The 69743-nt window shown below is 36.9% G+C and overlaps 10 protein-coding genes, 1 long non-coding RNA gene and 1 pseudogene across 11 annotated transcripts; 7 read left to right on the forward strand and 5 right to left on the reverse strand.

The window, feature by feature from the left end:
• Window positions 1-5465: 5465 nt before the first annotated feature.
• LOC113689916 (uncharacterized) lies at window positions 5466-7547 on the reverse strand. The gene is made up of 3 exons (XM_027207724.2): window positions 6322-7547; window positions 6155-6216; window positions 5466-5928 (listed from the first exon to the last, which is right to left on the reverse strand). The coding sequence occupies exons 1-3, from the start codon at window positions 7150-7152 to the stop codon at window positions 5637-5639; spliced, it is 1185 nt and encodes a 394-aa protein (XP_027063525.1). The 5' UTR covers window positions 7153-7547; the 3' UTR covers window positions 5466-5636.
• Window positions 7548-9197: 1650 nt separating this feature from the next.
• LOC113723410 (ethylene-response factor C3-like) lies at window positions 9198-10381 on the reverse strand. The gene has a single exon (XM_027246493.2). It carries the CDS (start codon window positions 10266-10268, stop codon window positions 9429-9431), a length of 840 nt encoding a protein of 279 aa, XP_027102294.2. The 5' UTR covers window positions 10269-10381; the 3' UTR covers window positions 9198-9428.
• Window positions 10382-19831: 9450 nt separating this feature from the next.
• On the forward strand, window positions 19832-20695 carry LOC113689921 (ethylene-responsive transcription factor ERF098). The gene has a single exon (XM_027207739.2). The coding sequence runs from the start codon at window positions 19894-19896 to the stop codon at window positions 20362-20364; it is 471 nt and encodes a 156-aa protein (XP_027063540.1). The 5' UTR covers window positions 19832-19893; the 3' UTR covers window positions 20365-20695.
• Window positions 20696-22428: 1733 nt separating this feature from the next.
• On the forward strand, window positions 22429-22986 carry LOC113715162 (adenosylhomocysteinase 2-like). Its single transcript, XM_027239396.2, has one exon. The coding sequence runs from the start codon at window positions 22444-22446 to the stop codon at window positions 22966-22968; it is 525 nt and encodes a 174-aa protein (XP_027095197.1). The 5' UTR covers window positions 22429-22443; the 3' UTR covers window positions 22969-22986.
• Window positions 22987-22992: 6 nt separating this feature from the next.
• LOC140013727 (uncharacterized) lies at window positions 22993-23979 on the forward strand. Its single transcript, XR_011820576.1, has 2 exons — window positions 22993-23258; window positions 23782-23979. It is a non-coding gene; the product is annotated as an uncharacterized lncRNA (long non-coding RNA).
• Window positions 23980-27218: 3239 nt separating this feature from the next.
• On the reverse strand, window positions 27219-27605 carry LOC113696194 (ethylene-responsive transcription factor ERF098-like). Its single transcript, XM_027215581.1, has one exon. The coding sequence runs from the start codon at window positions 27603-27605 to the stop codon at window positions 27219-27221; it is 387 nt and encodes a 128-aa protein (XP_027071382.1).
• Window positions 27606-34062: 6457 nt separating this feature from the next.
• On the forward strand, window positions 34063-35905 carry LOC113715168 (hyoscyamine 6-dioxygenase). Its single transcript, XM_027239409.2, has 4 exons — window positions 34063-34343; window positions 34514-34764; window positions 34914-35232; window positions 35389-35905. The coding sequence occupies exons 1-4, from the start codon at window positions 34137-34139 to the stop codon at window positions 35638-35640; spliced, it is 1029 nt and encodes a 342-aa protein (XP_027095210.1). The 5' UTR covers window positions 34063-34136; the 3' UTR covers window positions 35641-35905.
• An 872-nt stretch (window positions 35906-36777) lies between these two features.
• On the reverse strand, window positions 36778-39952 carry LOC113715176 (flavanone 3-dioxygenase 2). Its single transcript, XM_027239420.2, has 4 exons — window positions 39401-39952; window positions 38977-39233; window positions 38501-38819; window positions 36778-37245 (listed from the first exon to the last, which is right to left on the reverse strand). Exons 1-4 carry the CDS (start codon window positions 39608-39610, stop codon window positions 37003-37005), a joined length of 1029 nt encoding a protein of 342 aa, XP_027095221.1. The 5' UTR covers window positions 39611-39952; the 3' UTR covers window positions 36778-37002.
• A 5958-nt stretch (window positions 39953-45910) lies between these two features.
• LOC113689927 (RING-H2 finger protein ATL16-like) lies at window positions 45911-47238 on the forward strand. The gene has a single exon (XM_027207750.2). It carries the CDS (start codon window positions 46100-46102, stop codon window positions 47147-47149), a length of 1050 nt encoding a protein of 349 aa, XP_027063551.2. The 5' UTR covers window positions 45911-46099; the 3' UTR covers window positions 47150-47238.
• A 1422-nt stretch (window positions 47239-48660) lies between these two features.
• LOC113715190 (protein KINESIN LIGHT CHAIN-RELATED 2) lies at window positions 48661-51680 on the reverse strand. Its single transcript, XM_027239434.2, has 2 exons — window positions 49854-51680; window positions 48661-49169 (listed from the first exon to the last, which is right to left on the reverse strand). The coding sequence occupies exons 1-2, from the start codon at window positions 51527-51529 to the stop codon at window positions 48923-48925; spliced, it is 1923 nt and encodes a 640-aa protein (XP_027095235.2). The 5' UTR covers window positions 51530-51680; the 3' UTR covers window positions 48661-48922.
• A 947-nt stretch (window positions 51681-52627) lies between these two features.
• Window positions 52628-56564, forward strand: LOC113715197 (CDT1-like protein a, chloroplastic). The gene is made up of 7 exons (XM_027239442.2): window positions 52628-53171; window positions 53364-53483; window positions 53585-53819; window positions 54913-55632; window positions 55819-56020; window positions 56101-56191; window positions 56343-56564. Exons 1-7 carry the CDS (start codon window positions 52804-52806, stop codon window positions 56398-56400), a joined length of 1794 nt encoding a protein of 597 aa, XP_027095243.1. The 5' UTR covers window positions 52628-52803; the 3' UTR covers window positions 56401-56564.
• A 6446-nt stretch (window positions 56565-63010) lies between these two features.
• Window positions 63011-63925, forward strand: LOC113696200 (protein TRIGALACTOSYLDIACYLGLYCEROL 1, chloroplastic-like; annotated as a pseudogene).
• Window positions 63926-69743: the final 5818 nt, after the last annotated feature.

Here is a 69743-nt window from a genome sequence, read left to right on the forward strand (position 1 = left end):
AACAAATAATTCAACTCGTTTGTCAATAGGAGCACGTACGTAAAGAGAATAGTTTTTCGAACTTATTAATATTCAACTAGTTAGGTTTCTAATACTCCGAAGTCATTTGCATCAACACACAACATCCATCAAGATGTAATTGAAAAAAATAAAAAGATAATTAAAAAACATATTTATAATACAAGTTATGCAACGAGAACTTGTTTAACAAGAATTAACAAACCCCCAAATTCATTAGATGGTTAAAAATTTTAAAATATGAGACAGGTTTCGAGTGCCTCTGCTGAAAAAAAGGTGGATCAAAATTTCCTGCTTAATAAACAAATTTATCAGCATCCAGACGGGACAATTTTACCAAACCCTTCCAACTTTGAAATCTTCTTGAGCTCAGTTCTTTCTATGAGCATTATCCATCCTACCATTCCAAGTATTAGCAGCAGTGTCGTGGAAATTGGGTTCAGCCATGGTATGTATGACCTTTTGATGTTGTCCTTTGACCTACGAAGCACACGCAGCCAAATTGGGGGACACAATAGCTTGGTCGGCCATGAATTCCGTCGAAACATTAATCCACCATTTTTTCGATTTATGCCAATGTACCAACCATGAACTTTTATAATATCGCACGTCGAGTGTTCCCTCCACTCTTCTAGATCTCTTTCCATTTTCAATCGTATCTTTTGCCAGTCTGCTTTACATCTACGATACTGTGCTCTACAATTACATCTCTGTGTCACATTTTATTTAACTAGTCATTGAACACATTTAAATTTCATCAAATTTAACATTAGTGGCTTCTTGCATGGGTTGCATGGAGTGATGCGTATTGCGAAAAATAAAGCCCGTGAAGTCACTTCTTGCTAGGGATAGCGTTATTTTGTTCTCTTGCTCCGTAAGATGCATTGTATTTGAGCAAGAATCTTTCTTTCCTAGCAAACTAAATTTCCTAACAATTTTGCCAATCTTAACTCTTTAATTGAGTTTAATGTAAGATCATATTTACTGGAAAAAATAGATTGATTGAGTACTACTGTAACAATGGAAGTTAAAAAAAATCACTTCAAGCGTGCTATCCATATGCATGGTTCGATCTCACCTCAATTATCAACCACACAAGACATGGTCAAGCTATACATTAACTTTACTAACAAGATCTAGATCGATATATCCCTACGGCAGGCCTGCAATTCTTGTTTACCAATTTGAAATGTCCCAATATTTGAGAGAGTTTGCAATTCATAGAACGGTGTCTGAACTTTGTCGTGCATTGTAGAGTACGTGTGATCAACGCATGAACATCTTCTTAGTGAGATCCACAACTATTTGAGTTTAATGCTTCAAAAGCCAAAGATGCAGTCCAAAAAAATTTGCTAAAAGCAGTCAAAAATTTCGCACTTCGTGTCTGAAGTTTATGGCTGAAGCCTTGGATAATTTGGAGCATAAACCTACTAAGAAAGTTTTCTTCACCCAGCAGCCCTGCTCGCCCCATAAGCTGTAGGGACTTTTGTGCGGGCCCTTAGGGGGCTGAGGAAAGAAAGAGATGAAATGGGAAAGAACTAAGGCATTGGTGCGCCTCCCACTAATTTGCCACAATTGTGGTTCGTCCCTTATGGGTAGCTCGGTTGGTCTCAGTAAACCTCCTTACGACCTGATGTCCAGTGCCCGCAAGGGTCCCGTGGTTAACGTGTTCGGGGGGATGTGACCTCTTTTCCCGGGCCGGAGTGGGATTAGTCGGACCTCGTAACAGACCAAAAAAAAAAGACGCAGGACAAAAGTACTTTATCTCCAGCATTTATTTAATTAGTGGTGAATTTTGCTCCGAACCTTCAATTAACCATTATTAGATCAAGCAAAGCACCTTTTATAACCAAATAATGATAACGTGGGACATATGATCAGCTACGTAATCCTATGCACTTGCGTCCTGAGTTGGCAGATAAGAATAATAATAATAATTATTATTATTTTGTTTTGAGATGATTTAAATTCAAAATTTTGGAAAGGGATGAATTAAGTGATACAGAGATAGCATAAGTTTTGTATAGAGAAATCTTGACAACCTGAGTATTTTCTGAACTGAGTATTTGGGCACGTAAAGAAAATTCTGGGGACATAGGGTGAAAATTGCCTCTCAATCAAAAGGACAGGCGGACTAAACAAATTGCAAAACAAGATGGTTTTCATTTTTCCCCATTGGTTTTTTTCTGTAAATTCAGAACTGAATAGAGCTTCGTAATCTTGGTTTGACATGAGAAACATTTGTAGGCGTTAATATGGTGGCATCAACGCGGGATAATTATGGTTGTCCTAAACAGGTATTTACAATGAATTAGATATTAATTTCTTGCACCACTACTAATAAAATAGTGAAAATATAAGCATCATATGGAAAAGTCGCCGCAATAAACGACGGACACAGGCAACGACAATTATTCTCTTACTTTAAAGGGTTAACTACACTTTGCCCCCTGAACTTAAACCATTATAACACTTTGCCCCCCTAAACTCCAAACATATACACTTTACCTCCTGTGGTCAACTTTTTGATGAGATTAAGATGGAGTTATATTTTTTATGATCAAAATATCCCTAACTGATTCTTAAATACACACAATAATTGTAACATAATATATATATATATATATTTCTTTAATAGTTAACAAATGTATTTAAACACAATTACACTATGCATTTTGACGTTTTAGCACTAAAATGAATTAGATAGTTCACATAAAAGAAGTATAAGTAACTCAATGTGTTTATCTCAATATCGTAGCAATTCTTGTTATAAATAAAATAATATTAAATAGTGCATTTAAAATAAAAATTATCTGCGTATATTTTTTTATTGTAGCACTTTTTAATATGTTTTATATGAGATAAAAACATGATTAAAAATAAAAATATATTGAAAACCACATTTAGAGAATTTTTATTTTTTTTAAAAGTGTAAAATGCAAAGCAAGGTATGAATGTGGTATAAAATTACCAAATAGCATCTTATTGACTCATGAAAATCTTGTAAAAGCTACAAAGTAAATGAATATTATTAAAACTAATCCATTTACAAATTAAAAGAAGAAAGGTAAGCGATGAAAACTTGTGCAGATGGTTTATGAATTTTTAAATTCTTTTTTTGTCACAATAAAAATTTTCAATTCTTTGCTATTATACCATCTTTTATTTTTTTAATTTTTTTAAAATCATATGAATTTTTATATTTTTCTAATAAAATATTTCATATTCTGATTAACAGTATAGCATTATTCTATTTTGTTAAATTTTTGGATGAAAAATTCATCATTGACATTTGACTTAATCAATGAAGGGGGCAAAGTGAATATATTTAAAGTTCAAAGAGGCAAAGTGTGATAAAGGGTCAAGTTCAAGGGAGCAAAGTGCAATTAGCCCTTCTTTAAACCTTAATGTACCTGTCTTATTGTTCCTAAGAACCTTTTCAAGCCAGTGTTAGTGCCTAAGTAACTTTTGTTGACCGAAGAACATATTAAAAAATCCAAATAAAAAATATAGCCAGTTTCATCCCTTGGAGAACGCAAGGGACATTCAAAGCACAAGTGAAGAAATTATGAAAATCCAATTCCGAATCTCCCTGTCGTTGATACTGATAATATATTTGCCACGAATGCAAATCAATTTACATGATCTGAGAAAGTAGATTAATTTGAAGGGAAATGCAAACTGAATTGAAACATTTATCCCTCTGGGCGTAATTGTGATGATAGTTTTATGGGCTAGGAGGCGGCCACTCAGTCGGAAAATTAATATGAGAGAGCTTTTTCTTTTCCAATCTTCCACTACGATATCTGTGTCCATGTGCACTGATCATATAATCAAATAGATGCGCAGGCAAGCATCCAACATCGAGGGCCATGGTTTAAAGTGGAGCTTCCTGGATCTTTCTTTCAAAGTTTTTCCTAGCCATCAATCGATAACCTTAACAGTGATGAGTCACTTACAATTACCATACATGAACAATGCTTACGTTACAAAATCTACGGCAGAATGATTTCTCTGAACTTTCAAAAAGGGATCCCTTTCCTGAGTGGGAAGTTAAATGGAATCGAAAAAACTTTGAGTCTAGTCATGGTAGGAAGCATCACTTACTGCGATTGCCTTTTCATGGTAGCTAGTAGTACAAGTTTTCTTTGTCAAACACCGAAAGGAGGCACTTAATTAGCATGTGGTTCCTCGAAAGTACTAGTTATATCTGTGCCAGATTTTTCTGCCCGGATGCATGAGAGCAGCGATGCCTATTCCAACTTCTAAGTTCTAACTAAGCTTTGAAATTTGCAGGTCTATATACTATATATTCACATGTTTTTTTTTTTTCTATCTTTCCTTTTAAGGCTCGGACATCCAAGGAAGGATAGAACTTAGAAGCAGCAGCATATAAGTTCTCAAGCCTGACGAAAGCGAAAGCTCATAAGCGGCCACTGCGAATGTTTTGAGAAACAAGCCTTAGATTTTGTCATCATCGCAAATGTTTTGATACATCTATTGTTAAAATGCAATATCATAGACTAATTCAAGTACCAGCAAGTCTGTTTGGAAATGGGTTTTCTGCGAACACGACTCCTGCCATTCTTATCTAATCTCGGGTCCCGAATGTAGCGAAATAAAACGCTGTGACGATTGTGCCATGTGTACTGCTCATAATGCAAACGAGTCGGTGAATGTCTGGTGCTCTCATAGCGCAATGACAAAAGCTACTATACTATTTTTTTTTTTTTTGGACAAAAAAAATGACAATATAAGAGGCTGGAAATTCTTTTCTATTTTTATTCAATGAAAAAGTCCGAAATATATAATTATGGGCAAGAGTTGATATGTTCTTTTTCAAATTAGATTGCGGCAAAATACATGCACCCAAAATTAATACCAACAAACATGCTACGAGGTTCTTCTTCTGCTCTTGTTCACAAAGTCAAAATATCACAGTGATACTATTTGATTGTCGTTCATACTGTGGTGCACTATTAAAGGAAAATGAACCATCATATTCATATAAGGAAATAAACTCCCAACTTAGTATATACATTACCCAAAGTTAGTACAACTGGGCTTGTGGGCTTCTTAATGACAAGTCCTTTTGGGTCAGCTTGTCAGACTTTAGCAATATTAGGACTGGGCTTAGGAAATGCTTTTTCCGGTGCAACTATTTCGAAGAGAAAGGATGGGTATCTCCCCTTTGGACCGAAACCAAGTGGACAGAACATTGGGGCCGGGTCAACTTCTCATTAATTTTGACACGCCACCAAACCCTGAAGCCTGACCAACCCAAAAGAACAAAGGGATTGGGATCATGTTCTCTGACCCAACAAATAAATAGAAAGGGGATTGGGATGCAACCCAATCATGTGTGCGGTAAACGCTTTTTAAAAAAAAAAGGGGGGAATCTCAACAAGATAACACAAGTTTCTTCCTTTGATTGCTTAATAGCAGCTACAAAAAGTTGACAGGACAGCCCTTTTCTAAAGAAGTTGAAGCTCAACATACATTTGTACTCGTAGTTAGCAAAAAGCTCATTTACCAGAAGAAGCCAAACGTAAAGTCAAAAACAGGGTACAGACAGTAAGACCGTTACTAAGCTTAAACAGAAAGTTCATAGTAGCATTTTATGAGGATTTCAGCATCGCAAAAAACACAACCAAAATCAAGATTTCCATGAGAGCCATCAGATTCTGCTCTTGATTAGGTGGCTGACGGGGGTTGAATGCTTTTAGCAGCCACGACCTCTGAGTTATGCGAATCAGCTTCAGCACCAGATATGTGAAATAGGCCGCCATCACCATAAGCAACCTCCAGTCGTATGCACTTGCATCAGCCAGGCGGGAAGAGATCATAGCACAATTTGCTACCATGACCAGCGAATCTAGACTGTTCACAATCAACTTTTGCTTGAGATTCCTGTTAAACAGAAATTAATCAGTTCATGAAGCCATATACACGGGACCAGGGGCAAAATGCGAAAACCCTTATTAGAAATCTTTCCTGACAGCAATTTTTCCTTTTTCTTTTAACTCCCTTTTTCCGGGTTCTATGACTCCACAAGGCACATGGATCTGGTGATAACATGCTTACATAGCAGTGAACAACAAAAGAAATACTGCCAATATGTTTATGGTTTTTTAACCTTGCTGAAATATCTGCATAACTGCCATGGTACATGTGTTCAGACTCCATCTCTTGATGAATCTGTTGAGTGAAAGAAAGAAAAGTTTGGAAATGATTAGTAGTACTAATTAGTTCTAATTTAGCAGGACGATTTTAATGGAGAAAACGTTTTGAGAGGAGGCATACGTCTTCTTCTGGTTCTGAACTTGAAGGAACTGTGATCAAAGTAGTGCATGCATTTGTGTCCCTTGCCGCCGCCACCACGGTTGCTCTTCCGGGGACATAAGAGGAAGAGGAAAGGGAAGCGACAGCCAGAGAATCACTCGGTGGCTCGGCCTGTAACCAGGGTCCAAATTTACCCTTTTTAGCGGGGAATTGGCAGCTTCTGTAATGGTTCCCAATCCGGCCACATTTGTAGCAGAAAATACCCAACTTTTCATACTTGAACTCAACCCAAATATCACTGAGCCTCCTACGCCTAACCCAAAACCCACAAAGCAAAGGTTTTGTAATGTCCAAAATTACACGAATCCTGAGGAACTTCCTATCCAACGCTCTCCCATCGAACGCATCCCCATCCACATACGGAAATTTGCCCAACACTTGGCCAAGCTTGTGCCCATTTGCCTTCGTCAAGTAGTCGATTGGGAGTCCGTGGACCTGAACCCAAAATGGGGAGAAAGAGAATTGCAGCTCTTCTAGCATTTTGCCAGAGACGAAGGGAGAGAGAATGAGAAGTCCCCCCTTGATATTCCAAGGCGCATCGAGGAGAACTTTTCTCCAATCTTCTTTGCCTTGGAAAGAGAACATGAAGGTGTTGCGATCCACGTAGGAAACGCTGAAATCCTTTTTGCATTTCCATTGGAAGGAAGCAATGCATTTGACATCCCTTTTATCTACTGGCCAGTCCAAGATGATCTTTCCAACCAAGCAGGTATCCACAACTCTGGAGGTGACTTCTTTGTCTGGTTCGAGGTCGATTGCTGCGTGCACGGGCGCTAATTTCGCCTTATCCATGAGAAAGAGAAATTAGTCAATATCAGGAAGCGCCTGGGGAAAACGAAGAAGAACAAATGAGCTAGCCTTGTTTCTGAGGAATTGCGGAGCAAGGCATTTTCCTACACATTTCTGCTTCTTTATTGCAGAATGCAGAGGGCATCTTTCCGTAATTGGATGAGGACAAGTGTGCGGCAAACTAGGTGCAGCTACACGCAGAAGGCTGGTTGGATTAGTGAAATGGGAGCGACCAAGGGCAGACAGCCTTCTGCGTGTTTTGTTGCTGCAGACTGGGGAGGCGCAGTGCTGTGACTCTGCTCATCTGCTGTGATTTTGGTCAAACCCGTACCATCCTCCTCCTAGCGTGGCTCGCATATAACAAATTATACTAGCCAACAGCCTCTTGGGCCACCAAGACAGACATTTAGGCCCGTTTGGATTGCATTTTTCATGAAAAAATTACTGTAACAATTTGAAGTACGCGAAGGAAAAAGATAATAGGAAAATGTGATCACGAAAAACGACACAATTTTCCGGCAAAAAATGACAATCCAAACAGGACCTTAAGTCTTGGTGGGGTGGGAGGTCAAAGTTAAGTCTTTGTACCCTTGCCTCCCACCTTGCCACTTAGTTGTGGCTTTCTCCAAAAAATTTCATCTTCCCTTTTCTCTTAGATTAGGTTAGAATAGATTATATAAATGTTATTGTTGCGGCAAAAAAAAACAGACAAATCATACTAGTATGATTATAAACCATGATTTAGATGAATATGCGGTTCAAAACTTAAGAAAGATTCATCGCATTCTTGAACAATTAATGGTTTGAGTGAACATTTTCACTTTGTCATCCCCACCGTGAACCTTATTGGGTTCACCTACGGATGCCTTTTCTAGAGTCTTTCGTCATTTGGATTTGGAACCCCAAATGGAAAACAGTTACCGTGTTCCATGATACGATAAACATCAGCACAATACCAGACTTTGTTCAACTGAATCAAATATCAAGGGTTTTGGTAGCTTTTTTTTTTTTTAATGGAATTTTTGGACTCTCAACTAGCTGAGATATCATGTTGCTACTGTTTAGTGTTGATTTTGTGGGAGACCTGGACTGGAATGGAATGAGCTTTATTGTTCGCCTCCTAAAATAGAAGTATTACTAGTGTTTAGAACCCAGAGAGGTTGTCGCTCCTGGCATACTTGAAGGTAAGCCCAACCCAACTTTCTATGAGAGACATGTGTGCTTGGTCCTCAGAGTAGGCCGCTAAAACAGTTCTTCAACTTTAACACCTTGTCTTCTTTGGACCAACAACGGCATCCCCAAATATGGGTGCCGTGAGTCAACGATTGGGCCGATAATCTAGATGGAAGGAGAATAAAAAGTGACAACACCGAAAGAAATTACGATTGCACATCATATACTGTATATATATATATATATATATATATATATATATAAATCATCATACTTGACGACTTAAGGCCAACCAAAAAGCTTCCGACGGTAAAAGAAAAATAATTAAAACAAAATTATAGGAGGAGGAAATTTGAAAAGTGACTGGGACCTGCAAAAATAATAATAATAATAATTGTCCGACAAGTGAGACGGTGTACAACGTCAGAGACTTTTAGGAATTGTCGAATTTAGCACAAGAAACAAAAAAAATGTATCAGAATCTTAGTTAATTTATTGTTGGGTCTAAAACAAGATTAGTTGGTTATTGAGATCCGCCAGAAATTTCCATCACTTTGCTCGCAAAACCTCTGCAACGGTCCTTTGGGCACATGATGTGAGCATAAAAAAGTTGGTGATATCAAATAAGTACCAATTTCTTTTCGGGAGAATTTGTCCATTGTTAAGAAGTAGTAAAAAATTAGAGGTTAACAAAGAATATAAAGAAAAGAAAAAGACAATATGTTAGATTTGGTGGGATTAATTTGAACCCATCCTCAAAATTCTCCAATCCCAATCTCGTTAGACCTGAAAAATCGCATACGGGCCGGGCCGCACGAGTACATGGCGTCCAACTGTACAGCCGAAGACAGAATCAAAATGGATGAACGGGCCCAGAATATAACACTGGTAATTAATTAGTAGTAATTACTTTACGCTGATCGCCTTTTTCTTAAAACAAAAGGAAAAGAAAAAAATCACACATCCTCAGAGGGAACAGAAATGACTGGAAAAAGAAAAGGTTCTCTCTTTTTTCAAAGAAAAGAAAAAAAAAAAGAAGGAAAGGAGCAAATTTATGTACAAACGGAGAAGGAATTGTTGTTGTTTGAGCGGTACAGCAGAGAGAGTCACAGGGCAGCAGGGATTTCTGATGATGAATTTAATAGTTCTTCCAAATATTCAGCTCCCAAATCCTCCAATATAACCACATTCTCTACCTTGGCTGCCGCCTCTCGTGCAATTTTGTGATTCCTAATTGAGGATTTTTTCTTTTTGATTGAATGCCTGTGCTTCAGTGCCACCACGGGAGAGCACCCTCCTCCTCCTCCTTCAGAACCGCATTTCATATCACGAAGGGACTCTTGCACCACATCCACAGGAAAATTGAGCACGGCCATGGGACCCCTCATACAAAATGCAGCTTGATCGTACACCAAAGCAGCAGCTTCGGCGCTATCGAACGTTCCGAGCCACACCCGGATTCCCTTCCTCGTGGAATCCCTGATTTCAGCTGCATATTTTCCCCACGGCCGCCTGCGGACTCCTCTGTAACTCTTTTCCTTGTTTGTTTCTTTTGTGACGTTGGAAGTCACCTCTTCCTCCCTAACGCCGCCGCCGGAGGAGTTGGAGTTGGAGTTGGAGTTGGAGTTGGAGTTGGTTTCCGAGGAGGATTGTCTCAAAGAAGCATCTCTGGCAGAGGCTCCTGCTCCCTCGGCCAGGACATCGAAAAGAAACATGTCTTGAGAGTCATTGAAATTGAAGGGAAGAAAATCGCAATTGTGCTGGAAAAGCACCTCATCCCATGATGATGACGAAGATGATGTTGATAACGATGATGATGATGATGATGATGATGGGGTGAAAGAATGCGATTGCGGTTGGGGTGAATCAAATGAAGATGATGATTCGAAGGGGCAATCTAAAATTATAGAGTCGTGAAATTGGAATAACGACCTATTAGCCTCCATTTCTGAATTTCGAATGAATTCTTTTGAATTCTATATAGCTTATTAGCAGCAACTACCAGTGGAGATGCCAAATTTGGGTGTTCGACGAAGTTAGGACGCCGACCTCCCCCTTTATATACTCGTGAAAAATGGATAATCCGAAAGTACTACCAGAGAACATCTTATCTTTTTCTTTTTCTTTTTTTTAAAAAAAATATATATTATTAAAAAAAAAAAGGTCATAGTCATAGATTACTGGATTTTGGGCAAAGAGGGGATGTCCCGGCAACGTTGTTGTGGCATCAGATGCATTCGTGTACCCCCTCGGGCAACTTGACCATTGACCCCACCCACGTAAGACAAAAAAACTGCCGAGTCCTGCAACACTCGTGTCATGCATGGAGTGTGAGTGTGTGGAGGTTACACGCTTACACTAGGAGAGTTAGGATTTCATTTCAGGGCCAAGGGGAGGCCTTTCGGTTTCGGGCCACGTGAGTCAAAATGACGCACGGCGGCGGAGTCTAGTCGTCATGGAGTTGGGGCCGGGGGGCACCAAAATTACCAGAACAGCTGCATAAATATGAGTCGGAATGAAAGGCTTTTATTCCTTTCTATTTTGATGGGTCGAAGTCGAATTAGGGGTACAAATAAGTTGAATCGACTCGAGTTTCGACCTAATTAAACAGAGTTTCGATATAATTTTACGAAACTCGAAATCGAATTTGAACTTGACATTTCAAGTCTATTCTCGGCATAATTTTACGAAATTCGAACTTGCGCTCAAATTCGACGAGTTCAAAATATCAAACTCGAGTTCGAGTTTTAAAAAATAAAAAATAATTATTTTATTTTTAAAAAATAAATAAAATAATTATTTTTCTTAAATAATATTAAAAATATTAAAAATATATATGTAATTTTATTATTAAAATAAAAAATAATATATATATATATGTATATGTAATCGAGGTCGAATCGGTTCGCGAGCTAATGAGTTCTGGGGCTGTTGTACTAGTATAATAAGGTTGTGTTTGGATTACATTTTCCATCATTTTTCATGGAAAAATTGCTGTAGCGATTTGATATATATGAGAGAAAAAGGTGATAGGAAAATGTGATCACGAAAAACGACAATATTTTCCGACGGAAACAAGTAATCCAAGCATGTCCAAGTTAATGGGTAAGTGTCATTCTGATCCAGTCAAAGTTTTGTGTGAAGCAGTATAAATTTGCAGTTGGACAATTTGATTCCTTATTATTATCAAGACGGCAAAATTGAATGGATAGTACTACAATACAACATTAGTGGACTGATTACTACATATTTGTATTAGTAATAGTCCATGGAATGTATGCAAGAAACTTCCTACCGGGCTGCTCTGCAAAGCCTGTTTAATCACCTTTTTTTTTTCTTTCTTTCTTTCTTGAAGGAAAAAAATGAATACTTCGCACCACTTCTTTTTTAGATAACGCTTAACTTATAGATATAGTAAGAAAAAACGCTTTTCTATTCTACAAACGAACGGCACACTCCGATGCAAACTTTTTTGTCTTTAGACTTGCATCCAAACATAAACAAAATTTTAGGCCAGTGGGCCAGCAGTACACGAAATCCTGATTAACCATGGCCATGGCATTAGAGTTAATAATGCTGGTGAACAAGTTCATGAACGTAAATTAAAAATATATTTGATATTTATTCCACTTTCTTTCCCATGCTTACCGCTTGAATGGTCAATTCAGCTATTCTCTGACTTCAACCCGCATTCAACTCTTTCTTATCAATAGTGGAAGAAAGTAACCGATGACCCATATTGGTAAAATTCAACACTTTTGGTTTTTTTTTTTTTTTTGGTTTTATATAATTACTGCTACAAAACTTCTCACTAGCTATCTGCACCATAAACACATAACTTATTTATTTATTTATTTCTGGAAGTGTTTAGTCGCGCCACCTAACAATAACATACCAGGTACCAGCCATAAAAGCTCATTTCCTTCTTCGGGTTGATAATTTATGCAAAGAAATATATGCCGAAAGGGTACAAAACTTGCTACTACTAGTTAGCCAAAGATGCTAAAAACGTTCTACACATGGAAAATATTTTAAAACCCTTTTTGTACACACACCAAAAAAAAAAAAAAAATTATTGAAGCAGGAAGCCATGGTGCACTCCTCTGTTCTGTCCGTTGAAGGACCCGACAATTCCAAGGTACCAACCTTATCACAGTCTAGATTCAGGCCTCCTCGCCTGTCTATTTTCCGCTGGTCTTTTTATTTATTGACGCACGGATTTAATGGCCGAGCCTTAAAAAAAAAAAAAAAAAAAGAGTCGGAGATTGTACTCGCCTTTTGCGATTTTGATGGAAGACCAGTTTCAATCCGCATAATTATACAGTCATCGGCTACGGCATGGGACACGAATCCGTCTTTTGCAAAAAGCAGAGTCGTGAAACTCGGGGTGACAAAGAAAGCAAAGTGTGTCTTCGTTATTTGCCGGACTGATGCCATGAAAATTAAGGAGTGGCAGTGGTTTCTAGAAACGTAATACTAAAAAAGATACATTCCGCTTTGTCTACATAGTATCTTATAATCTTACACTCAATTCCCAGCTTTGGTTCCGATCCTCTTCTGCAAGCAAACAAACTTATCATTGCATTTGTAATATGTTGGCTACAAACCGTAAATAGCATATTGGTTAATCGTAGTAACAGTGACCGGTTGCAGGCAATAGGGCTGCATTTGGCATCACCTTCTTCTTTCCCCCCCCCCCCCCTTTTCCAGATTCATCGTACTTGGCTATTGCTTTGAATGTTTTTTTTTTTTTTGCCCTTTTGCTAGTTATTTCCCTGTTTTGTGGAAGCCTGAAAGTAGTTTTTTTACCCCCCCCCCCCCCCCACAAAAAAAAACCGTCATGATTTCTTTAATTGTTACACCAAGTATTGTGAATCATAGGAGATTTTGTCACTTTTTCACTTTTATGTTTAAAAATTCCATTATTATGTTTTGTACAATTAGTTTTTATCCATACTTATACTGATTCATCATGATGTTTCAGATTCAGAAGAATATGAAATGTCAGGGTTTCATCACTAAATCTCCTAGTTGGTAATCGTCTCTCTCTCTTTTTTTTTTTTTTTTTTGCAATCGTGGATTTTATGATCTAATGCAAAATTAGTGGGTAAATTATAGCGGTGTGGAGAATGAGGGCGAAAAGATTGGCCAAAATAGATGACGGAGGCATAGGGAGGGGTGGGTCATAGACGCCGACGCTTGTGGCTACGGGGCATGAACCCGTACCAGTGTGATATCACGCGACGCGACCCTTTCATAAATCCTTTCCTTTTACAGTAGTGTTAACCATTCAATTCCATTTCCATCACTCTCATCTCTAATTTTGGTCAAAAGTCAAAATCGTACCCGTAATTAATAATATATTTCTCTCAATTTTAATTTTGGGCAAAAGTCAAAATTGTTTTTGAGCTTCACCTCAGAATTCACATATGTCGTTTCATCAAACCAAAAAAAAAAAAAACCCCCCGAATTTCATTAGTCATTATTGTGTACAAAATGTTCAAGTTTCTCTGATTACATATTTAAAGCAGTTTGCATGATTGCCGCTATAAAAAAAATATTCAAAATACTCTTAACGAAAGAAAAAAAACTCCATTCCTACACGTCTTTATCAATGAACTCCAGGGTAATTCCTCCTAAATCAATTTACCTTGACAATTGGTTGGACCCAACCATTTTACATCATTGAGAGTATGCTTTTTAAGAATTTTATTTTATTTGTCCTCTCACTAGAAAATAATTTTCCTAACCCTGCCGCGCTGTCTCCAGGTGCAGCAAAAACATTAATCTATAATATTAGTCCAATGGACATTTGAACTATTGCACGGAGGACTTGGGGATTTTCTCTGTACTATTAGCTCCGTAATTAATGGAAAACGCACGACAAAATTGTTGATAGTCATGTCTCTCAACCCTGAACAACTTCGCAGACGATGCCCTTCATAAGACCACACGGGATCCTTAGTGTCACTTTTCCAGTGACAATTTAGTGTCACTTCTATATTTATACCAAGTGTTCTATTTATTTAATTTGTCATATGTTGTTTATTTAAATTCCTTCTACCATCACGTGATTAGTGGGATTGGCACTGAATTTGGCACCGAGTAGTGGCACAAAGGATCCCAACTGTCATAGGACCAGGATTCAAAACTTTTGAGTTCCATACCATTCGGCAGAATGCATAACATAGAGTATTTGCTGTTCAAACAGTAGTACTATGTAGTTTTGATTCTCCTGTAAGTAATCAAAAATCCCATGCAAATTGGTTGAAGTTTATTAAGAAAACTAGACTCACGATCACTTCTTCTTTCTTTTATCCGAGGCTAAAGTAACAGAGAAGCAGTTTTTGGTCAATTTTGAAGATTAATCAATCGCTTTCCACGATGCAACTTGGGAGCAGAATTCATCCCCTCTAAATTCATTGAATCTTCATCACACGAATTTTATTTTCACTTTGCATTTACAGGTAAGAACGAAGAGTACTACTGATTTTTAAACCTTTCTTTCTTTTCCTTTATTATTATATATATATATATATATACTTTTTGTGGCGCATGGAAATTCGGTACTCTAGCCAATGCTCTCAAGTGCCCCAGTAATTGGAGCAACTTCTAAAACCCATGAAAACTGACCGTCAGAGTGAAAGGGACCATTGATTATATATATATTTAACAGTGTGGTGGAGCCAACAAAATCATGTTTTGACGCTGTATTTGATGGATCTAATATGCGGTTTAATGCATGCACTCCACCTGAAAGAATTGAAAAATTAGTAATTAGTGATTAAACATTACAATAAAGAATTGGAAGCTTTTGTCTCACGAGTGGTTCAGAACTTGCCTGGAAATGGCACTTCACTTTTTTAATGGTACTATACTTTTCTAAAAAAAAAAAAATCGCTTTTTCCTGTTGATGACGATCTCGTTGACGCCTAATTAGAATACATTATTGCTAATTGGTGCAGGTAGATTACCCGCTTTCGAGGAAACTGGATGTCAAGAGACAAATGCAGAGAATTTAACTTTGCATTTGTCATCATTTATATATATATATATATATATATATATATATATATATATATATATATATATACAGTAGTGTTAAAATCCAATTTAGCTACTATGGATCCTAAAATCTTTCCTTCAAAAAAGTTGGATTGGATTCTCTTTTGTAGTGGTGTCTGGATTAAGTGGCTTTAGTTTTGTTCTTACTTTTAAGCACCTGGGAGTAGGTATATAAAGCGAATTGACTCTGGCATGCCAATTTAATTGTAATAAAATAGATATTAGTAAGAGTTGGAGTACCTGGACGTTCTGACCTCTCAAAAGGAAACGAAGAAGAATTTGATCAGTGAAACTACAAATCAAATTCTTTTTTGGGGTATTAGTAGCAGCAGAGTATTATATAAGTAATCAGAAAACAATTGAAATAAAAACCAAAGGACATCAGCTCCCTGTATTGTCTAATGGATCAACGGGTCCAGCCGCATCCCTGCATGCATCGTCTCTAACCATACGACATATAATTGATTGATGCTGCTAGGAAATTTAAAAAAGAAAAAAGGCCCAAATGGGAGATTTCAGAACCAAAATAATTGCATGATTGAAATACTGCTTCTGCTGCGAGTACGACCATCTGTAGGCTTAGCCTTCATCGATGGGAGAATAGAAGTTTGGCCTTCACCGTCTTAGCCTTTGTCCAGCAGGCTTTTGCATTTTAGGCACTCCAAACCAGACCATCTGTAGGCTTTTACAGTTTGGATATCCCGTTTTTTAAATATTATTTTACTTGCAATGTATTTATACTTTCTAATTACTTTTATATTTTCTAATTATTATTATTATTTTATCTCACACACGCGTCACATTAGAAAAGTTACTACTATAATCTTAGTGGCAAATCGCAACAAAATTGACGAGTATGAAGACGGTCGACAGGTGGAGAGCGTGGGATGGGGTGAATTTGCTGTGAGAAAATAATAGATGGCAAGCAAATTGCGTTTTAGTCCTGGAATGATGTAAAAGTGACAAGAGAGCGTGGATATCGTTTCTGTCTACACGAGTTGTACCAAGGAGGCTAAGAAAGGAAATTAAAGAGAAACATGGGTTACTGCAGTGTAGTCAACCAACTCAAATTGTTTGGTCAAATTAGTAAGATTTGTCGGATTAGTCAATAGGTGTCGGATCACACGTGTTTTTGAGTCGAGTTCAAGTCGAACAGTACCATACTCAAAACTCAAACTTGACATAGATTGGTACTAATTGAATTCGAACTTGACTCATTTAATTATATTATATAATTGAGAGTGCTCGAGCTCAACCCGAATTCGAACTTGAAATAATTCAGCTGTCCAACTCTCTCCTAGTTTTGAGTGTTTTTGAGTCGAGTTCAAGTCGAGCAGTACCATACTCAAAACTCAAACTTGACATAGATTGGTACTAATTGAATTCGAACTTGACTCATTTAATTATATTATATAATTGAGAGTGCTCGAGCTCAACCCGAATTCGAACTTGAAATAATTCAGCTGTCCAACTCTCTCCTAGTTTTGAGTTTCAACGCGCTAAACGCCACAAATGAGCTAGGGCCTGAGCCGTCACTTAGACGTAGCCCCCCGCCCCTCCCACCCTTCCCGGCGGCTATTCTACTATGTGCAATAGGGGTGGGAATTTCTGACATGATCCAAAAACACAACACGAATTTAACACGAAATTAATGGGTTTGGGTTGAAGTTTTGGGGGTTCGGGTCAGAATCGGGTCGAACCCGATGAATCCGAAAAGAAAACAGGTCGATTTCGGGTCAACCCGTGGTGACCTGATATGACCCGTTTACAAATTAAAAATAATTTAATAAACATAAAAATTATTTTATCTAAATAAACTAAATCATTCTTTTTTTTCAAAGGCATTAATTACTTAATCCTAAATGAATTTATTTACCTTGTGTGAAGTTAAAATTATTATATTTGGACAAATAATATAATTCGTTTTAATTTATTTTATATTTGGTTTGGGATAAAACACTTTTACGGTGTTTAATTTATTTTGGATTTGATTTGAAATTATTTATTTAAAATTTTATTACTTGATGATGTAATTAATTTTGTGAGAAATTGATTTTATTAGAATTTACAGTGATAAATTAATAAATTAAAATTAATTTTCGGGTCATTTTGGGTCGACTCGCCAACCCAAAATTTTCGGGTTCGTGTCAGATATACTGACCCGTCACGGGTTGACGGGTCGGGTTCGGGTCAACAGATTTTTTGACGGGTCGGGTCCTGATTGGACCCGAATTGCCACCCCTAATGTACAGCAGGGGTACGCGGGAGAATTCCTCCAGTGCATTTTTTTTTTTTAAAAAAAATGAATTAGAATGGCTATTTCAAGTTTAAGATAAGATACATTACATTTCTTCTTGCAAACTTTGCTACTAAACGGGTTTTTTTTTAAGGAAAAAAAAAAAACCAGACGGGTTAAGTATTGAAATACGAGTAGTTTAGTAAACAAGAAAAAACTGAATTTCATTCTTTGTTATCTTTATAAATCAAATAAAAAGCAGTAAAGTATGAACTGTTATAGTTACAGGTAAGAGACAAAGATAGAGTCGTTGTGTGTCCCTTGGACCAGGATATGTGGGGCGCTGGCAGCATCCGGTTGAACGTAGGGTAATATGCATTGGATTATTTGTCTAATGAATTAGAAAAAAAATACTTAGGATCTGTTTGATAACATAAAAAAGTGCTGAATCTGAATTGTTTCAGATATTCAGATGTTTTGAGTGTTTGATAAATAAAAATCAATTTGCTGAACTTGTTAAGTAGTGTTGAACCTGTGTGTATTTTTTTCAGCACAAGAATCCTAACTGAATGCTTAATTCTGATAAGAATCAATAGAATTACTTTAACTACCTTATCTTATCTACCAAATCTACCCTTGTTTGTTAATTATATTCAAAATTTTTATTTAATTAAATAACATAATATTCTCTATCTAACGAATTTTAGTTTCTCTTTCTCCCTTTTTAATGACTTTCACATCTTCTCCATACTCCTCATATAATATATTTCATCTTTTATATTAATTTGATTTAAAAATAAATATTGTCATTTTCATACCTAACAAATTTAAACTAATTAAATCATAGATTTTATTTTATTTTTTGAATGAAAGGATATAAGGGCAAAATTGTCAAATTAAACTTATTAAGCATTCAGCTATAAATATTTATCAAACAATATAAATAGGTTTAGCATTAAAATTCAGACATTCATATATTTTTTTCAGTGCTTAAAATTCAGCAAATTAATTGTTTCAATATTCAAATTTTAGAATTCAGTTTTATCAAACAGAACCTTAAATTCAAGTCACATTAAATGTGAGTATTACTTAGCCACCATTGAACATACTGTTACACTTTTTATAGGCTTAGAAAACATGTCATACACACGCTTGCAGTTATGGTTCTCTATTGCAAATTTTCAATAACTTCCCAACTTAACTTCATCTTACCAAACATTTAACACATGGATACCTATTTTGATTAATACCCACGTGGCACTCGTATAATATGATATATTGCACTAAATCATGCACTAACAAGTATTGGTAACAATATCTACCATCCATCACTTGTATGTTTACCTAACCATGTAAAATAATGCAATGAAATTTGATGGGGGGAGTAAACTAAGATGATAACTCCCTAAAAAGAGAAAAATATTCAAACATTGAATAACTTCATCTTAACCATATGGTCAAAAAAAAAAAAGAAAGTGAGGACCCTTCTAGCAACTTTCCTTCCTTGTGCGCAAGTAGGCTAGACCGCCAGAGCATTAAATCTTAAATTGATTGGCTGCCCAAAAAGCCTTGTTGAATAGATGTCGTAGGCACAAACCAAATCCCTTTACGGCGTACAGCGATTGCGCTGAATGAAGGTGACCATTTATTGATACCTTGGCAGCCAATTTGTCTGCTGCTGCTATCTATTCTTCCAATTAAGTGAGAATGATTATGCAACCCCTCACAACATATTATTATTCAGATCGTAAACACATCTTCATGATGAAAAGCAACAGAAATATGGAAAAGAAAATATCCCAGAATTGGAAACATTTAAATTGATTTTGCGTTACCCTAAAATAAACTACTAATTATAACTGAACTGTGGCAAGATTAAAAATTCAAAATGGCTCTGTTGAACAGCAAAAAAAAAAAATAATAATAATAACAAGCACACACAGAAAAAAAAAAAAGAAGCAAAACGCTAATCAGTTATCATGCACCCATATGGTGGATTTTAAAAATGGGAATGTTGATTAGTATGGCCAATAAAGAACTTTCCCGGAAAGAATTATTGAATGAATGAAGTTTTAGACAAATTCCACATGCATCAGGCGTCAGATTAGACTCGAACTACATTTGCCTAACATATACATGCATGGTGCACGAATAGAAACGCACTTTTCAAACAACTTACCGTACCAAACCTTGAATGGAGCATAAAGAGAAGAACATCTACATCATCCCTTATCTGCTTTAAATTCCCTCCAAATCAAGGAAGCATTGCAATGGAGAATGATCAGGAGAAGGGAAAGAAAGTGATCAAGTATCGCGGGATAAGGAGGAGGCCATGGGGGAAATACGCAGCTGAAATTCGCGATCCAACAAGGAATGGAGCTCGTTTGTGGCTAGGGACTTTCGACACTGCTGAAGAAGCAGCCAGGGCATACGATCGGGCTGCATATGCTTTGAGGGGTCATCAAGCTCTTCTCAATTTCCCCAATGATGGTCATTATAGAAATGCTGATCCTGCCGGATCGAGCCTCGATTTTTCTCAGCTGCCATCGTCGTCTTCGATGAACTTGCCCAATTCTGGGGGAGCTGGAGCTCCTGTTGAAACTCCTGAGTTGGAAGCATCGCCAAGAGGACAAGAAGAACAAGTCATTGAGCTCGAGTATTTGGATAATAAGCTGCTGGAGGACCTTCTTGGATCGCAATTTCAGAGGCAGGATCATAGTAAGCGACCAAAGCTTTCGTAGCTATCTAAAATATTATTATGGGATTCCAGAGAGACCATTTTCTCGGTAGAAGAAGCAAATCAGCAATGATGAAAATATACCAAAGAATTTGATGGTGTTTATTTTTTTGTCCTCCCACCCCTTCCCAAACTCTTCCAACCTCCAATTGTCAGGCATGAATAGTAAATAACACCCTAAGAGCCTTTTTTTTAACCACTAGGCAACCCTAGTGGTTAGACGGTGTATAAATGCATTACGAAAATGCTTGTGTTGTTTAACGTATTTATTCATTGGCATTTTCTTATATGTTAGACAATATTATACTAGGAAAATCATCCCAATTTGTTGGTCATCGCCTACATATATCTCTTCATTTGGAAACCTCAAAAGTAATTTTTCTTTTTCTTTTCAGCGAGATAATACAAAATGTTTTGGCTTCACAGTTCGCTCACAGATCGTAGCTCATTAAAAACCAATTAGGAACGAATACGGCCATTCTTGGTCTTCTTGACGAGCAGCAAGTTGGCAAGATCACTTCCAATATGAGCAAATAAAAGATCATCGATGGGTGCTAGTTCAAGGAAGAGATAAGAAGCATAAAAATCCTCTTCGATCGTTTGTTAAGCATAATGTAAAAGCACGCATAAGCACATCAATGGATATGATATATTGATGTTGAGGTTTCACACAAATATATTTTAGGGTTTTGCAGTATGGCATATCAAAAAAAAGCTGGGGGGTAAGCCACAAAATAATGTGCTTCCTGGCCATTAATTAGCTTTGGTGCAGCCTCAGCTCTCTCAAAACAGTCTGTCAACATTTTCACTAGAGGTAAAAAAAAAAAAAAAAAAGACAGTTTCACTAAAGGTAAAATAGTGCCTAAACTTTATTCTTTTAACTATATTTACGTGATCAAATTTGATCCTCATTTAATTTGGTTTTGCGGCTCAATTCATAAATTTTTTACACCTGGCCAATGTAGGGGAAAAATAAAAAAGCCACCACCTAAATTGTACAACGCCAATACGTAGGGGTTAGTAATTTCTACGACTGTTAGCGGCACTTCTAGTATCTAATGTAGTACCTTTTAAAAACACATGCACACGCAAAATATGTATCTACTTCAAACAGAGTTCTTTTGGGATTCAGAATTTAATCACAGCAATTAATTAATTCTCACCAGTATCGCATATATGTTTTCAACTAATCCGTGATAAGTAAAATATCAACACACCAATTAGAGAAACGGAAAAACTGTATCAATTATGACCGAAAGCGTTAGTTTCAGTACTACTGTTATTACACTCTCATGCTATTGTCAACTTTGAGTTACTAATACATCGTACTTGATCGCTATCCGGATTTATCAAAAGACGGATAGCATAAAGAAAAATCACCGCGGACGGGACGGCTGAATAGTAGCCGTTGGTAACAACTGTGTAGCGAATAATACTAGCGTCGGAGGCGCGCGAGTCTTTGACTCTTTGCTCGGGCATTGTAATTTTTGGTCAATAATGCGTCTGACAATTAAAATCCTGGCATTCTTTGGTTACGTAAGATGGTTGCTTGGTTAACTTAGCAACCATGCCATCAGACTTTTTTTTTTTTTTATTGATAAGTAGATGGTTTTGAATCAACAACTTTTTATTTATAATCCATTTCAACGCATGTGTTTTGAGGAACGAGCCCCAATTCTCCTTCTCGAATCCGGGGCTGGAACGATTGTCAGAACAACCGTTCCAGAAGGTGTAACACCATTTGCATACGGTGTAACATCATCTGTACAGGGTGTAATAATAGAATAACAGCGAGTAACACTAAAACAACATTTTTTGTGGGTCCCACACGGCTTGAAAATCAAGTTACAAGAAGTGATTTGAACCGCACAAATTTTTTTGACCTAATCATGACCGTGAACCTTCCGAAACGGTTGTCTCTGACAACTGTTCCAGCCCTTTCTCCTTCTCCTATACTTGTTCTTGTTCTGAGTGCAAGATATCCAATCTGTCAGACAGCCACAGATTTAAGGGGGGGCTGGTGGGGGCTTAAGCCCCCCCCCAAGCCGCCGGAAAACCCCCTATACTGAGAGCCACTGATGTGATGATTGCCGGAAAGGTTGGAGTTGTTTGTGGTTACGGAGATGTTGGAAAGGGCTGTGCTGCTGCCTTGAAGCAAGCTGGTGCTCGTGTCATCGTGACTGAGATTGATCCAATTTGTGCTCTTCAGGCCCTCATGGAAGGCTTCCAAGTTTTGACCCTGGAAGATGTTGTCTCCGAAGCTGATATTTTTGTCACCACCACCGGTAACAAAGACATCATCATGGTTAGCCACATGAAGAAGATGAAGAACAATGCTATTGTTTGCAACATTGGCCACTTTGACAATGAAATTGACATGCTCGGTCTCGAGACATACCCAGGTGTTAAGAGGATCACAATTAAGCCCCAAACAGACCGATGGGTCTTCCCTGAGACAAATTCCGGCATCATTGTCTTGGCTGAGGGTCGTCTCATGAACTTGGGTTGTGCCACAGGGCACCCTAGCTTTGTGATGTCCTGCTCTTTCACTAACCAAGTGATTGCCCAGCTTGAGCTCTGGAAAGAGAAGAGTACCGGAAAGTACTAGAAGAAGGTCTATGTCTTGCACAAGTGTTATAATCAATGATATTGGAGACAATTATTTTTCCCTAATAGTTGATGAGTCTCGAGACAGTTCAGTGAAAGAGCAAATGGGAGTTGTTTTGAGATATGTGAACAAAGAAGGGCGTGTGATTGAACGTTTCCTTGCAATTGTACATGTGTCTGACACCACATCTCTTTGTTTGAAAGATGCAATTGATTCTTTATTCGCGCAACACGGATTATCATTATCCAAATTGAGAGGTCAAGGATATGATGGAGCTTCAAATATGCGAGGTGAGTTCAATGGTTTGAAGGCCCTTATATTACAAGAAAATCCCTATGCGATGTATATTCATTGTTTTGCTCACCAACTCCAGTTAGTTATTGTTGCTGTTGCTAAGGGAAATATCATTGTCAATGAATTCTTTGTCTATGTCTCTATGATTGTCAATTTAACTGGAGCATCATGTAAAAGGAGAGATCAATTAAGACAAATAGAACATGATAAGATTGTTACACTTTTAGACAGTGGAGATATTATTAGTGGAAAAGGCAAAAATCAAGAAACTAGTTTAGCAAGACCAGGGGATACTCGTTGGGGATCACACTATCTAACATTACTTCGTCTATCCTCTATGTGGGCTTCGGTGATTGGAATATTGGGAAATATACAAGATGATGCCACCACTTCTGACAATAGATGTATGGCCAGGGGTTTGATTGATAGAATGAATGATTATGAGTTTGTTTTTGCATTGCACCTGATGAAGTATTTATTGGGAATCACAAATGACTTGTCACTTGTTTTGCAACAAAGGGATCAAAATATTGTCCAAGCCATGAGTTTGATTGATACTATGAAATCTCAATTGCAAGACTTTAGGGAAGAGGGATGGCAAATAATTTTAGATGAAGTCAACAATTTTTGTGAGTTGAATATGATTCCCGTGATTCGAGTGCAACAACTACCAATACTTCAAGTGTTAATCAATAACAAATTTTTGGGTATGTATAATTATATGTTTTTATTATTTTTATAATTATTGATTCTAAATTTTACTTATTAAATATATTTATTTCGTCACAAAAAAAATTTTTAATACACTTCAGCCCCCCCAAAAATAAATTTCTGGCTCCGTCCCTGCTGTCAGACATCCCTTGTGAAAGCAGATATATTTATCTTTTCAGATGAAAAATTGTCGTTAATTTCCATAGAGCTATTCCTATCCAAAAAGTTCAAGAAAACATTGAAGCAACCATCAGCTAGCTGCCCTACAACATCATTTGACTTTATCATTTTCTTTTATATATATATATATATATGTATGTATAAAGAAAAGATGAAAATGATTAAACAAGGACTTTTCTTGAATTTGTAAGAATTTTGGTGTTGAAAATCTTTATTTCTCGTTGAGTTTTCAAATTAGAGGAAGATTTCTTCTGTATGTTGCCTTTGTGACATATTTATGGTGTATTTACTGTTGTTAGCGTGACTTTATTAATAAAATTATCTGAATATTAAAAAGAAAAAAATCTTTTATTATGCATGTCTGTGCAATTAAAATAAGATTTGGACATATATAAGGTGGGTACTAGGAGATATGTACGTACGTGAATCCTCATTCCTACCCCTCAACAAACATTAAATTGGTGATATTAGTTAGTCGCCAGGTAACTCGGGTCCAAGACAAGTAACCTTTGAATTAAGAATAAAACGGTGTTATGCATCCATTAGTCACTAAATCCACCAAAGAAACACCGTTCATCAGGATACGAAGAAGAACAACCAATATAGACGTTATACGCTCATTCGAGTCACTGCGCATTATATCGCTAAGAGTCTATTGGCCCATGGTTTATGACTTCAAATTCAACTCTTTATTATTATTTTTTTTAATGCATGAACTAATAATGGAGGAATCAAACTTTTACTGTTGCACAATGCGTTAGGTTTAAGCATCGGTAGATGGTATTACATTCACATCTAGCTATTACTACTAGCCTACTCTTTCCTTCCGATTGTGTCATTTACTTGTGTTTCTAATTCGTGGCAATTCGCCTTTATTTGTCTCAATTCAACCACCAAGATAGGCTAAATCTATTAATCTATAAACTTTCGTTACCCAGTCAATGTTCAATTCATATATTGCAAATAGTAATAATTTAGTACGTTTTCACTATCACTTTCAATTGAAATTTGGGATAATTTCAGAAACCTCCTTTGAGATTTCTAACAGTTGCAAGAAGCTCCCCTAAAGTTCTAAAAATTACACAAGCTTCCCTTCTATATATTAAGTGTTTAGGTAATTTACCTACGAATATCCTATAATACCATTCTATTAATCAAAAAAAAAAAAAAAATCTATTACTCCAAAAGTTCTTCCCAAGCTGCCAAATGTAGGTTTAGTGTCAAGCAACTTTGTTTATGTGATTAATGGTCTCAGTATCAAATTGACATGGGTGAAGTGCTTGATATTTGTATCATCATTTTTCCCTTATTTTTCCTATTACTGTTATGCAATTTTTGCCCTTTAATTTTTTTTTCAATAAAAAGGGAAAAGGAAGAGTTGGGATATGAATTAGATAGCAGAAAAAGCTACTTTGTTATAAGCACAAGAATAAGGTAGAAAATCTTGGATTCATCCAAAAAAGAAAAAGAGATTATGAAGTTACAGTTGGCGAATGATGATAATTAAAAATTTTATAAATTGGGGTGAAAATGAAAGATTGATGGTTGAAATGAAGTTTTTTAAAATAGGAGTTAAGATTTTAAATGAGTGGGAAAGATGGATGGTTGCGGTTGGTATTCTATTCCCATTTGATTTTTTTTCTTCTATAAACGGGTCTAACTAGTATGTGAGGGTTATTTATGTAAGTTCACGATAAAAGAAAGGTAAGTGTAATATTTAAAACTTCAAGGGAGGCTCCTACAACTATCAAAAACCTTAGGGAAGGTTTCTTAAATTATCCCTTTAAATTAATTGATTGGCAGGTTTTAACATTTAATCCTTCCATTTTAGATTACTGAAGCACTCCATCCGTGGCAAAATTTTTGTTCCTCCAAAATGTTTGTCCCTTTTAGAAAATCAAAACTCTTTTTGTCTCTCATTCTAATATGATCCCTACTTTTAGTCAAATGCATGTTACATTCACATTCAAAATTTGAATTTTGAGGCGTAACATTAAAAAGAAAAGTCCAAAGGTCACTGTACTGTTGATAAAAAGTTGGATTTTTCAACTCGTCATTATAATTCAGCGTTTAATGAAACTAAAATGTTCAACTTTGGAGTAATTGAGTATCTTACTACAAAATCAAAAAGCGTCAGAAGCGGGCATAAGATTAATCTAAGTAACCCTTGACTGGTTATGCCCCGTCAGACCGCCCCACCTGTCCGCTGGAGATCCTCCACACGAATGTGTGTAAAACTAAAACCTGCCACTGCGGCGTGCGGGAGGTCAATTCCTTTCCATTTTAAGAGGGCTTTCCAAAGATGGTTAAGTAGCAATCAGACACCAAAGTAAACCACTCGTATTTATTTAGTAAATAATTTCACAATAGAATCCAATTGTAGAACATATACATTTTTAGTCCTGAATAAATAACAACTATACAAAATTTGAATATGAAATTCAACTTTTGCACACGTGATTTTTACTCTTAATTAAGTGACTTTTACAAGACGTATTCTGAATTATTTGAATCATTTAAAATACGGCAAATTAAATCGACATAATAAAAACGTTATACTTTTTATAGTTGTGAATCAAGTGCCAAGATACGCCGGCAATTTAAAAAAGTCAACTGACCGTCTAACTTTCTAATCCCTCAGTTGATGTCTTCTAAGTTTTAAACTATTTTATTAGCTAATATTTGATTCATAAAGCGAACCCGGACGACAAAGGACAAGTTCTAGCTTTAATTATCTTTCTTTTCAGGAAAGGAAATGAATGACCACTATTTCTGGTCAAGTCAGCTTGAAGATTTGTAACTAATCAAGATTAGTAGACGTCTGTCCCGTGATTAAGGATTTAAGCTCCAGCACAATCGGAGGCACAAGGCTAAAAAGTACCACACCCAAGTCAAGACGAATAAGAAGCTATTACAATTTAAAAGACTGGGATTCCATAACCCAGATGCGCATCTTATTGGTCTTATTTCCTTCAATTAAGATGAAGATTACATACTAGATGTTTCAGACGTTAAGATACAAATCCTCCAATGCTGAACAACAAATTAATGCGAGTGTTGAGTAGTTATTTCTTGGTGGTCTTATTTTCTTCAACCTGCAGAAGGTCTTCCAACACCTTATCATCCAAGTACTCAAACTCAATCACTTCTCTGCCAATATTGGGGTTCACGTGTGATGATGATGATGTTGAAGCCAATGAGGAAGAAGAAGGGTACTCCTCGGGGAAGTTCAGAACCGCCAAAGAACCCCTCGTTGCAAAAGCAGCTCGATCATAGGCCCTCGCGGCCTCCTCCGCGGTGGCAAATGTCCCCAGCCACAACCGCGCTCCGTTGTTATTCATATCGCGAATTTCCGCCGCGTACTTCCCCCACGGCCGCTTTCTCACCCCTCTGTATCTCACTTCTCCTTCCTTGTCATCTTTGGATTTATTTCCACCACCTTGATCAGCCATCCCCTTAACGAGAGCGTGGTGTGTGTAGTAATTTTGCATGCTCTTCCCATAATTTATATTTGTATATATATAGGGCAGGAAAAGGTCAGAAATGGATACATCATACAATGAACAAGAATTTCATAATGGTCCCCAGAAGCACCAAGACAATTATGGTCGAAGCATCGAACGTGTTCAAGAACTATTCTCAGTGTAGAGCTATGGAGAGATGCAGTTCTAACATACGTCAATGATGAGCAGATATGGTGATTGCTTTTGGGAGGCTGCTAAAATATTTTATGCTCGAAATCCCAATTTCTTTAGTTTGAATTAAGTTCAGGTTACTTGTACCAGGTTAGTGGTGAGGTCAAGTTGATTGTTTTGTTTTTGCTTCTTCACAAAAGTGTCTCTGAATTAGCGGATTTTATTACTTTATATGCGGAAAAGTGATCGATTGGAGGTATTACTATTAATATGTGCTATTATTTATTGATTTCCATGCCTAGTAAAAGACTCTACCTATCATGTTCGCACTAACTAGCACCCAATTACGTACCTGTACATCAAACTTGACGGTGATGTCATGGGGCTCGCAAGAAAAGAACTACTGGTAATAATAATATATTGACGAATAAATGCTGATCAAACACGTCGGTTAAGATTCTAATGCTTTTATATTCTGGAATTGGTGTTGAGATACCGTTTGAATTGGCCGGTTATATACTGGTAGAGTGGCTATGAGTAAAATGCAATGAAGGATGAGATCGTATAAACGCAACGGATCTTCTGTCCCATATTCTGTGCCATTTTCTATCACATTTTTTATTATATTGCTATTTCTCTTACATAAACACTATGTTTTAATTCTTTTTTTGTTTTTTTAAGATCCAATAACTATTAACTAAGTAATATACAAGATTTAACAAACTCAAAAAATCAAAATGCATAAAAAATGAGATTTTTTATGAAATTTCTGCTGTATTTTTTAATTTTTTATTATATATTGCTTTTTTGAAACTGTTGTATTGATTTTTTATTCAGTTAATAGTTATTGGATCTTAAGGAAACAAAAAAGAATTAAAACATGGTGTTTATGTAGGAGAAATAGCAATATAATAAACAATGGGACAGAGAATGGTACAGGGTGTGGGACAGAAGATCCGTTGCGACGCAATGGATATTCTGTCTCACATCCTGTGCCATTTTCTGTCACATTTTTTATTAGATTGCTATTTCTCTTACATAAACATTATATTTTAATTCTTTTTTTGTTTTCTTAAGATCCAATAACTATTAACTAAGTAATATACAAGATTTAACAAACTCAAAAAATCAAAATGCATAAAAAATGAGATTTTTTATGAAATTTCTACTGTATTTTTTAATTTTTTATTATATATTATTTTTTTGAAACTGTTGTATTGATTTTTTATTCAGTTAATAGTTATTGGATCTTAAGGAAACAAAAAAGAATTAAAACATGGTGTTTATGTAGGAGAAATAGCAATATAATAAAAAATGAGACAGAGAATGGCACAAGATGTGAGACAGAAGATCCGTTGCGAAAAAAATTCGACAGTTTCAGAATGTCAGCGGCTTATACTTTGTGAAATCGTAGCTGGGTAAATTTTTCACCTTATTGGATTTCATTTTCGACAGAATTTGCACTTTCCATGAAAGCCTTGTCCTGTCATTTTTTTTTTTTTATATATATATATATAAAAAGCTAACCATCACTCTATTTTAGGGCAGATATTTAATTGTAAGTCTAAACTATTCCCATGTTACTTTTCGAATGTGAGAAAGAAAAAATCAGCAGAACCGCCGCGATGCAAGTTCACCTGCGAAGCGGCATATACAAGAAGATGGTAGACGTGTGATTGACGGGAGAAAGCTGAGAAAGGGCCTTGATTTAGAGTTCCAGCCTGAGGAAAGAAACATGACATCATTTGCCAGTCGCCACACGAATAACGATGAATGCGAGAGCCCACAAAATCTTTGAGAAATGGCTCCACTTATGTTATGCCCAGGTTGGAAGTTGGAACTCTGGAAGAAGGGCGGGGTGACATCATTCCGAGGATGACGTCTCTAACTAATGTCACAGGCTCACGGGGGGCGTATAAAGACTGAAGTCAGCGGCAGGCTTAAAATCACCAAGCGACATTGATCCGACCAATGATTGAGTTAATCACTCTTGATTCAACTACTCAAATCTATTGGATCAGGATCTCGCAGGTTACGGTTAGATTTGGGTTTGGGGTGGAAAAAAGCGGCAGACGGACGATATCAGCACGTGCTTCAAAGGAGTAATCAGCGATGTGATCGGGGGGTTAGGTTGCTCCGTTAGCGTGACCGACATCATGGTACACTGGTGTTCCAAGTCAACTGGATTGTGGATTTTGTTGTTGTGGGTCTTTGGCTTAAGCCGTTCTCAGGCAGATGATCGATAGGGTTAATTTATTTTGTCCAAAACCGGAAGGACGAGGAAGGGGTGTGTAGAATGTAGATGGATGGGGAAGACTAGGATCCGATCCTAAGACAAACCAGAACGATCAAATGTTTGTATGAACGGAAGTGATAGATATCCAAGAACATTTCAGACACTTCGACTTCAGCCTTGCCAGGTACTTTTATGTACCTAAAAAAAGACATCTTTTGTACTATCTTCCGACTTCAATGAATGAAACATATATAATTAGATCTCTCATATATTCATATATATCTATATATATATATATATATACTAGTTTTTTCAGCGTCACGCAATGCGTGAGGATGCCCTGAGTCTATGTTAATCAAGATCAAATGAAGGCAAGTAGATTAATGTAAAATGGTTATATATTTAATACATGATAGGTGTTAATAAATGTGAAGAATTTGACTTTAGATAAATTGAATATTGTTGTTACTCGTTTACTCATTTGATTTGTAATTTTCTCTTAGATAGTCAGTCTTTGGCTTAAGATCTTTGTGAATTCTTGATATTATAAATAAATGATGCATTCATTTAAAATGTACAAGTACGTACATATATAAAAAATATGGTGACGCTGATCACTTTTAAAATTATGCACACACTATTTGTATCTAATCAAGAATGAAATAAGTTTAAACAAGACCAGTTAGGTGAGAGTGCGAAGACTTCACCTTGTAAAACCGCCAAATCCAGGTCTTCAATTGGTGAAAGAAACACATCCAATATGTTGCTTTTCAGATGGCTTTCTCTCAAGATTACATAGGCAATACAGCTTTGTGTGGCTCCCACAGACCGCTTCGGACACCACCCACCGCCCACTCACCAGGGGAGCTCAAGCAACTACAACCATACGATGAAGATACAAATACATGTCTGAACTCTGAAGCACAAACACAAAAGCCACCAAAGTTGACCAAGCACACAAATGAAGCACGAATGCAAAAGCCACTGAAATTGCCCATAATTTAGGCGGTGGATCTATTTTACAAATAAGGTAACAAACTCGTGTTTAAAATTCAAAAATATGTATTTATAGAATCATTTTTTCATGTTCGAAAGAAAAATTGGAACTACTGTAAAAGTTTAAAAATTATAATCCATTTCTTAAATTGCATATTTTTTTTTATGAAAAAAGTTTATCCTTTTGCCAAAAAAAAAAAAAAAAAAAAGTTTACACAGCCACGGGATACCTTCATATTTTTAGTAACAAACTCGTGTTTAAAATCCGAAAATATGTATTTATAGAATCATTTTTTCATGCTCGAAAGAAAAATTGGGACTACTGTAAAAGTTTAAAAACTATAATCCATTTCTTAAATTGCATATTTTTTTTTATGAAGAAAGTTTATCCTTTTGCGAAAAAAAAAGAAAAAATGTTTACATGGCCACGGGATTCCTTCATATTTTTTTAAATTTTTCTTCCAAAACAGGAGGGCCCTCTTGTTTATATTGACAGTATACATTTTCACATTTTAATGCATATTATTTAATCCAAATTTGAATTCTAATATCAACTTTTGTATATATGGCATGTATCCAAAAATGATAGTGAGTGTGTTTGGATTAAAATGATTTGAAAAAAATAATTTGCTTCACAAATTTCAATTACCTTTTTATCTTCCAAATCACCTTTTTATCTCACATATATCACATCATAAAATATGCTACAGTAATTATCTCAAATAAATTATCCAAATAAACTCAGTGTATACTGTATATTCTGAAACTCTTGGTTGAAATGTAAGATAATTAAAGAATATTTCGTAAAGCTACATATGCAAAACAGTGGAAATGTAAGATGCTGCTTTCAACGTGAATCAAACACAAAGATGCCAAGTTTTATCGTTCTATTGCAGCAAGAAAAGTTTGCTTGCATGATATTGCACTATTAATGCCTTACACGAAGAGAACTAAAGAGGATAATAATGGATATGCCATATTATATCTAAAAGTTGAAGCACTCAAAACTGGTCCAACTTCCACCATACATACATCCAAACCCTAAGAAAACAAATCGAATGTTCCAATTTCTAGGTTTCAATTTTTATAGCAAGCCTAATTAAGAATATAAACAAAAATTAAAACTTTGAATGAAGAAAATACGAATAAAAGTATCTAAAGCTAAAGGTTGGGTAGTACATTACATTTTTTAAATTTCTTATCAAGAATTAGTTCAAACATGTTCAATAATTCTTTTCTCGTTATACATAATAGTGATTAAGGCACACTCAGATGTGTATATAACTAATTAGAATAAAAATATTTGTAATAATAATTCTCTTATAAAAGTGAAGTATTATAGGGGAAACAAGTGCATGGGCTTAATTTCGGTGATGTTAATAAAGAAAAATTGAAGAAATGTGTGTCAAATATAGTAGATAAACATGGAGAAATTGAACGTAAAAATACAGGAAGATTCGAAGTTATAGTAAAATTGTTGTTTTATTAATTTGTTAGAGAATAAATCCATTTTATCCTTTATATATACACACTCCATTTCTGCATCAGTTAATTTCCTGATTAGTTGTAGCCATTTATTTTTCGGTAGGGTGTTCTTGCATGTTAATTTGATGCGGCCCTCATCGCCGGGACTTTTGGGTAGAGAAATAAGATGATGGTGTGTTCTGCGGGCTTACTTTGCAACGCTTTCGGAAGGCCTTGAACTCTCGGGCTGCTCTGCAAGCCCAAAAGTTTTAAAATTAGCATCCGAAAACCTCTGGTTGACCGACTGCAAAAGCAATATCCCCATTTTGGACTTATTAGCATCAATAGGTTCATCTAGCCCAAAAGCCTGCTAATTGTTGGAATAATGAGCTATGGGTAGCGTCAACGATCATCTTCAAATTATGTCCCAAAAATAAGGATATGTTATTTGCATTCTCATCATTTATTTTACCATATAATCTAATAAATGAAAATTATATAATTAAAATGATAGTGAAAATTTTTTTTAAAAAAAGAGTATAAATAACATTTTTCCATAAACGAATGCGTCATTCTCGTGAATTATATAGTCAGATTTATTGTAGAATAAGGTCTGACGCATACAAAATTGACATAAATTGGTGGTCCTTAATTGAATTCTTACATCAATCGGTGGTCCTTGATGCAATTCTTACCGAAATTGACATGAATTGGTGGTCCTTCATGGGATTCTTACTTAAGTTTTACAAAATTTTAAATTAATTTAGTTTTGTCCCTGATTAATGATTGCAGATATGTAATCGGTTATAAAACCAAAATGTGGATTTGCGTGTGATGTACTACTACTCGTGTCCCGTGGTCCCGAAAGACAAATTAGACAACTTTTTTTTTTTTTTTTAATCAACTCTGTGCAAGAAACTATTACCCCAATTTGTTAGGTAGGAATCAAAAGATCTTCTCACTCAGAATTCATTTCGTGCCAAAGAGAGAAGAGATGATTTGAAAATTATTCTATTTATAACATTTTCACCAAAATTATGAGAGGATTATATATAGATTTTTAAATCAGAGAGGATTAAGTACCAAACCACCACCATAGGGAGGGAGGGAGGTAAAAAGTTAATTTACCATTTTTTTCTTTTGGGTGTGAGATAGTGAAAGTGATCGGGATGTGTTAATTGAAAATACAGAAGAAAGTAAACCTGATTGTTCAAGTCAGACTGAAAGGCTTGATGTTGCACCAATGCATTGAATTTGGAATGCAATAAGGTATGTTGTGGACCGTGCATGTAAGATGGTGTCATAGATGTCTTTTTTTAAGAGGTGTCATTGATGTCGGAGCTAGGCTTAAATTGCATAAGATTTGGCACGCATTATTGGTAAACAACAAATACAACGGAAATTTGATGAATCTATTTGATTACATTAATAAGTGCTAAATCCTGCTGCTTGAGTGAGGTTGTCTGATCTTCTAGCGGGGTCGTAATCATAATAATCGACTACCTGGTTCGCACTCCTCTCTCTCTCTATGTGTGATTGTGTGTGTGTGTGTCTATATATATATATATACACATATATATGTAAGTTCACCAAAACACGTTCAAATTAACTACAAATCTAAGAGTGAATTTTGGAGACCGAAAAAATTAAGGATGGAGCTGCTGCTTATGTCAAACTGGACCGATGTTCAATCAACGCCTGAAACTTATGTATTTCCTCCAGATAAAAGACCAGGGAAGCTTATTTTTCCTGATTGCAAGGACATTCCCACCATTGACCTTGAGAAATCTGAAGGGCTTGAACGGGCTGAAGTCATTGAGAAAATTATGAAAGCAAGCCAAGAATTTGGATTCTTTCAGGTCCAGATCAGCACTGGTTATGTTTGAACTAAAACGTTAAACATAATCGTTTGTGATGCTTTGTCTCAAAACATCCTTTGGAAACTGATAATTAAACTTTAAGTGCTATTATTTTGTTCATGATGACACAAGATTTTGATGGTCTGGCCGCGCTGTTCTAAATGATACAGGTCATTAACCATGGAGTTTCTCAAGGCTTAATGGAAGACACAATGAGTGTTTTCCAAGAGTTCTTTGGGATGCCAGCAGAGTACAAGGCAAGCTTTTACTCCTCCGGCACCAACCAAAGCTGCAGAATCTACTCCAGCACTTTGAACTATCACAAAGAAGATTTTCACTACTGGAGGGATAACTTCACCCAAAGCTGCCATCCCCTGGAGGATCACGTTCAATCTTGGCCTGAAAAGCCAACCAGATATCGGTAATTCCCCTTTCACCTTATAAGTTATAACCTCTTTTTTTTCATTTAAGTATGAAATTCTACTCAAAATGGCAAATTAATATGAAAAGAAGTTAGCTAGGAATTCTATTCCACGGACTAGCGCCAAGATCTACACTGACTTTTTCCAGGGAAGTAACAAGTACATATTGCGTTGAAGTGCGGAAGTTTCTGTTGAGGATTTTGGATCTGATCTGCGAAGGGCTGGGACTGAAGTTAGGCTATTTTGAAGATGAGCTGACTAAAATTCAGCTGTTGTCTGTCAATCATCACATACCATGCCCTGATCCGAGCCTGACGCTGGGTATGCCAGAACATTGTGATCCTAATCTGATAAGTATGCTTCACCAGTGTGCAGTACCTGGACTTCAGCTCTTCAAGGATGGACAGTGGCTTGGTGTTGAACCTGTGCCCGATGCATTTATCGTCATTGCAGGTCTCCAATTAAAGGTACGTGTCTATAGACCGTGCTGAAGATGCCCAATAATTCATCTAACTTTTTTAACTCTTGTCCGATACTCCATCATTATCATATGCTGACTGCTATGTGTACGTGTGTGTGTGTGTGTTACATACTTACATCCATCGCTTTTGGAAATGGTACAGGTAATCAGTAATGATTTGTTCACCAGTCCTATACATCGAGTGGTGACGCACACAAAAGATAAAAGAACAACCATTGGCACCTTCTTGATTCCATCTGGTGATTTCCAGATAGAACCTGCTATGGCCCTGGTTGACACGGGAAACCCTCCTGTTTACGGAGCTTTCACGTACAAAGAGTTCTTTAGCACCTTCACTGGGAAAGATTGCGATGCTCAAAGTGCTCTGGGATGCTTCAAGAAACAACTGGAATGATCTTTGGACTTGTGTAAAAAGATTGGGAGATTTGCAGTTCTGTGTCAATCAAGAGTATTATTCCCCTTAGAATGCGCTAGAGTGGAGCAAGGGAGACGTCCTCGACGGATCTACAGACAAAAGGAATCAAGACGCTGTCTGTGGACAATTTCTATTTCGTAATTCGAGTTGCAGCAAGATTTGAGGTGCATCAGGTCGTGCGGTGCCACCTCATCGCTAGACCAAATGCTTTTATATAATAGATTGGATGCCAGTGTTTTATTTACATTAACATTCCCTTTTCCCCCAAGTCTTCAATTTTTCGTTTTGCTTCTCCCTTAAAACACTTCTGAACTAAGCATGTTCTTGCATCCTTAGTACTCTCATACTTTATCCTAAAAGAAAGTTAGGTAATAATTAAATTGCCAAAATGATATCTTACCATAATTAATCATTCCCTACTGCTCTGGAATTTTAGCAACATTTTCCCATTAGGCTTTTCGTAATGACTTCGAATAGATTTCTGGGGAATATCAAAAGAAAATGATATACTCATGCACCGTGGAATCCCTCCTAAACCTTAAAGTCGATCATAATCGTACACGCTATTATTATCGAAAGTGTGTAGGATTATGGTATTAACACAGCGTACTTCCTTCAAAAAAAAAAAAAAAAAAAAACACCGCGTTTAATTATGATTTTTTTTTTACTATTTAAGAGGGATTGTATGATGCCTAAAAGTCATAATCCTACACGCTATTATTATTAAAAGTTTGTAGGATTATGGTATTAAAACCGCGTATAATTATGATTTTTACTATTTAGGAGGCATTGTATGTTGCATGAGTACATTGTTTTCTTTTGAAATTTCACAGAAATTTAGTCAAAGTCATATTATAAAAAGATGTTAGCATTAAAAACAAAAAACCATTGGTGATGTTAGTAGTTGTGTCCTTAATTTTTGTTAATTAATTAATTACTGTAATATGCTTGATTTTATTCCTTTTCTCCACATATTTTCATGTCTGTAGAATAGCCTATCTGTGTATTTATTTGTGTATTGATTTGATCTCCTCACTTTATAATTTTTTTTCACTTCTAAACCTTTATACATGTATATATATATACACGCATGTGTGGAATAATCAGGATACAGCATTGGGCAGAAGTGAATTGACACTTACGCAATCTAACGAGGTCTGTCGGAGGGAATGCTCCAACAAAATAATCCTCGGTTTCCACTTGTTTCATCCAAATAAATCTGTCAAACCGGCTTTGAATCAAAACATTTCTTCTTTTTTTTTTTCCGGATGTTTTCTATAAAGAAAAGTATGCGTGTTACTTGGTTCGTCCTCTTGGCAAGTGAAAGAGCAGCAATTCCCATTAAGAATCAGGCGGCGCAGGCGGTTTTGTTGCTTCAGTGGACGCAACTTTGGACGTGTGAGCGAAGTCTTTGTACAAAGTGGGAGCATAGCGAGGAGGATTTAACTCATCAACCAAAACTTTTGCAGGTTCTACAATGGAGTTGTGGGAAGGGTTGATGAAGGTGGCAATGCTTATTCTGGCTTCATATGAATTTGTCACCGCTCGATGTTCTGCGCTCTTTAGCTTCCCATTACTGATAATCTACAACAACAATTACATATGTAAGATTAGGATTCATTACAGGAAAACTATAAGAATTAAATGTCTTTGGCTTTGGCATTACATGGTTATCATAGTTGCCTTACTTGTTAAGATATACTTGGTGAAATCATTTAAAGTTTATAGTATCTTCAAAGTTGCCAATTACAAAAATATACGAAAAGGGATGTCAAATGCTAAGAAAATGATAGGGCATGTTGAAGCAAATTCAACAATTTAAAGACGCAGCTATATATTGCTATTGATTCGATCAAGCAACCAAGCTCCCCAAGATTTTGAAATTGTTCCATTTTTCATCATACGTAAAAGCAGAAAATTTCAGTTTTAACTTCAACATAGAAGATTTTTGCGTATTGTACCTTGACTACTAATGAAATTAAGTTGAAAATGACATCTCACATATAGCTGTTTCTTTTCTTTTTTTTAAAAATTTCCTTCCTTTTCTCTGTTGTTTGACAAATGTTTAATTTAACTCCATCTAGTTTAGAAACCTAGACTACAACTCTCTATGATTTCGACTAAATTGAAAATTGCACAGAAAGCATTAAATCTAACGGTTGTGTGTGAAATGCCAATATTACCCCTACTATGCAATTTTCAATTTAGTAGAAACCAGAGGGAGTCATAGTATAATTTTTCAAATCAGATGGAGTTAAATTGAATATTCGATAAATCATAGGGAGTTCATTTATATAGAGGCTATATTGACATTTCACGTATAATTGTTAGATTGGATGTTTTCCGTTCAATTTTCAATTTAATTGAAACCACATGAAATAGTATAGATTTTCAAACCATAGGGAGTTAAATTGAACATTTAGCAAATCACTAAAAGTTTTTTAGTATTTTACCCAAAAAAAAATTGATAGGGCATGTTAAATCAAATTCAACAATTTAAAGACGCAGCCATATATTGCTATTGATTTGATCAAGCAACCAAGCTCCCCAAGATTTTGAAAGTGTTCCATTTTTCAACATACGTAAAAGCAGAAAATTTCAGTGTTTACTTCAACATGGTAGTTTGCGTACTGTACTTTGACTACTATAAGTTGAAAATGATCTCGCACATATAACTGTTTCTTTTTTTTAGAAAAAAAAATTTTTTCCTTCCTTTCCTCTGATGTAAGCGTATCACTTACAAAACAAAGAAAATAACAAGAACAAGGGAGTAGTTGGTGGCTTGTGGAAAATCAGTTAATAGAAACAACGACATTCAAAAATTTTGAGAGAGGCATACCTCCAGCTGGTTACCAATGTTGACAACAAGGGCATTAGGAAGAGGGGCGACCCCTATCCACTTTCCATTATGCAAAACTTGAAGTCCACATGCATTTCCTTCTTGAAGGAGTATGGTTATCAGGCTGGGATCGCAGTGCTTTAATAGTCCCAAGGTCAAACTCGGGTCCGGGCACGGTGGATAATAGTTGCCTACCACCAATTGAACTTGGCTCAACCGTTCCAAGTACCCAGCTTCCAGCCCCAATCCATCACATATCAGCTCAAGAATTCTTCCACTCAATCTCCTCATTTCCTCTACGTATGTTGCAACCACCTCTCTGGAAATTAAAGTTCAATGCATCACCAAAACATAGAGTAATCAGAGATGCACTCCACGAACCTTTGATTTGATAGGATTACGTTCTATATACGTATATATACTCAGGGGATCCTTTGCTTCAAATGTATGAAAAGAAGAGTAGGGATCAGATATACCTATACCGGGTTGGTTTTGGAGGCCAACCTTGCATGCATTCCTCCAAGGGGTGACAAGCAAGTTTAACATTATCCCTCCACAAATGAATACCATCTTTTGCAAATACGGAGGAGCTGTTCATGTAGATCCAGCCCCGGCTTAAATCTCCATCAGATGCACTAGTACCCTTCTTGTCCTCCGCATACATGTTGAAAAATTCCTTAAACACGGTACTCGTTTCCCTCACGACATCTTCAGATACTCCATGGTTGATCACCTGCACCGATCACCATACATGTGCAAAACATGTGTATGAACAAACTGTGAGAGTTGTATACTTGGATATCTAATCAGTAATCACCCCAGAAGATGGAAAGACGGAGGAAATGAAACGGACTAATTAATCATAAACTCCAACATGGAAAAATAATGGAAAATGTATACCTGGAAAAATCCATATTCTTGACTGGCTTCTACAATCTGTCGGACCATGCTCCATTTTTCTGGACTCGTAGTTGACTTGTGGAGGTCAATTACAGGGACTGCGTCACATAAAGGAATGGGAAGCCGTCCTGGTCGATCCTCCAGCGGAAAGCTGTAATCACCAGGCACGGATTGCACGTCAAACCATCTTAAAACTCGTGGCTGCTCCATATCGATGACTATGGCCGTGGAAACAAACCAATCGCGCTACCTGCAGTTTAGTTGAGCATGGCGCAGATCTAACGAACGATAATACTGGCACACATATAATTTAGGATTATTCTAGGGTGACTACAGATTAGTACATGAAGAATTTCTTATGCAAAACTTGGCCAACCCCATATGTTTGTTTAGTCAAAGTAACCGAATAAATGATGACACAAATTACTAATCTATTGCCTTGCCTCCCCCACAATAAACTCCTCACCAGTTTATCCTCTTTCTTGATTGTATGCCTAATGGCTTCAATTTTTAAATCTAATAAGCGTGATAAGCTGCCGGCCCGGCCGGTTACATCCTTTATTTTTTCCCCTCTTACCTAAAAAATGAGCAAGACCGGTAGAAAGTTGACCAATTCGCTTTCAGGTTGAAGAGGCCGTGCGTGAAAGACAAAGCTTGAGATCATTGGCTCAGACGGCCGCAAATGTGGTCGCTTTCGCTTTGTATTTGTGGTAAACCAACACGAAAGCCCGCTCCTCTCCTCTCCTCTCCTCTCGTGGTTTTGCAGATTTATTTATTCGGGCACTCACCAAATGCAAAACTAGGGTGCGTTCTACTTTTGGCTTCTTGTGCAAATGAAAACTTAGTTCCAGAATCAACTCTGTGATCATGTGATGCTAACTGGAGAATCATTCTCCCTTGAAGTGGACAAAGTTAATTAGAAAGAGATCAGAACATAACATTTGTTGCACCACAATATATACTCTCATCTTTCGGACGCTAGAAATTGCACACCGACGTGGTTGAAGATGTTAATATACTAGTATCAAACTAGCTGGGGATGAGCATGGATTGAGTCCTAGTCCTGGTTTAATGTATAAATAATCTTTGACCTCAAGCACCTTCTGAAATGGGGATACTGTCAATTCTCTACGGAAATCTCATGGGCTTTTTGGTTTAGTAATTCACACACCAACATATGCTTTGATTGTCGATGCAATTCCATGCATTTTCCGTATTTCACCATCTTTTAATAGGAGAGGCCGGCTACGGTTTCACATGAAAAAGTTGTAGTATTAATGATGTAAATGACGTTGATGTGCTCGAAATGATTCAATTTTGGACAATCTTCAAACCTCCCTTTTAGTACTTTAATCATACTAATTAATGACGGTGGTTTTAAAGTCACTGAAAACCTTAAATTAGTGAAAGAAGAATCATTGATTTGATTAAATAATAATTAATTACATCCAGCTCTTGTCAAAGGTGCAGAAGGGGGCAAAAGAGATGTTGTCTTTTTTTGACTTTTTGGCCAAGCCTAGAAAAGAGATGCTATACGGAGTGCGACGGTAAATATGAAATCAAACAATTAAACGCATCTTGAAAGCAGTCCCAAAAGTCATTAAAGAACTGGAAAATATCTTTTGATTATCTAATACAACACCTCCCCAATCTAATTCCTTGATCTCTACCAGCTGCACATTTGAAGATTACAGAAATTGCGTTTTGATTTAAGTATTCTAGCACCCTCCGTTGCTTAAAGCTTAATTGGGACCTGAAGGGTTTCAACGTAGTTTCGCTATCACCAGCCTTATCTGCGTATGAAACTGAGAAACTCGATAGAGTAGGGAACTATTATTGTTGACTAGAGCCCCATCACGTCCTGTAATGCTGTTGAAATCAGGACATATAAACGTAAAGGTTATATAAGTTCCTGTTGGTGTATTTTAATAAAATAAATAGAGTTTACCAAATTTTTGATGAGTTATATAACTTGCATGAAATAAAATCTTTTAGAAAAGGAGTTACATGTCTTTTATGTTTTAGTATTAATTGTGTAACCTTTATATATAACTGTTTGTAACGGCTATAATTGTACTAATATGACTGTTATACAATTAATCTAATATTATATTTGCAACCAAAATTCACTAACAATGTAGAGATAAATTCTAACTTTGTAACTCCTACCTTTTTCCACTAATAAATAGATGTTCAAAAAGTATATATGTTTCAGATCACTTATCTTTCTAAATATGTTTTTCATGGAATAGTTATAGTATAATCTCCATTAATACTAAATTCTAGCTAGTGTTAAAAGAAGATAGTTATTATAATTTGGTCAGAGTAAAGTGTTGATAGAAACTTCTATTTCTCTTGGTTGGTTGGGCCAAGTCAAAAGAAGATAGTATAATCTCCATTAATACTAAATTCTAGTGTTAAAAGAAGATAGTTATTATTTGGTCAGAGTAAAGTGTTGATAGAAACTTCTATTTCTCTTGGTTGGGCCAAGTCAAAGAAAAGCAATAATCTTGAATTAGGCTACTGTATTTTGAAGATAATGTGTTGGGACCCTCTATATTAGAGTTAAATAATTTTTGTAGGGGCACGAATCGCTTTAAAAAGAGCGTCGAATGCTCCTCAACTCTATCATATTTTTTAGTTGCGGTAAATTCATGATTGCCAACCTTAAAGATTTGAAGATGTTGTCTCGTGTGCGAATATGTTTCAAGTGATAATATATTACATTATTATTATTTCATGTAACATTGAGGTAAGATAATGTTATAAGTTGAATTCAACGTGACAAATTATTTCAATTGCTTGATAATATTGGCTCTAAAACCAACAATTTTAAGACGAAATATTGGCTCTATCAAAGGTTATGTACTTGTCGATATCTAATTAGCTGTCAACCACCAAGCATTTACATGGTAGCTGCCAACTACCAAGCACGTACACGGTTGTTGATAAAGATTGTATTAAACGAGTGATTGACTGATCTCATTAATAATGCGTATGTACTGCAGACAATGCATCTCGTTAATTGCTTGGAAATTGCATGATGAAAACAAAAAAAACTCAAATAGGGAAAGTATTCCTCAAGTATTTTAATGCCACGGTCTTATAGTATGCTTAAATTAACTCAATAGATTTGTATTTGAAATGTTTCTTTGTTTCAGTTTCTTACGTGACTAGGAGAGTGTATTTACGAAGCAAAATTCAAGTCTTATGACGCCAAAAACATTTTTTTTTTAAAAAAAAAAAATAGTGGAGGCATTTACTTGAATTCAAAGGCAATAATGATGTATACTTCATGAAATGCATGTATAACATGTGGTTAGTTTTTTTTTTTTTTTTTTTTTGGTCAATAAAACATGTGGTTAGTTAGTTACTTTAAAATGTGCGCTGTCTTGACATAATTCAAGAAAATTGCATTTAATAGAATTCAAGTAACAGTATTGAATGTTAAGCTTTCGGACATAACACATACTCCCTCCGTCCCACTTTGATAGTCCTGTTTTCCTTTTTCGTCTGTCTCAAATTGTAGCCCACTTTCCAATTGAAGAATATAGTTGTATTTTAATTTTCCTAAAATACCCTTATTCAATGTAAGTTGTTGTTACTATAAACCTACCCCATTTAATGAGAGTTGATTCTTTTTTTACCATCAATTCAAGTTCTCGTAAAGTTGTACTCTAATTAATGTGAGGGTATTTTAGGAAAATAGCTACCTAAATTGATTGTTCCAACAAAGTTAACTACTTTTTATTAAACTGTGTGAAAAAAGAATCAGAACTATCAAAGTGGGACGGAGGGAGTATTTATAGTAGCATATACTTAAATTGTCCTGAATAATGCTTACATTGATTTTAAATAAATATTTACATTTAATGATTCATTTACACTTCATTTGGATAGAGTTTATTTGGATGATTTATTTGAGATATTTACTGTAGCACTTTTTGTGATGTGATGTATGTGAGATAAAAAGATGATTGGGAAGATAAAAAGGTGATTGGGATTTGTGAAAACAAATTTTGCAAACCAAATTTGGCTTGTCCAAACAAACTCAATGCAGAAGACTGGTGGAACAATAAAGCAACCAAAAGTCAATGCATATTTGTCATTGGCCCGTGTCAATTTTTAAGTTATGCTTCAGCTAATTGAGCAGCCGTTTGTATACATGCTATTGATAGCCTTCCATGACCATGTGCATGTAAAAGGAAATTCATACAAGTAATTTCTTTTTACTCATCGCCATGTATGTTTTTTATTCTTTTTTTTTTTTTGAAGTATGTTTTTTATTCTTGTTGATGCTACACATTGGTGGCTTCCACTACATATGATGTATACCTTATGAATAGCAGCATATTATTTGTACATAATGCCTTTTATTCTCTATAACAAATGTAGAGTTTCAACTTTAAAATGCTATATGCATTTGTAGCACTCAGATGGTGATTAAAATCGAATCCTAAGGCCTTGTTTGTACAACAATTTTTCAAATTGCTACGTTTTCTGTGAATACATTTTTTAATCATTTTTTTATCTCATATATATCAAATTGTTATAGTAGTTTTCTATAAAAAAAAATTCAAAAAAATGCAATCCAAACAAAACCTAAGTTTTGAGTTTGAACAAAATTACGAGCGGAAATTAATTAAGCAGAATGAAGGAAGCAAAGGAGTCAATAATGGCATAATCCTGCCTGTGATGGTAAGCCATGCTTGACTTTGATCCAGCTCACAAGTCAACTCAGGAGTGTCTCTTTGGGGTTTAATTTATCATCAGGCGGGGAAATAATTAAATAAACCGACATCATCCGATGATTCCTGCGGATGCCGCCACGCAAGATGTCGTCGTAGAAATCATCATATACGTACTATTGCAGAGCTTTGGGTTGGGTTAGGAAATTTGTTTGGATTGTGTTTTATTTCCCCAATTTTATCTGCTAACATCATTATTACAATTTTCAATACACTTTTTTATCTTTCCAATTACCTTTTTATCTCACACACATCACATCACAAAAAGTGCTACAGTAAAAAATTCCAAATAAAACACAATCCAAACAAATCAATTGCTTTTTTAAGATTTGCGTTGTAATTCTCGTCCCGTATGTTGCTGCCAATTTCTTGGATCAAATACCTAGTTTGACCCAAACAGCGAAGAAGTGCTAAGTTGGGCCTGTGCCAATCCAATACCATTTAGTCATGATTGTACTCCCGACAATTACCAATATGATTATTTAATTAATTAACTTCACGCGAGTCGACGGCTTGTTTGGATTAGCAATAGAAGTGTTGACTGCTTAGTTAACTACTTATACTAGCTGGTATTTTGGTTTTACAGAAGAAGCCCTCTCCTAATAAGCAGAAAGTAATTATGCAACTATTCTAGCAATAGGAGTGTTTGACTTTGAAACTCAAACAACACGTAAGATTAATCTTTTCTACACTGACAGTATATAAAAGATATCCGGGTGATTTTATATACTGTCTGTCAGTGTGTATAAGATTTACTCTTAAAGTTATCCGGGTGATTTTACTTTTTGTACGGAAAGGAATTGGACGAAGAGAGCCAAAGATTATTATTGCCTTGGTTCGGTGGCAAATCAATAGGTGGTACGAAATAAGCACAGCCTGCTAGTTAGAAGAAGAAGAAACCTAATCTAATCTACGATGTCGATAGGAAGAAATGCAATGCTGCCGTGCTTGGTAGAATTTCATCAAATACAGACAAGACACATCCATTGCTCTGTCCCCAACATTTAGACGCTTTTCACATTTACATTCAATTTTTTCGAGAAATTAACAACTGATCGTTTAACTTTTTTTTTTTACTCATTTTGGCAGCATAATATAGTAGTAGTTTTTTTCACCACCAACAAAATTCAAGATTTCGGTATCCATCCTTTTTGACATATTTTCGATGCGAATCAGAGTTCTGTCGGATTCACTTTAAAATGCCCATAACGAACGTTCTCGGATTCTTGCTCAGGAATGACTGACCATAAAAAGGGCAGATATCCATGAAAGCTGTCATACTAAGAATACATCTGCCTAGGGTTTTAGATGTGCTAACCACACAGTACCATTCTCGACGTGGAACTGTTCCGAATGCATCTGTCTCATTCTGGATAGCAAATTGAATCATAATAATTTTGGAACAACTTACTTTTTTGTACGAAGTGCTAAAGGATTCTCCCGCACGCTGAAACTAAATAAAGAGCTCTCCATGTCTGGTCGTGTAGTTCAACACTAAAGGCTGCCGCTAATATTTTGATTTTTGAGGCAGGAAATAAGAACCTCTCTGACATCTTCACTCCCGTGTCTGCTCACATTTTTTACCCCAGTACATACCTATGCACATATATCTTCCTGTCAAACAGCGATGTCATCGAAAGTCAACGTGAATTTTTTCATTTCTCCGAATTTTCATCATCATGTCTGAGCATCTTCAAGCACTTCTTCCATGCGTTATTTTTAAATTACCTGTTCATTCAATGCCAAAGTCATAGTATTTTTTTAATCTTTTTTTTTTTTTTTTGCCTTCTCTTTCTCAAGAACCCCTAATTTTCTGTTCTATTGTATTCTTCATTTCATCTTACTTTGCCATTTACATCTTTTATTGACCACCAATTCATTCCTATGTTCCTATCTCACTATTAGTATTTCATTTCTCCGTCTTTGAGAATCTACGTTGAAGTCTATTTTCATGGATAGATTACAAAAGCACATCTACATCCATGAATCCCCGCTCCTTCCTCAAATCAAGACTCAACAAGCCCCAAGTAATCAACCTCCCTTGCCAGTTTCCAGCCATGGGTTCCCCATATTGGCCATTGCTGTACTAGGCATCATGGCTTCTATTTTCTTACTAATCAGCTACTATATCTTTGCCACCAAATGCTGCTTCAGCTGGCAACAACTTGACCCCCTGAGACGCTTTTCTTTCCGGCGAGCACCCCGGAATGAAGGCTTCTTGATGGCCTACTCTCCTTCATTACCGACTCGAGGCCTCGATGAAATGCTTATCCGCGAACTCCCCACTTTCCAGTATTACAGGACCGAAGGAGATGAAAGCAGCAGCCTAAACAAGTGTGTGGTCTGTTTGAACGAGTTTCAAGACCAAGATATGCTGAGACTTCTTCCTAAATGTAGCCATGCCTTCCACCTAGATTGCATTGATATATGGCTTCAGAGCAACGCCAACTGCCCTCTTTGCAGAACAAGCATTTCTGGGACCACCAGAGATCCATTTGATATGATCATTGCACCAAATTCTTCACCCCAAGAGCCTCAGCCTTTGATGAGAAGAATGGTTGGAAGCAGTGAAGACTTTGTTGTGATCCAAGTGAGCGGAGAAGAAGGGACTCGCAGCTTGTTGCAGGGGCACCAAGAGAGAAGTGAATCCTGCAGACAATTGGTGCAATCTAGGAGTCAGTCCCTAAGAAAGTCTGAGCAGAAGTTGACAAAGTTGAAACCAGGGAAGGTTCATCATGCTTCCATAATGGGAGACGAATGCATTGATGTTAGAGAGAAAGATCATCAATTCTCCATCCAGCCTATTAGGAGATCATTCTCCATGGATTCTGCCGTGGACCGTCACGTTTATTTGTCAGTTCAAGAGATCGTAACGCAAAGTAGACACCCCGGTGAGGTTAGAAACAGTGAAGAATCAAGTAGCAGAAGCCAAAGATCAATCTTCTCATTCGGACACGGAAGAGGATCTAAAAGAGCAGTTCTTCCAATAGATCAGTTATAACACGCATCCATTGCATTAAAGATTTCGATTTCTCGTAAAACAAAAACATCTTACTGTTGTTGATTAGTTCGACCCTTATTCATTGCTTATTTCTTGCAGATTGAAATATTAGAACTTTTAGCAGGTTAAGGTATATTAATCGCGCAACACAATAATTAGGTATGATGTTGCACGACGTGAAAAGAGCCGGTCACTGGTGGTTCGTGCTGAAATGTAGGCAACTAGGGCTGGTAGAATCATTGTTAAACCACTATGGCTAGATAAGATTTTATGCTGATGCGACATTCTTCTTCATGAATGGAAATGATTGCGTTCGAACTTTCTTTTTTCTGCTTCTCTCAAGAATGCCCCGCATAATACATTGAGAGAATTATAAGGGGTCGACAGCTCAGTTCACGAAAGAGGCCAGAGGACCCAACTTTTTCCCCAGAGAATGAATGAAAAGGTATGATTGCACATATTGGAGGGGTAATTTTCAGAGATGTACCATAGTTGACCATTTTACTCTTTACCGTAACAGTGTCAGTGAAAACTAAAAGGGCAGCATTGGAATGATATGACGCCAATTCTCTCGTTTCTGTCCAAATTTGCAGCACCAAACACGGCAACACCAATTGATTCCAGAGGATCGACACAAGCAGCTGGTGCCCGGTGGCAGCAGAGTTTGAAGAGTTGCTCGATCCCGGGGAGGAGGGCAAGAAGACTGACGAAGAAAAATTGGGCGAGGGTCAAGATAAAAAAAGAATTCGTCGTCTCTTCTTCACTAAGGGATTGGACAATCTTGAAACCAGGTGTCAGGTTGCCCTGCCTACGAAGGAATAAAGAATTGGCAACTAACCAGATTAGTTCACTTCATATTCAGAGTCAGTATAGGAAATCTCACATTATTTTGAGTTCGAAATTCGTGTTTGACTTTACTCCAACATGACAATCTGCAACAATTCCTGTGGGTTCACATAAATTACTACTCGACATACGTAGAGTACCCAACTACTGCTGACTCAATAACGTGCCCCAAAAAACTTATTACAGAAGTAAAATAAAGCCCAACATAAAAATCCTCGTTATATTCAACCAGAAGATTTCTTCCATACGCACTCTCTCATACGACTTCGTCACCTCTGAAGCTCCCTCAATGTGAACGATTGAAATAACCAAACACATGCTAATTCAAGACTTTGACTTCACAGTTTCATAGATAACTTCAGATCCCATTTTTCTCATTTCTGAGAAAACATTTTAATCAGGGATTCACGTGCAATTCATGTTACTCGGATGCACTCTTTCATGAGCCCGTTTCTAGAACAATTAAGGGTTTATTGGTTAAGCAATCAAACTCGCACTAGAACATCTTCTGTAAGCGACCTGATATCGGCCTAATCTTATATGCCTTGCCCACACGATCAAGCTTCGATATGTTGTCTGACTCAACTCAAATGAACTCATTGAGGCCAAGCAAGGCAAAGAGGCCGAATCATTGGGTTTAGTTCCTAGGAACAAAATCCATCTAGTCGGTGTCAACAGCAGTTTCGCAGATATTTCATTCTTATAAAGTCAATCCAGTCAAATAAAGAAATGAAACACAAGTATGTAAACCTTCAGACTTCAGAAGAACTGCTGAATTTCTAGCTTCTGTTAATCTCTAGGCATCTCTAAGGAACTAGATTATTGTTATCGGCAGCCAAATAATGAAATGAAACACAAATATGTAACAGGAAAAAAACTCGTACAGAAGCTGTTCACTCAAAGCTTAATTCTGCAAGATTTAACAGCTCATAATGCACTCGACGGTGCTTGATTAACTGAAAGACCAGTTTTTGAGTTTGCACCAGAAACAGCATTTATCGTGTGAGGCAAAGGTAATGCCTTCATCAGAGACTCATTCGAGGATGCACCAAGTGCTCTCTTCTTCAATTGTTCCAGGAGTCGCTGAGCTTCTTTGACTTCATCCTCCGCGCTTGGACCATGGCCTTCCCAAGCTTCAATTACTTTCTCCTGGAAGTTAATTGCTAGCTGGTAGCTGCAAAATCCGAGAACCAATTTTAACTAACTATTCAACCACTAGTAAAAAGAAAATCACAAGAGAGATCGAGCCACTGTACAATGAATATTGCTAAGCAATACATAACTTTGACGAACTCTCACCATCCGGTTTATCCCTCTTCACAAGATTTGTGTTGTCCGCTATAAGTTTTCATAGAGGCGTCCCACATAAATCAGGTTAAGTATTTAGCTCACTAAGGAAATCTTTTAAGAAAATCAGCTTAAACATTTCACCAACTTTTTAGGACTATAGTCAAATCAAGATTCAAACATCTGAAGCCATACTACACATCATTACAACTATATTTCTTGCTTTTAGCTCTTCCATCTCTTTCCCGGAAGATTGATGAACGGAGACCACGAACATCAAACTATTGAAAACTGGAGCATAAATTGAACTCTAAGAAATTGTGAACATCAGCAAGGAGTAAATAACTGACAAGCAATATTAGAAGCACAAACAACAGTTCCGAAATCAAGCATACCAAATGGGTCCCAATCCTCTGTTCAGCAACTTTGATACAACAAAATTTTCTCAAAGGAGAACCAAATAATTCCTAAGCACCATACAAAGTAAAAATACTAACAGGTCATGCATTTAAGATCAGAATGTTCTGAGAGACATTATATACAAAATCACCAATAAAGATGTTTCCATTACCTTCCCATGGCAGCATATGCCTTTGAAAGGTTTTGACATGCCTCGATTGAGTCTGCATGATGTGGACCCAGGGAAACATCCATGATATCCTTTGCAAAAGCAAAAACCTGTGCAGCAGACTGAGGTCTATCTAACTCCAAATATGCTGCACCCAGATTATTGTACACGTAGCCAACCCCGTAATGCTTGGATCCAAAGCTCTCTTTTAGTCTCTCAGCTGCATCCTCCAAATAAGGAAGCGCATGCTCAACCTTCCCAGTCAGGAGGAGTAACCAGCCAATTCTTGCAGAGACACTTCCTACTGAATGTTGCTCTTCCGCAATCTTTTCAAGCATTGCATGCGCTCTCTTTAACAAGGATATTGCAGTTTCAAACTCATTCATAGTCTCATACTGCATTGATATTTCCATAAATGCCTCAGCAACTGCTATAGGCGACGTTGCTTCTTTCTTGTCAAGAATTCCACTAGCAATCACAAGGCACCTCTTAGAGTCTGCAAAGTTTTCCTGATTACACAAAGCCTTGGCCATGGAAACAAAGATCATAGCTCGATCCTCACTATCCTTAGGAGTTTGCTGTACAATGCCCTTCAAAGTATTAATGGCCTCATCGTACCTTCCTAAGGCAATTTGCATATTGGCAGCATCAATTTCAGCTCGGAGCAATTCAGAATTGCAACCCCAACTTTTCAAGACCCTTTGAGACAACTGATTTTGCTCCAGTGCCTTTTCATGCTCTTCAAGTCCAGTATAAATAACTCCAAGAAGCCTCCTATCGTGAGCAACTTCCACCGAGTTATGTCCCAATTGCGTTTTATGGATATCCAAGGCCTTCAAACAAAATGGTAAGGCCTCCCTGAAACTCAAAACTGCGACGTAGGCCTCTGCTACCTCCCTGTTAGCCTTTCCAAGTTCCCTACAGTCTTCATCTAACATCATCTCTTTTAGCTCCAATGCCTTCCTAAGATTACCAATAGCCTCCTCTCTCCTCCCGATGGCAGTCTTAGTATTAAACAATTCAAATTGAACAGCATGAAGAATAGGCCTAACATCATCAGCACTACAAGAACGTTGTTCCTCCAGCCGGTGCAATATTCTATTAGACCTATTAAGATACCCCAAACTATCATTAAACCGTCGTAGACTATAGCATACAGAACCCAGTAATTGCAAAGTCATAGCAAGAGGCAAAGAGGGTTTATCATCTTTATCAAGAACTTTCAAAGCCCTAGTAGCAAAAGATAAAGCCTTTTCAAGGTCCTCACCTTCTTGGTCAAGTTTGAGGCCTAATTTCAAGCAAGCTAATCCAAGCTCAATTTCATCAAAGCTGTCCTCCATGTCCTTGAATGCCTTGAGCATATCATCAGTGGTCTCTGCCGACTCGAACGCCTCTTCAAGTTGGGATCTTTCTTTTATTTTTCTCTGTCTTGAAGACATATGAGGGGCCATAGGGGTTTGGTCAGAAAGGGTGGTGAAACCTTGAGATTTAGTATTGGATAAGAGTAAAGCATCGGCCTTGGAGAAGTTCTTGAGATGGGATTTTGATGGGTGGTTTTGGGTGCATGGCGTAGGGTTGGGGAGGGACGATATGTGGGAGATGGAATCAACTGAAGGAAATGAGAAAGAAATTTTGGAGTGATGCTGGAGCTTTCCGAGAATGGATGAAACCCTTCTCATAGCGGATTTGATAAGCCTTTTTCAGGGGTGAGTGTGTTGTAATTTGAAGCCCTTGATGTTAAACCCTTGAAAAACCCTCGACAGGGCAGCCAGCTTTCTGGATTCTGGGAAAGTGTTTGTATAGTTGCTATTAGGCTGCTGCCATTACTCTTTTTTTTTTCTTTCTTACTTTTGTTATGAACGTAATTGCAAGATCATCCTTCTAATGCCTCAAAATTATGATCAACAACATCATGTTTTCCTCTATCAAAAGCTATCACCATATTTATTGATTATTGAGTGAGCGATCAATTTTAAGTTTTTCTTTTTCTCTCTTAAAAGGGGAAAGAAAGAAGAAAGAAACTTATTTTCATACATTCATTCATTCATTGACACTGACTTTCTTTTCTGGGTAAATTGGTGAAAAGAGAGACACTTTTATTAATCTATCTACAATATTATTTTACGATAAATGACTAGATTATTTGATAAAAATTCGAATCTATAGTAAAAATTAGGAAACATATGTATGAAATTCGTAAATCCAAACTCATAACTCGTGATTCTTTTTTCAATAACTCCTAAAAAGAATGAAGTAGTAAAATTTGATTAGTTTAAATTGTCAATGAAATAGTTATGTTCAAAAAAAAAACCAAACATAAATTTTAAATGAAATTCATACTTGAGAATTTTTTATCATTAAAAGAATTTTTCAATGAAATAATCTTAATATACACCATTTCACTCTGTATTGGTTTTAATATTTGTAATACAAAGTATTAATACATGGAATGTATTGATTTAGAGTAGAATAGTTTGGATTTAGCTCCTCTCAAATTGCATTATCATTAGCATTTTCTCATTGTCTTTCCCTGTTCCTTCTATTCTTTCAAGGAAGCAAATTGGCAAATCCTAATACTAAAATAGGAATATTTGTTGGAAAAAAAAGGGGGGGAACAGAAATAATGACGAGATGGACCATGACTGAGCATGCCAAGTTATACCTGTTCCATTTTGACTTTACTCTTTAATACTGTACTAATTGTAAGGGCAGTAATGCAAAAACAACGAAAAGGATAGAACGTTTGCAGCGGGGTCAGTAACAGACGGTGCAGCGCCATAGCCCACAATAATCTAACGCCGTTACTCCTTCCCCGGGAGAAATTTGGCGCCAAGCCTTACCTTTTTCGCGCCAAAAGCCCTAGAATACCTCCTCGGCTGTGCTCCCCTCCCAGCATCCATCGCTATTCCCCTTTCATCTCGCACTCGCTTTGCTCAACCACACTGCCTCATCAATGGAATCCACTGAACCTTCGCCATTGGATTTGTTCAAGTCCAAGAAAATTTTGCACTCTTCTACTCCAACGCCATCTGATAAAAATCCCCAACCTCATCCGCATCCGGATCCAAATCCAAGTCCATGGAGCTCCAAAACCCCCGAGAAACCCATCGTCCCCCCTCGCAGGACCCGGAACAGCGCTGCTGCTCTTTCCTTGAAAGAAGTAAGATTGGCTGCAAAAAATCTCCAAGAACCGGCTCTGCATCAGAAACCCAGACCCGACCCGCTTATGCCCGCCGCCCTCAAAGAGCGGATCCCTTCCTGGCCCGAATCTTCTCCTGCTAAAGTAAACAAACCCGACAACTCGATCAAGCTTCCAGAAAAGTATGTTCTTCTGAAGATTTTTTTTTTTTTTATTCCTTGGACTTATTTTGATGAAATGCTTTGATGCTTTCTTGGATTTTATCCAAATTTTCTTTTATTTTTTCTTTGATAAAAAGTTGTGATGCTCTGGTATTTCTTGGGATACTGTTCTGAGAAGTGTTAGTTTCTAAATCTGGTTGAATCTGTTTTCAGGTATGACATTCTGGATAAGTTCTTTAGTAGCCTGGATAGTTCAATTCGGCTTCTTCGGATGAAGGGATCAACGACTACATTTACCAATATTAGTCCCAAAATGGAGTGCTTGACGGATAGGTATCAAAAGAGATCAGTAAAATATGCTAGATTTAAAAAAAAAATTATTTTGTTCGATACTTGGGTTTTGGCTGATTTGCTATTTGGGTTCTTTGTTTTAGGAGGTTTACTTACAGCCATTTGGCTCAGCTTAAGTTTATTCTGCCTGAGGCTATTGAGATAAAGAAGATTTTGATGCATGATGAGCGCACCAGCTGTATGAAGCCGGATCTATATATTGCTTTGCACGTTGATGAACTCGAGAAAAATGTAAAGAAGAAATCAGACGGTGGCAATGTCCAGCTGAGGAAAATCTTCCATTCTCGGCTTTTAGATTTCTTTAAATCTCATCCCGGGGTAAGCATTTTGCTTTTGATCTAGTAGTACTCCTGTAAATGCTTTAGTTTTTGTCAGCAGTTCTTCAACGAGTTTACGAAGTAAAGTGCGTCCTTTTAATTACAATGCCCTGCATATTGTTGCTCCCACCACCTCCCAATTTTCATCTCCCCTGTTTGCTCCATATTTGCAGATGGCCAAGATAATGTAATCAAAATGGTTTAGCCACTCCAGCAAAACATAAGAAAGTAATCTCAGAACTTTTTTTCATCTTAGGGATTCTTGTCACTTTATCTTGTGAAATTCTTTCAAATATTCGTAGTTAATTGGAGACCAGGGATTTCTTTTTGTCTATACAATCTAGAGCATGAAGTCTCTTCATTACCATGTTTGTGTGGCTTGGAGATCTATAAGTTGCAAAAAAGGTATCCCCGGCCACATAATGGAGAGTTGGGGACAACCTAAATTAACCTGGAGAAGGATATAAGAATAGGAAGTCTCCTCTTCCAAACAGCAAAGAAAATAATTTAGTTAACAATCTGATGCAGGATTTTACTCGAAGTACTGGCGTAAAGTTTGTGCTCTTAATATATTTGATTCTTGAGGTTTTAACATTTTCATTTTCTTCTTTCATATTTCCGTTTTCCTTAAATAATTATTTTTCTTAAAAGCTGGGAAATTTTCTGTGTACATTTCCTTGTCCATTCATATCATATGCAATAATATAATTGAGGCAAGGAGCTTGTTCTGACTAATGCTATACTCCTAAATAAGGACACAAGCTGAGCTGACTGTATAGAGAAGTTGGACCTTTTCAACACCACAGATGACTAATGGTCAGCCAATTCTTAGTGCAGATACTCTTGCTGCAAGTGATAATTAAGTAACAAGAAATTGCTGTATGGGACATTCCTTTTTTTTTTCCCTTATTAGACTGCAGGAATCCATGGACTCCTGTATCTTAGGGATGGAAATTGAGCTTAAACTACTTTTTAACAAGGAACAACAATAAAAGAAACTGATGCCTGCTTATATCAGCAGCCCAGCCCTGAATAAGTGATCCCGAGGTACTAACTCATGCTGCTATATTAACATCATGAGTTTTTCCTCACAGGGTGATGAAGTTCCTGAGGAAGCACTTCCAGAACCATTTAATCAGTCAAAGACAATTCTTGAGACTAACTTACCAAGAATCTCAGAATCATCGACAGTTGGTGAGACACAAGCTGTTGCATTATCGGAACAGCAGCCAATTGCAGCATCTCATTTATCTCGGTCTTTTACAAGGCACTTTTCACCTAAGGTTACTGGCTATGAAACTGGTGAGAGTAAGCAACAAGAGCGAGTTGTATCTGGTCATGCTTCATCTCTAGTTTCTGAACCAGACTTTGCCCAGATAAATCTCGATCCAAAAAATTGTACAAAAGTACCTTCGAAAATGAGGAGAATTGCTGAATCCTCATCTACTAGGGCTTGCCCACTTTCTCCACCCCCTGCAACCCCAGTAAAAGACACAAGTTCCTGCATGGGTGCAGATTGTCCTCCCAAAGAAACTGCTGCTATTCAAGGGACCCCTTCAGGATCCGCCTCTACTCCAGTAAAATTGATGAGTGCCACACCTGTTCTTCAACCACCTAAAAGATGTTTCATGAGCCCAGATGATGATTTAAATCAGTTGCCTAACAAACTTGTTAGGCGTCCATCGCGTAGCCGGTCGCTCAAATTTGACAATCCAGTGAAGAGTGCAGCGGGTGATGATGAAGTCCAGGAGGCTGAATTTTCATCAGTTGATAGTGATGTTCTGGATGTTCTTTCTGATAATCTTATACAATCGGTAAATGTTCTAATTTTTGCATCCGCTGATAGATTTTTTATGCACTATAATGTGATTTTTCAGTATGCCATGCTTAATGAACCCAAGTTAGATTTGGAATTCCTGTTATTGTATATCTGATTTAAGATCTGTGCTACTTCCACACCTGCATTCTGCAGTCTAATAGACACAGAAATATCTTTGCAGATAAGGGAGAAAGAGAGAAAGGCATTTTTGGAGCAAGATCCAGCTATCTCACAGGCAAAATGGCGGAAACAGATGCTTACTAGCTTGCCCAGGGTGTTCGACATGATTTACTTTTTATTTCAATCAATCAGGCGTTCTGTTATAACAAAGGAAGAGCTTATGCACAAAATAATTTCTAACCAATTACATGTAGTTGATAGAAGTAAGCCTCATCACTCATCTTTCAAAATTAGTCTTCCACATTATGGAATTTGCATTAAGTTCCTCTTTATACTGATACAGGGGAAGTTGAAGAGCAACTAAAACTCTTGCGAGAGCTAGTTCCAGAATGGATTTATGAAAAGTCATCATCTAGTGGTGATAGCCTCTTATGGTAAGCGTGTGACTTTTGTGTCTTTTTCCCCTCTGATTGCATAATTTATGTGTTAGTTGTCTATTGGAGTTGGGCTTGTGCTGCACCAAGCTGCCTTATTCTTGTTTCTTAATAGTGATTTGATGTTAATAATGGCATGTTATACTTGCAGTGTGAACAAGATAGCAAGTCCAGAAATACTGCGCACGAGACTGGCTGAAGCAAAGTAACAGAGTGGTCATAAAATATGACTACTTCAAGTATATGAAGAAAGAACTAGATGAAGCATGAGATTGCTCTATAGATGGGATCTTGACCTGTTAATAGCAATGTAACTTTTGATCATTTATATCCCTGACTCTGAATTAATGTTATGGTTCTTCTTGGTGCAAAATTGCCATGCGCTTCATCTTATTGACATTTCAGACTAAATTATGCATATTGAACAAAGAAGTTCTCCATCAAGTATGGTGTTTCAAGGATAAGGCAACCTCTCAGTTTGGAAGTTGCTGATGGTTCTAGCTGAACAGCGTGTAGATTTGAGATTCTGACATTTCTTGTTCGATACTAATCAGGCTGCTTTTGTGGTCGTGAATGACAATACATGTTGGACAGAAATATGATACGGTTGAATGCATGCGATTCTGACCTTAAATTAGAGTAGCATTCTCTCTTCTGTATCGAATAAGTAAACAGTAAATTTAAGGATTCTTTACCTTAAATTTTGTTAGCATAGGTTTGAGCTTCTTTTAATTTGTATTGATAATGGAGGCGCTAAGGACAATGTTCTGATGCGTCGACAGATTTTATGCCGTTGGCCTTTTCCTTTTGGAGTACATTTCCATGCTGATTGATCTACCCACCCAGGCGAATCCCGCCTGTCTTAGTCTCCATGCAAATGAGAAGACGTCTGCATGAATATGAGATTTGTAGTTAGGGTGCTAATGAGTGGTATATAAACTGCTTTCTTTTTCTACTTTGAAACAATGCCTAGACCCGGCCAACTAAATCAGTACGATCTGGTCAAGATATCGATAATTAGGACCTACCAACTAGGCACGTTACGCACGCAGTGTCTTTGCTTCCATATGGAAAGAATTTTCTCACAGTACTGCTAAGAAGAATTGCATCAGGACTTTCTTGAAGCAACCGCCTGACTTTGGTATTTTGCTCATTTTCGTTTTCAAAATTTCTCCTTGTTAGGATTCAATTAAGTAATGAAGACCCTGGTCAATAGTCCAGTAAATTTTATTTGAATTAATAACCACAGGCCGGCCTTGGACCTGTGTATTTCAAGATTCTCGGTTGGTTGGCCGAAGGTCCCAAACGTCTCTACAAAATATACAGTGAGTTTGTCTTGCCACTTCCAAGTTCCAAGAAAAGTACATCGAATGTATGGAACTTTTGTCTTCCGCCTAATGAATAAATAACCAACATTCTAACGCTCAGAGCATATTGTCCAGGTAAAGTTTTGCGTGAAAACCTCCAAAAAAAAAAAAAATGGAGAATAGGCGACGGCAACTGCAGCACTTCTTGACACCCCAACACCCATCTATGGGGAAAAGTCACTGGGGTGAACCTCAACACTTCATGACACCCCAGCACCAATCTATGGAACGGGGAGCCGATTCTCAGTGGTTTGGGACACCAGAACATGAATCTCTGGGCTCAAATCGTTGGGGCGGTGAACTCCAGCCGTTCAGGACACCACAACACCCACCTTCCGCCACAAATTACTGGGGCACCGTTACTGGAACTCGGCAGTTTGGGACACCACAGCACCCATCTTCGGTAAGAAATAATCATTCGGGCACCTTTGGCGGAACTCGGCAGTTCGGGACGCCACAGCACCCATGTTCGTTGACAAATTACTGGGGCACCGTGAGTGGAACTCGTCAGTTTGGGACACCCCAACGCCCTGGATCATTTCGGGAGTTCAGGGCACCCAAACATCCATCTCTGGGAACTAATAACTGGGGTGGTGCCTCTCCCATGTTAGCAAGGAATATACCCCAACAGTCACTTGACCAGAAGTACGAAAGGCTCTACACGGTTAGCACTAGTGGCGATGAAATCGTTACTCCGCCACTACTGGACGATGAGGACGAGGACTTCTTTTACGTTTCAAAGATTGAAGCAATCAAATATGAAACTCCCCCTACGCATAACCGACGAGGATTGTTGTGGAAGTTTACAAGAAGGAAAGCAAAGAACAAGAATGCAACAGTACTAGGTAATTCGCCAAAGAAGAAGAGATGGTTCCCGAAGATGAAATTGTATGTGGAGAAGAGATGGCCTAATGGTTGGATTTGATTTGAATGTCAGAATCAGCTGTCCGCGGGATATATACTTTGTGCCGGGCCTTTGGTTTTCCTTTATGAAAGTCACTTGTTGAACCGAACCACCACACTCAAGCAGTTACCAAGGCTGAGAAAGTAATACAGCAGTATGAATTGCAATAGAAATGAAGATGAAGCGACTAACTGATCATAATAGTTGTATGGAACGCCATTTCGATTGATGATCATTATAAGCTCTTGGATGCGTAGAGGTACTGGTCTTCAATCTTGACAGTGCAATGGGAGATCTTCTGCACGAGAATGTGCTTGATGCCCAACTCAATTACTTTGATCGTTCTGTTGTTTCCTCAGTAGTTTCCTTTCCTGGGCTAATTCCACTTTGCACCTTTAAACGCTTTCTCACTTTGCGCTCTAAACTTCAATTTTAAACACTTTACACCTTAAACTTTTAATTTTGAATACTTTGTACCATAAATTTTCAAGCTTGGCCAATGTAAATCCAATCAATAATTACATTCATAAAATTAATGTGACAAAATATGGTAAAAATGAATGATAATGTACTATTTTGTTCTCATTGCAGTTCATTAGCATTTTTTACTAGTTTCGGCACATTATCATTAATTTATATAGTTTCAATCACTAATATTATTAGTAAAACTAACGAGAAAAAGATAATGCAAATTAATAACAATATATGGTTTTATTTTTGCTACGATTTCTTGGCACTTTTTCACCACTTTTGACATATTGTCATTAATTTGTTGGCTCTATGCTGTTAATTTGGCTGAAATTGTCATTTATTAGATTTAAATGGAATAAATTTGAGAGTTTAGGGTGCAAAATATTTAGAATTGAGAGTTTAAAATGCAAATTATCCAAAATTAAAATTTAGAGTGCAGAGTAAAATTGTGATATAAGCTTAGGAGTGTAACATGGAGTTAGTCCTAGTTTCCTGTGTAATATATTACATAGCTCCCGAGTTGGAAAAATAAGGAGAATTTGCAAATATATTTGCCTATTTCTCTAATTTGACAACTCCTTCACCGTAAGCCCAAAAGTAATCACTATATCTTACCTATACTAAAAAGGAAGTTCACAATTGCATTTTAATTGAGATTCAATTGAAGTGGCCATTTTTTTAGGTTAGTTTTGTAATTAAAGCGAGTGCTGTGGGTGATGCGACTGCCGAGAGCGCGATCCGAACTGAGCTGCGGTGAGCTGAGCAAACTGAGAGGAAACGAACTAACATGGGTTAAGCGAGCGAACTGTCCTGCAAAGAGAGATGAACAGCAAGGCTAGTTCCCCGGTGTAATTCCGACGGTCAAGTCAGTAAGAGTTAAGAGGACAGCAACAGTATAAAATACTGTGGATGGCGTACCTTGTTGTGCTTTGTGGGAGTGTATTTATAGGTTCCGGAGTAATAGTTTCATTATAGGAAACGGAGTCTTATTAGAGAAGGATACCTCATATGGCTCCATTGGGTGGCTCCGAAAAGTTCGGGGGATGCGGCCCACCAGGCCCATCTGGTAGGAGGGGCAACAGCCCTGTGCGAACTGACTACCACCCTGACCAAGCTGATCTGACCGAGCTAGAAGGTGAGCCTGCCCGAACTGACGCGTGGCCGTGGTGGATTGGCTCCACCACAGTGGAGTTTTTTTTTTGGTGTTAATGATGTGCTCGCTAGAGTTTTTTTTTTTTTTTTTTTTGTAATGGATAGGAGTAGATTTAGCATAATCCTTGAAAAAAAAATAAAAGAATTACAAGCACTTCTGAAATTTTGTTCCTAGTTATTATCCCAACACATGCAGTAGTGCATATTTTTCCGGTTGAATTTTTGTGTGGTTACAGAGAAATCAACCTATGCAGAGTTGTGTCTTGGCTTCTTTTCTCTCTACACATCCGTTCTCTCTACCTCCTCTCTATTCTCAACCTTTGCTACCATTCTTCTTTCATAAGGAGGGAAATCTTGACCTCAAATCAAAGTCTCCTTTCATCTTCCTTTGTTTTATTTTTCATTTAATAAATTCTTTCCTAAAATATTCCAATGAGAGGTTTGTCTCTCCTAATATTTTACTAGTAAGAATTTTTTTTCTCTTCTAAACTATCTTAGTGGGAATTTTGTTTAATTTTTGTTATTTTTCTCAGATTTAAGATTTTTCAGATTTGTTAGATCTGAAATTTCTCAAGTCTTCTCGTCAAATCTCAGCATCAATTTTGAGTATCTACAGATATTTATGGAGCAACTCGTGCAATTGGTCAAATTCAATGATTTGTGATTCGTTGTGTAATTTTTTATATTTTGTAACTCTTTATATCTAATGATTTTTCAAATTAGATATAATTATGATATGTTTTATGTATTTTTCACCAGTGCCATTAGTGCATATTGCTTTGCTTTAGACGATTTCTAATTGAGCAAATTATTCGGTTGGTCACTAAACTTTTGCGATCGTTGAGTTTTGGTCACTCAACTATTAAAAGTCTGGTTTTGACCACTAAAATGTATAAAGTTAAGACGCGAGTCCATTCGGTTAGATTTAGCCGTTAAATTCGTCGATCAGTCTGTTCGCGCGATTTCCAAGACAAAAGGCAGGGTCAATTTAGGAAGTTCAACGTAGCACTTGCATCTCTTGTTCCTCTCCTATGCATCTGTGCTTCGTCTTCCTTTTATATATAGAGACATAGATTGCCTTCAGTGATGCTGCGAATGGATCCTACACTCCTTCGGTCTTCACCCCCACCCAACCCTCTCTTCTTATCACATACATATCCATCCGCTCTGGCGAAAAAGAAAAAAGGGAGATGGCTTACCCAATACTGCCTTTACTAATTTTGAGTCTGTCCTTCTCGTGGATTCCGGCCAAGTCAGATGCCGCAGCCGCAGCCACTAGCTTCATCCGGGCCAAATGTAGAACCACTGCCTATCAATCTCTGTGTGTCAAATCCCTTTCGACTTTCGCCTCGACCATTCAGAGGAGCCCGAACCAGTTGGCCCAAACGGCTCTGTCCGTGAGCCTAGACAGGGTTCAGTCCACTAGAGCATTCGTGGCTAAGCTCCCCAAATTCAGAGGACTGAAGGGTAGAGAGTATGCAGCTCTGAGGGACTGCTTAGAACAGATGGCCGACAGCGTGAACCGGCTCAGCAACTCCGTCTAGGAGCTCAAGAACTTGGGTAGGGCCCGGGGGCCGGAGCTATTCTGGCACATCAGCAACGCACAGACTTGGGTGAGTGATGCGCTCACTGACGACAGCACCTAGACGAAGAGAAATTGACCCAAAGCCCTTGCCATCTTAAACTTGAGAATAGTTGATTTTATTAATTATATGAGCTAGCTCTACTTCATAATACTACTCCACTTTGATAAGTTAAAATTATTAGAGATATATTATAGCTTACGTCAAGAAAAAATATTTAAAATTGGAAAGAAATCTATGCACTACACATAGAAGCTGAAAAATGGATTAGGGAGCCCAGATTAGGTTGAGGGCCTGAGGTAAAACCGTAGAAGGGCGAAGACAGGATAAGCGTAGTATTGCAGTAGCAAGCGCCGTGTTGTGTTTGTTTGTCCTCCATGGAAATTTTGGTCTCACCCACGCCGCCGGCTCCTGGCATTGCGAATACGAGAGGATCCCTATCTCACGCCGCAGCCATTAGAAAGAGGAATTTGACGCCCAGGTCCAAGCTCAATCACCAAAACGACTCCTTGTTCCAAGCTGCAATTGAACGTACTTCTCTTCGTTTCTAGGAGACTCTTCCTAAATTGACCTGCCTTTTGTCTTGGAAATCGCGTGAACAGACAGATCGGCGAACTTAACGGCTAAATCTAACAGAATGAGCTCGAGCCTTAACTTTATACATTTTAGTGGTCAAAATCAGACTTTTAATAATTGAGTGACCAAAACTCGACGATCGCAAAAATTTAGTGGCTAACCGGATAATTTGCTCATTTCTAATTAGTCTATTAATAATATTGATTTCTGTTTTGTTAAAAAAAAAAAAAATCCATGCAGAGTTGTAGCTGTTAGGCTCGATTTCAGCCGTCTATTTAAAATTTAACAGGACTTCAAATAGTCGTCTGTGATTCATCCGACCCGCTCCGACTTAATCTCCAGTCGCCCACCGCACGGGACCGATTGACATTGCAACCGCAGACGCCCCAGTCCACATTTTTGTTCTTGGAGAACTTTGCAGTCAGAAATGGGACGCATAACCTTCAGATTAAAAGAAGTGCAATTGATATTAGATATGTTCACGTAGTAATACGACGGGAATTCCAGAAAAGATATGAATATGATGCAAGTACAGAAATACAAATTTATTTCCTCTGGACCACCCCCAATTTGTCTTGGGTACGAAAGGACCAAGAACCTGAATTCCAGAAAACATATCAATATGATGTAAGTACAGAATTACAAATTTATTTCTTCCGGAACCCCCATTTTGTCTTGGAATATACAGTTGTACATATCCACATAACATGTACATAATTCCAACTGCAAAGATATATTAACCTACCTGGTGTTATACTAACAAATCTTCACGACTTCACCCTTCAGTTTGGATTTCCTCTTATGATTGTTGAGGCCTTCAACCAAACCAAGAAAGTTGAAGGAAAGAACTACGCCTCAGCGCAAATTGAACCTCTACGGTCAAAGTAAGTTGCCAGAAAGCTCGACTTAACTCTAGGATCTTGGACTTGTAAGTTTCCTTGTGCAGTCCGACAGTACATACTCTCTGTGATTCCGAACACAAATGATGGTCACCCATGCATCTCTGTGACTGAAGACGATAGACCAATCTCTGTGACTGAACACAAATGACCAAGCCTGGAATCATGAGCTGGAGCAAATGGTCATCACCAAGGTACTTGTGGAGGGGATTATCTGTTCTTATCTTGGCAGGGCAAGTCATTAGGGGGACTATAAAGGGCAAAGTCCGCTGGAAAAACACCCTCCAACAACTGGAGAGGTTGGATCTAAATCTGTAGGTGTCTGTCTCTTAATTTCAGCTTTTGTTGGAATGGCCTTCACCATACAATTTGTGAGAGAGTTCACCAGGTTAGGGCTGAATAAAGCTGTTGGTGGGGTCTTAGCCCTAGTTTTTTCAAGGGAGCTGAGTCCTGTAGTCACATCAATTGTAATTGCAGGATGTATTGGGAGTGCATTTGCTGCAGAATTGGACACCATGTAAGTTTCTGAGCAAACTGACACACACATTGAGAGTTCTTGGTGCAGATCCTGTTGGTTATCTTGTTACACCAAGAGTTATTGCAATGCCATTTTTAACTCTAATGTGCTTCACTGTAGAGATGGCGTCCGGTGCCCTTTTGGCTGATAGTGATTATGGGATTGGCATAAACATAATCTTGGACCATGGGATTTAGTTAGTGCAATGATCAAGTCTTAGGTATTCGGTGGGATTATATCCATAGTTAAATGCGCTTTGCTTTGAGTTGCCTCAATAAAGACTACGAGGAACCTGCCCGGTCAGTGTAGAAAATCTGTTTACTAGCACAGATCAAGAAATGAATATTGCAGCTCCTTTCTTAACCAATGCAGTCAGAACTGTTTATTAGCATCAGATTAAAATACGCTGGTTCCTCTCCATGTAAAGAGAAAAAAAAAAATCCCGTCTTCTTCATCTTCTACATATCTACTTGGTAAGATACTTGAGAGAGACGATTTACTCTTATCCCACAAAATTGATCCGTGGAACTATTTGTTTTTCGTAATTTACCCCTACACTGAATCCCATCACAATTCACAAAGAAAGAGATAGAGGGTGAAATAGACAGAAAGGTATGCATACAAATCTAGTAGTACAAAATATGATTGCGGTGCTTGGGAGTTTTTGCATCCAGCCAGTACTTACTTGAAGTACTACTTGCCTAGCTTAGCTAGGTCAAACAATGACAATGCAAAGTCCAAGAAGAGTCATAGCTGATGGTAACTCCCCAAACCGCCGTCGTGCTCATGAAAATGCCTTGGTTTTTTTTTTTTTTTTGCTAGCTCATGAAAGTGCCTTGCTTATTTAATCACCGTGGCGTCAAAAGCAGATGTTAAAGGGGATTACTACCCAATTCCAGAGACGCTCAGATTGACTTTGAGACGCGGATGAAACCAGTACTCATGAATCCAGAGACCAAAGTCACATTAGCAGATTGCATGCTGCTAAAAAGCTCGGCTACAAAATCTACTTTTTGTGAAATATCATGATTTTCATTCACAATTACTTGTTGAGAGAGAAAGAGCATCAGAAAGGGGAAGATGATAAGTACGATATGCCAGAAAGTGGCCACCGGATCCAAGACCAAATTGAGACCATATTTAAAAAATTTGCTGCACCATCTTTCTTGTTCATAAATAATACTTAATTATGATTAGCAGCCATGCATACATAATACTTACCTCATATGGGTACGAGACCACATCATGGATTTACTCAATAGGCAATTGAAAATGTTTGGTTTTTGGGTTTGGAAAGTGGAAAGAAAAGCGGGACTATCATCATTCTTCTTTTGTCTCCTTGTATTTTACTTTGATCAATAATTTTCTCATTCTTGTACGCTTCTGTGTTTGCATTCAGTAAATTCACTTGTTATTTCCACCAACGATTAGCTCAGCTCAACCTTTCGTCATCGACAAGGCAATTTGACTATTTGCTGAATTCGACTGAATGCTCATTTGACAAATTTCCTTTGTAGTTGTACATCAGCGCTCCCACAAATACTTAATTTTTTTTGCGAGCACATTTTTTCAATTAGGCCTTGTTTGGATTGCATTTTTCTGGACTTTTTGTAGAAAAATTACTGTAGCGATTTGATGTATGTGAGGTAAAAAAGTGATTAGAAAATGTGTTCACGGAAAACGTAACAATTTTTCTTTGAAAGATGGCAATCCAATTCTTTACTTAATATGCATCAAATTGCTACAATATTTTTTTATTAAAAAATCCTTAAAAATAGCAATTCGAACAAACTCTGTTAATTAACGTAAATGAATAGTCATACACCGTTCATGTTTTGACTAGGAAATTGTTTCGAGGAAATTAGTCAAATTAATTACTAGACTACCACGATTATTGTCACTTCCACTCATCACACTCCCTAGAAATTCGCTCCAGCTGTCAATCCGGGGAACCTTAGGCTTTCTTTGGAAAGCAATTTTTCAAAAAAAGAAAAAAAAAATTGTTGTGTTTTTCATGATCACATTTTTCAATTAATTTTTTACTATTTCACATGTATTGAATCGTTATAGTAATTTTTCTATAAAAAAAATCTATAAAAATACAATCCAAACAAAGCTGGTACCAATAGTAGTTAATGATGGTCAGCTAAGACGAATACAAGCTGATTGTTACCACGAAATATGGCTCTGACGAGGGTCAGCCCTCTTCAAACATATCCGACAAATTGAATCTTTAGCGTTAAAGAAGCAACAAATTTGGTGATAAATTCAAAAACATGGTATCCTTTCACTTTTTGCTTGCATTGTCCTATTTTTGTCTCGTTCTTCTTTATCGCCGGTAAATTTATCTTATCAGCACCTTTTTTGTGGTTAAAAATTGGAGGAAAAATGATTAGAAATTGATTACCGTAATCCCCCCAGATATTACTGTTGCGGTGAGTCTGAGTCATGGAATGGCAAGGAATAATTAATGTTGAGTAGGTCTGGTACAAGACAAGAAGAATAAATAAACAAATGTCATGAGAATTCATCATGTCAGTCCCAAAAAAAGAAAAAAAAGAAAGAACACTTGGGAAATGTTTACATCGAGATTGGTCAGGCGGCTGAGAGGCCCCAGACCAATCATAACTTTGGACTGCCACTCAATGGCCATTGGCTGGTAAATACTGGCAATTAATTTTTCCACTTGGAAACCATGAAATGGAGGCCACAATACGGAGACACCAATGGCAATTGAGGTGTGTAGGTGTCACTACTTTTAGCAGTAAAAATCATTGATCGAAAGAGCCTTCAATTGGGGAGGGTAAGTTCATGGCATCAAAAAGCGAGGATTGGTAGATGATGGGAGGATAAGAAGCATTTTCTTCCAAATGGAATCATATTGTTTGCCACATTGGTAGACTATCCCAAAACTCAAAAGGTCCCTCTCATTATTCCTCACAATCATACATGGTACTGCCATAAACCACCTTCGTACCCACCTCCATTTAACATTCTTCAATTTTTCACGACTACTAATTTTCAAATTTCATCCGTTACAATTTGTGTATAGTTTGGTAGTTTTTGCTTTTATAAATAAACATGGTTACAAAGTATGTCTAAGAAATTAAAGGTCCATGTGATAATATTATAATTTGTCACACAGCAAGTAATCAAGGAAAAGATTGAGTCAGTGGAACTTGTACTGGTAGACATTTTAGAACCTTTTCCAAAAGTTGAGAATATCAGTATATAGATTGCTGCAAAAAAAAAAAAAAAAATTTTATCCCTTGGAATAAAAGGAAAAAACATCTGTATGGGAAAATAAAATTTTCTGGTCAAGCCCAAGAATTCATACTTTGCTTTTCCAATGTAGCATTGAACATCAAGATTTGGCATCAACAATCTCATGTTATAATGTCTATCTATGAAAATTTTAGAGACTTGTCTGCCTACTTTTAGACACAACAAAAGAGAAGGGGAAACAAATAGTGGACAAAACTCTTTTTTTTTTTTTTTAATAAGAGGGAAGGGATGTGATTTAAAAAGTAAGAAAAAAAATTTGAATTCAAGATTTCTACTTTTTGATATTTTAATCTTAACCACTCAGAGAATGAATGGAACTTGATTATTGATACCCAAATATATTTTTCCTCTTAGATGTCTAATGCATAGCCTGTTTAGACTCATGTATACACCACAGAATAAAATTTAAAAAAGTAACAGCAAAGAATATAATTAAGGGATAATTTCAAAAACCTCTCTGGAAGTTTTCGACAGTTTCACTTGGCACTCTCAAACTTTAAAAAATCTTACTTACCTTAAACTTTTTGTATCATTTATAATCCACTTTAAAATATAATATTAAAAAATACATTTTGAGAGAGTAAATATGATATCATTCCAAATTTGCCCTTTTGTTGTTTTATTTTTTATTACAAATAATGTGAGTACATTAATAACAAATGAAAAATAAAAATAAAAAGTATGAAGATTTATTTTGATTGGACAAAATATAGCATATTTGTATTGTTTTGAAGCTAGTGCAATGAGGTATTATTATGGTTGTAAATTATTGCAAGTTATTCTTAAGAGTATTGTAAATCATTCATAATTTTGAGCAACTTAATATTTCGTGTCCAAAGTAATGATGCAAAAACTATTAAAGAGTTTTTTCATCTTGTTATTAACTTTTTAATTTTTGTTAAAAAATAATATCGAACAATTTACAAAAAAAAAAATAAAGAGTTAAATTTTGTATGTTATGACAATTAAGAAATCCCAAGAGAAGGGGCAATTTGGGATGAAATTGTATTCTTTATCCCAAAATGAAATTTTTAATATTATATTTTGAAATGGGTTTTAAATGTTACAAAAAGTTTAAAGTAGGAAAGGCAAGTGGGATGTTTTTAAAATTTGAGGGTATCAAGTGAAACTGTTAAAAAACTCAGGGGAGTTTTCTGAAATTATTCCTATGATTAATGCAGATCTATACATTTTGGGGATAATTTCAGAAACCTCCCCTGAGGTTTCTGACAGTCTCAAGGACCTCCCCTGAAGTTCCGAAAATCCCTTATACCTCCCCTAAAACTAAGTAGATAGTTTCAGGTCCAACCCAATTGAGGTGGACAATGAATATAAAATGTGTTTCAGGAGAGAGAAAATAATCAAATTCCACCTCTGCCCTCAAGATTGTCATTAGTGAGGATGTTTATGTTAGGGGCTGCTTGGTTAAAGGGTTTGGGAATCACAAAATGGAATAAATCCCTTATTTGTTGCTTGGGTTAAGCCTATTGGAATGCTATTTTTGGAATCATTCCCGAGTAAATTGGGAGGTTTTGGACAAAACCCTCAACTCATTCCCTCAGACAATATTTATCAAACCAGAGTCTTCTTCTTCATCAGTTTTTCTATCTCTTCTTCTTCAATCAATCGCCACCCATCACCTTCATCGGACATCTTCTTTCTCATTTCAAAGTCCCAAATTCAGGTTCACAAATAGTAGCAATAGCTTTCCAAGATCTGAAAGTCTAAACGAGAAATTAGATCATGTAGTAGATGATTTTCTTGAAAAGGTTGAAGCTTCCAAGGTGGAAATTGGAGAAGAGAAGATTTTATTGATTGGGCAAAACATTCCTTAGAACCAAACAATGTCATGAGTGGTGAAGTTCTGGTGAAATTTTTTGATTGTGTTCTGGTAAATCTGAAGGATCTGCTTAAGTTTGAAAACAATTTGATTCTGTCTTTGAAGGAACAAATCTCAACCCTTGAAGTGAATTTACTATTCTTGAAAAACTTTGTCATCTTCACAAATAGGCTATGCAATGGGTATGCGAATATCGGACTGTTTTTTACTTCTATTGAAGATGCTGCAAATAATGGTATTTCGTTTTGGTGTTGGTTGGGATGGAAGAAATAGGGAGTCAAAAGTTGATAGTAATAGAGACAGCGACATTTTAACCCTTCATTCTAAAGCCATAAAGAGCTGGTGTTTTATGGGAAAATAGGTACTCTGTTCTTATAAAGTAGGAAAGTCATAAAGAGCTGGTCTTTTATGAAAAAATATGACTATTGTGAAAGTGACCGCGATTTGGTTTATGAAATTATCCCAAAAAAATAGTAGAATGAATTTGTTTGTTTTGAAAGTTGTATAACGGTCGTTAAACTTCAAATATTCCTTCCTTAAACTTCAAAATCTACAAAATCTCATATTTTGAACCCATTGAATGCCGAAATTAAAATAAAATAAAATAAATTTATTGAATTAAAATAAAAATTTTTTCGGAAAAATCATGCCAAAATATGGAAGCATCATACGAAACAATGATGGGAAACTGAGGTACATGACCTTGCATTTGTTAAATGCAAGGTACATGATCTCACATTGAAGGAAAATGGGTACTCTGTAAGTATAATGAACGAAAGCCATAAAGAGCTGGTCTTTTATTTAACAATGGGTTTAAATTTATTTTATCCGATAAATAAATTTCTAGAAAATTTTCTAGGCAATTTTCTAGGAATTCGTATTTATCGGATGCAAGATACAGTCCAACCAAAAAGCTTGCTAGTTTGATGCAATTTTTGGCGCCTTTTCTCTTAGCCCA

Source organism: Coffea arabica, chromosome 1e (assembly GCF_036785885.1).
Source record: "Coffea arabica cultivar ET-39 chromosome 1e, Coffea Arabica ET-39 HiFi, whole genome shotgun sequence".
In the NCBI taxonomy this organism is placed as follows: Eukaryota; Viridiplantae; Streptophyta; class Magnoliopsida; order Gentianales; family Rubiaceae; genus Coffea; species Coffea arabica.

Coding starts and splice junctions, on each gene's coding strand:
- LOC113689916 (XM_027207724.2), bottom strand. CDS start 7,152: ATGGATAAGGCGAAATTAGCGCCCGTGCACGCAGCAATCGACCTCGAA. Junction 6,217..6,321: donor GTTCAGAACCAGAAGAAGAC/GTATGCCTCCTC, acceptor TTCACTCAACAG/ATTCATCAAGAGATGGAGTC. Junction 5,929..6,154: donor TATGCAGATATTTCAGCAAG/GTTAAAAAACCA, acceptor TCTGTTTAACAG/GAATCTCAAGCAAAAGTTGA.
- LOC113723410 (XM_027246493.2), bottom strand. CDS start 10,268: ATGGAGGCTAATAGGTCGTTATTCCAATTTCACGACTCTATAATTTTA.
- LOC113689921 (XM_027207739.2), top strand. CDS start 19,894: ATGGAGAATGATCAGGAGAAGGGAAAGAAAGTGATCAAGTATCGCGGG.
- LOC113715162 (XM_027239396.2), top strand. CDS start 22,444: ATGATTGCCGGAAAGGTTGGAGTTGTTTGTGGTTACGGAGATGTTGGA.
- LOC113696194 (XM_027215581.1), bottom strand. CDS start 27,605: ATGGCTGATCAAGGTGGTGGAAATAAATCCAAAGATGACAAGGAAGGA.
- LOC113715168 (XM_027239409.2), top strand. CDS start 34,137: ATGGAGCTGCTGCTTATGTCAAACTGGACCGATGTTCAATCAACGCCT. Junction 34,344..34,513: donor AAGAATTTGGATTCTTTCAG/GTCCAGATCAGC, acceptor TAAATGATACAG/GTCATTAACCATGGAGTTTC. Junction 34,765..34,913: donor GAAAAGCCAACCAGATATCG/GTAATTCCCCTT, acceptor GACTTTTTCCAG/GGAAGTAACAAGTACATATT.
- LOC113715176 (XM_027239420.2), bottom strand. CDS start 39,610: ATGGAGCAGCCACGAGTTTTAAGATGGTTTGACGTGCAATCCGTGCCT. Junction 38,820..38,976: donor CCAAAACCAACCCGGTATAG/GTATATCTGATC, acceptor TTTAATTTCCAG/AGAGGTGGTTGCAACATACG. Junction 37,246..38,500: donor ACATTGGTAACCAGCTGGAG/GTATGCCTCTCT, acceptor TTGTTGTTGTAG/ATTATCAGTAATGGGAAGCT.
- LOC113689927 (XM_027207750.2), top strand. CDS start 46,100: ATGGATAGATTACAAAAGCACATCTACATCCATGAATCCCCGCTCCTT.
- LOC113715190 (XM_027239434.2), bottom strand. CDS start 51,529: ATGAGAAGGGTTTCATCCATTCTCGGAAAGCTCCAGCATCACTCCAAA. Junction 49,170..49,853: donor GCATATGCTGCCATGGGAAG/GTAATGGAAACA, acceptor CGGATTTTGCAG/CTACCAGCTAGCAATTAACT.
- LOC113715197 (XM_027239442.2), top strand. CDS start 52,804: ATGGAATCCACTGAACCTTCGCCATTGGATTTGTTCAAGTCCAAGAAA. Junction 53,172..53,363: donor TCGATCAAGCTTCCAGAAAA/GTATGTTCTTCT, acceptor ATCTGTTTTCAG/GTATGACATTCTGGATAAGT. Junction 56,192..56,342: donor AGTGGTGATAGCCTCTTATG/GTAAGCGTGTGA, acceptor TTATACTTGCAG/TGTGAACAAGATAGCAAGTC.